The sequence below is a fragment of the Bactrocera tryoni genome, unplaced genomic scaffold, assembly GCF_016617805.1.
Source record: "Bactrocera tryoni isolate S06 unplaced genomic scaffold, CSIRO_BtryS06_freeze2 scaffold_478, whole genome shotgun sequence".
Classification (NCBI taxonomy): Eukaryota; Metazoa; Arthropoda; class Insecta; order Diptera; family Tephritidae; genus Bactrocera; species Bactrocera tryoni.
Genome location: NW_024396170.1, coordinates 1 through 72,089, shown reverse-complemented (window position 1 = coordinate 72,089; position 72,089 = coordinate 1). Strand labels below are relative to the sequence as shown.

Genomic DNA, 72,089 nt, shown 5'->3' with positions numbered 1-72,089 from the left:
AGAAAAAAACAAGCGGATAGCTATGCTTTCAGAAATTGCAAGAGCAATGCCCTTTTAATTTGAGGCAGAATTCAAAATTAATATTAAAAGCGAAAGAGGAAATTTTTCTAATCTAACAAGAGGCTAAGCTTTGTATTAAACGCATGAGGAACAAACATGCTGATAACAAGGTCGATAAATTTTAGCCGTCTCCAACAATACAATTTTCTTTGTTATCATTAGGAATATGTATATAACTAAAAAGTCACTTATTTCTTTGAAGTCGTGTTCGAGCAAATAGAACATAAAGTCAATGGCGTCAAATGTTCCATGAATTATAAAGTTTTATTTGCTTTGACTTTAGTGTATAAAGGCACTGAGATGCATTCAGTTTTGTTTTGAACGACGAACAAGATGAATAATTCCACCAATCAGATACATGGGGGCTGGTAGTTGTTGGTGCCAAAAAGTGGATACTTAGTCTAGGTGGGTATTTTCATAGGTATAATTGATTAGAGAAGGGAGCTATATTCTTAGACAAACCTTATAAAAAAGCTGTGGGAAGAATCGATTAATGTTCACATATTTAACACATGCTTAAAAAAAATTTATTAGACATCGGTCCTCTATAAAAAATAAAATAAACAAAGAACCAGACTTGGTGACTAGTTAATGATCGAGCATGGTAATAGAGATATGGGAAAAGAAATTTTTAACTATCCATTATATGGTCAAAAAGCTTCGACATGTTGAAAGAAGACGATTATGCCATTATTAACCAATTTAAAAAATTTAAATTTCGACTAAGCCAAGATTATCATAGAGCTTATTATTATTTTATACTGTTAAGGTCCTTACCTAACCTTAACAGTATTAGGTTAAGGTTAGGCTAGGTTAAGGTTAGGTTAGGTTAGGGTTAGGATAGTTTAATCTGGTAGACCATTGAGCCATACATAGACCAGTTTGTTGCCTTCCGATTTCAGACGGAACTCAATTGCTAGCTCCAAGAGGATTAGTCATCCTTTAGGATAGCTGCGCTTGACGCGAATTTAACAGATTCTGTGGCCTCACTATCGATACCTCCTCCAGCGTATTATACCGTGGAGACCCCATATACTTACATCGTAGTCTTGGCAGTGTGGGACAAGTACACAAGAGATACTCCATTGTTTCCCTAGTGTCTTACTTTAGACATTTCCTGCAGTCTTCTCAATCTATGCAGTCTCTTCCATCGAGTGCCAATAGGAATTTTGTATACCTCCGTTCTACCGCTTTGCTTATGATTTTCGCAGTCTTGTACCCCGGTAGCTCGTTCCATTGGATTTTGATATCCTTTAACATACTTCTGTCGAGATCGTCGTATAGAAAATGCATGAGTTTCTCAATATTGTTCATGTTTTGAAATGTTAGCCGTATACCATTCCTGGCAATCTCGTTCACTATTACATTGCCTTTTCGTTTAAATTGTTAAATTTAAAAGAACCGAACCTTGAAGCAAGCAAGTATGTAATTATTAAATTATTTTTTTAGATCACTATGCACAATTTTAATAAGACTCTCCTAAGCGTGCTTTCAATACTGACAATAAGTCCCAATTAAGTTTTCTTTGCTTCATTTAACATTTTGTTTCTATTATTTTCTTTTCATCAGCGCTTCCTTTCAAGTATACGTCGCAATTACGGACTACTCGTTTTTTACTTTGATACTCGAATATATGTACATCCATATCCACACCAGTATGTAATTTGTAAACGGAGAATCATTCATTACACTACTTTAGGCAATTGCAAGTACGTTTTGGAGTGCAATTTCACGACGTCAAAAATGAGAATTAATATCTAGAGCCGCCATCTTGCCAGCTCATTTACACTGAATATTATTCAATTCCAACTTGGAAATACATACACACATAAGGAAGATTTCATATATGCACTCACATTTTACAGACATCCAAAGTACCATTTACGTGCTATCAATTCCATATCCTTGCACATGGAAACGCACTTCCGTACTCCGCTTACTAATAATCGTGTGCATTTATCCTGCAGCACTTCGTAGTAAATTTTAGCGACACAGCAACCTAACGCTCGGAGTTAGCTTGCATTTGTGTGCCAGAAAAGCATCACGTAAGCCATTGATCAGATCTACACGACTCGCATTCCAATTGAATATCAGCAGATCCACGACAACCAGCCGAACTCCGTCGACAAAGCAAGTAAGTAGGAGCTTTCATATAAAAAATGAAGAGACAGTAAGGAGAATGCTAAAAATAGAAAACAAAATTAAACAAAAACTCCGGGAAGTATAACAGCAACACGCGCCAATTTGTTGGAGATGGAAATGGTATTGAAGAAGAAGGAGACGAAAATGCATTGTCACATTGCCGTGCTGTCGTGGCTGGATATCGAAGCAATGAAGTGAAAGAAGTTGATGGTGTTAAGCAAAAACTACAGTTGTAGCATTTGTTGTAAATTCACAGAAGGGCAGATACTCGGCACGAGAGAATGATCTTAAAAAAAGTAGAGTTTTAGTTAACTTCTGGTTCATTTGGCGCGAAAGAAGGAACTTTCAGAATTGCTAAAATCAAGTAGGTTCGGAGTAGTTTTGGGCATAATCTACAAATGAGTTTATTAGACTTTAATGAGACTTTTAATGGTTTTTCTGATCTAGTGAATTTAAGCAGCGCACTAGTACGGCAGACTTTAAAACACCCCTTTAAAATATGTCGCGTCCTTACGGCGGCACAAATCGCTTTTATGAAAACATCGCTTTTCAATACGTGTCTATTTTCCTTCAAGAAAGTGCCATCCTTTCTCCAAAACAAAAATTAGTGCAATTTACTATTGACGAACCTGAAACGTTACCTAAAGATTTTGACGAACAACTGGATAGAAATGTGAAGGAGGTACTTTTCTCTATAAAATTTTTTGACAGATCACGGCAGAGTCGTTGTGTTGTTTTTGTTGAATAGTGTTTAGCATTTCATCATGGAAAGACTTACACAGTAAGAGTAACAGAAAACAGCATGTGCAGAGCTGGCGATTTAAGAAGTTAGTGTTTTTTTTTTCATGTCTCATTACATTTGCTATATGTATTTTTAATGTCCCCCACTAATAGCGAGCTCCTCAGTGTGCGCCTGTTGACTTTCAAACAAGCGGTCGGAGGGCAAAAATTTGAAGTCCTACGTATATTCATACAAAGACGTTGAGTTTTTCGCTTTCAACTTTTACAGCTAGTAAGCACGATAATACTTTGCAGCATGATTTCTATTCATTACCACCTTGAATGCAACTTTTCTCTTTATTTTATTTTTTTTTTTAATACGAAAATATTTACAAACACTTGCGGTTAAAGATTACTCACAAATAGAGCTCGCTGCTTATGCTATTTATAACTAAGACTTCTTCGCTTCAAGAGTGGAATAATATTGGGTTGTCAAAAAAGTCTTGCGGTATTTTTATTGATTTTTTTTTTATTGAAATTGAAATGAATTTTTGATGACTCATGTCCAGCTCTTGACCGATGCTACGGCTGTTACTACGCCAGTCTCTTTCGACCAATTCAGCGATTTTATCGCAATTTTCGACGACAGGCCTTCCGGAGCGTGGCGCATCTTCGACCGCCTCTACACCAGAACGAAAACGTTGAAACCATCGTTATGCGGTGGAAATGGAAACTGTATCGGGTCCGTAAACTGCAAAAATTTTATTGGCGGCTTGAGATGCATTTTTGCCTTTATCGTAGTAGTACTGTAAAATATGCCGTATTTTCTCTTTATTTTGCTCCATGTTTGCGACGCTATAACTCACGAACGACTTAAAAGAAACGACAATCAATCACATACGTGTTAGCGCATGAAATGATCTTTCCAAAAAGGTATAGCATGACCCGATGCGACGAATAAAACTAGAACTACGCGCTTTCAGCGCCAAATAGCGAAAATACCGCAAGACGTTTTTGACAACCTATTATTTCCTGCTTTTACAGTTATGTAGTAATATTTACGACTATTTTCCTCTTGCTTATTCAGGTTCTCGTAAAAGCACCACTATGTCTATTTATATGGCTTAGTATTTATATATGTAAGTAGGTAGGTAGAAGTGCAGCCCTATCGGGCATAATTAGCACTTGATGTGCCATTTTGATACACTATTCGTAGAACCTCCAGTATCTGCTATTACGCTTCACCTTCTCTCTCAAACCATTTTGAGGTATCGATGAAACTACTTATGTCTGATATGCTTTTAGAGGAAATCCATTCAAGGTTTGGTGCTTGATGGATTCCAAGTGTTTTGTGTCGGATCTGTGCTGGAGCTGGGCATTCGCAGAGAAAGTGGAAGATTGTTTCCTTGTTCCCTGCTACTCCGCAGCCACGGCAGATGTCATTGTAGGGCATACCCATTTTGGATGCATGTTCACCAAATGGCCAGTGCCCTGTTATGGTAGCTTTTACTCTGTAAATGCTTTTTCTTGACCTATTTAATAAGTCGTTGGTTCTTCTCCTGTCATATTTTGGCCATAATTGTTTAGTTATGACGCATTTTGTAATGTTTTTCCACCTGTTATTTGCAACTTGTTGAAATTGTCTATTGATCTCTCCTTTGCCTATTAGCTCCGCCTCGGATTCGTTGAGGAAAGCTCCTGCCTTTGCCAACTTCTCTGCTTTTTCGCTACCGAAAATGTTCCTGTGGCCGGGAACCCAGATCAAGTTTAATTGGAGCTTGTCTTTTATTGAGCTTAGTGTAAGTATTTATATGCTTTTGTATAAGTGATATTGATTACTACAGTTTATTAATGTGATGATTATACTCCTTCTACTCAAACGTATTTATCATGATTTTGAAATATTCGCGAGCTTCATACATACTGAAGAAGAGCTATGGCAGATTTTCTGTTGAATATGAGACAAAGGTTCATCAGGCAAACAATTTTTTATAACTTTCTTACTTTTCAGAACGTTAACCATTAATTATTAAATCAATAGTTAAGAGCAGAGGTACTATTCAGTCATCGGAGACACATTTTGCTGAATTTTACTCAATTATGAAATGGTTTATATATCGATATACGACAAAATTACAAATTTGAACTATGTATATGAACATTTGGAACTAAAATTATGAAATTACGAAGAGTAGTTCAAACAGATTAACAATATAAACCTTCCTCCTCAAATTACAAATACTAGCATCCCTTTTAAAGGATACCAAGTCAAGTGTCACAGCGCTTTTCGATTTCATTGTGCATAAAATGAAATGTGAGAAATATGAAAGAGATAAGAAAGGCTATAACTTCAATAAATAAAATTTCATAAAGCCCAACAAAAAATTATCCTTCAACGATCTGAAATGCGCAAATGTTCAGCCGTTTTTTACTTATTCGCCAATAATATTGTACACCCTATTGCTGTGGTGTAATGCTTGTTCCACTTACTGATATTATTGGTGTTTATCTTGTAACGGTATTGCTGATAATTCTGCTGATTATATTATTACTTTGTAAAGCATATATATTATTATTGTTACTACGTACCGTTAAGTGTGAACGTTACAAAGCTGAATAAGCTTGCTTACCAAAGTCTCGTTCGCCATTGTCAAAGTTTTTGTTGTTATTGTTGTTGTTGGTGGAATTTTTCACTGCCAGTTGCCTAGTTGTTGATGGAGTTTTTCTCTTTTTTCTTCACTTCACATTGTTGACACAGTTTTCTTTTTGTGGTTTTAAACCCTGAACATACATATATCCTGTTAGTTATTAGTTTGAAACATTCTGAAGAAAACGTCGGAGACTTTTTAAAATATATATATCACGGGTTTTTCAATAGGGGCGCTACAAAAGTAAGCCAATAGAGACAGCATACGACGTAATAAATTTTCCTGTTCTTTTGACGCTTCTCTTCAGTAAGGATTGACATTTTATCTTGAAAAGACATGCAATCTTCACATACTCCATGAGCCACTATTGTATTCCGCAAAAATTACGGTTTGGCCATTGTACTGTACTTCTTGCATGATGAGCAGCACGTTGCTATAACTGGGAATCGCTACCGCTTAATGATAACCGAATATTTTTGTCTCGAATTAGATGATATGGACTTGGACAATATGTGGTACCAACCGATTTATTGAAAACCCAGTCGATTGGTGGGTTCGGTCGTACGAATTTCGAACGTAAAATTGCAGCAATATCAGCCGATTTATGCTTGAAAACTGTCGAGAATTGGGTTGAGCGTCTGGACTTCTGCAAGCGTACTCGTGGTGGCCATTCAAAAGAAATGGAGTTCAATACATATTGCCATTGTAGCGCTCTTATTAAAAAACCCGTTATAATATGATTCAGACATGTCCGTTTGTTCCTCAACTTCTGAGATACCAATCTGAAATTCTGTTCGAGTCCGTTTCTCTCAAAGAACGGGATCGCGGACATTGGACCATTGTAATATATTGCGATCATACAAACTGAACAATCGAGTTCAAGTGAAAAATGTAAAACTTTTTCATTTGACGAGATATTTTCACGAAATTTGGCGCGCGTTAGTGTCCAAGGTAACTGTGCAAGCTCTGAAGAAACCTTTCAAATTGAACCATTATACTACATATGTTATACAAACTTGGAGTACTCACAACTTGTAGAAACGCATCATAAAATCCTACAATCATAAACTTTTACACCTGTTTAAAATAATTATTGTTGGATTAAATACAAAAATGAGCTTAGGCAATTACAATTATCAACGCTATATTTTCTGTTCGTTAGAACTTATAACTTTATGAGACTATATGAAACCCTTAAAATACTAATCAAATTTTTGCAAATGGTCTTTTGTATTTGCGAAGGATATTATTGCATCGGTGCAAACGAAGTTAAAGTTTTTTTCTGCTTCTTATTTCATTTGTGCAAATTTTCCAAGTCTTAACTGTATCTAAAAGACTTGTGTAAAATTTCATGAAGATCGGTTAAGTAGTTTTCGATTAAATCTTGCCAACCGACTTCAAAAACACAGTCTCGAGAAAATCGCGTTTAAAGACGGCGCACTTAGCCTAGGTAGCGAGTGCATAAGCTTTTAAGACTGTATTTTCTAAACTATTACTCGGATCCTGAAAGTTTAGAACAATATTAATAAAATTATAAAAAATTCGAATCGATTTTTGAAACCCGTAAACCCTTGTAACACCTTAAAAGTGAGAATAAATTTAGTGCGTATTCGTATGTTTTTTAAGGCGGTTTTTTATATCTGATTCGGGCTAAAATATAAAGTAATTTTTCTTTTAAAATATTTACATGTTTATACATTCTAAACTCATTTGTAATAGCAAAGTATAGCAGCGCTTTTGTTGTTGTCTTCACGTTATAGTTGTATTGTATGTTTATAGGAATTGCGTATGAATGCACTTGTGCTTTGTGTAAATGAATCTCTAGTTAGTTTTTATATGAAGTTGCTTTTGCTTTTGTTATTATTATTTATTTGCCTTCATTCAAATCATTTGGTCGACCTCACTCAATGCACTCAAATATTTATTTTATAAATAATAGATTATTAAGCAATAATTAGCTTGCCGGAAAATCATGCGATTCAATTGCTCGCTTGTTGGTTTACACAGTATGAATGTATGTGTGTTTGTATTTGCTTTAATAACTTTCTTCACTTCATGAATTTGCATGGAGTTCCTTTATTACCGTTCTTATTATTATTATTACTATTTTATTACTTTCACTTTACCTCAATTTTGCATTAATGACTGGTAATCCATGAAATATTCGCATTTATTTGCCTTCATTAGTGTAGTTCGAAGATCGCTGGTGGATCTAAGGCTAGATGACTAAAATTAAGTTCTATTGTCCACGCTTTATATATTTAAAATCTTCATAAAATCTATATACATGCTTAAGTAAAACAAAACAAAGTTCTTATCTAAGCTAGATGGGATGTCATATTAAATGTTTTTAGAACCGCATTTATCCAGGTATTTTGAAATTTTTGTAACGTTCTCGAGAGACGTAATTTTCAAAAGTGTTGTAGGTGTTTGGTTATCGAAGATAGTCCTCCTAGTTGCTGTGAAATGGTGGCATTCGTCGAGCAGGTGATTGACTGTTAGTGAAGCCCATGGGCAATGTTGGCAGTAAGGCGGACTGGACCGGTTGAATAAGTACGAATGTGTGGCTATTGTGTGCCCTAAACGTAGGCGGACAAATGATTTAACATCGTTACATCGACAGTTTGGTGGATAGGTTGTTTTGCTCCTATCTGGGTTATTTAAAGTGTATTGGTGCTGGATGTGTCTCCAATTCTCCATTAGCGACTTAAGTTGGTGTTGGTGAGCCATCTTATATAAAGTCTTTTATTCTCAAAGAAAGTCAAACCCGTAACGAGCGGTTCACTAGCCGCTAGCGGTTCATGCGCGTTTTATCCGCCAGTTCATTCCCCGCGGCTAATGCCGGCATGGCCTGGAATCCACATTAGTTTTATATTGGGGCTATTTTCAGCTAGTTTGCTCCGGATTAAAAATGATGTTAGATTTATTCTTGACATTTAAGACCGCTGATATAGTTGATTTGCTATCTGTACAAATAATTGCTTTCAATTTGGAATTTGAAGCGAAAATGATAGCGTTGAGGATCGCTGCGGCTTCTGCTGTAACAAACGGAACGATGTATGTTTTATCTGCCAGGTAGGAAATACTTCTCTCTGCCGCAGTGATGGCACGGTGATTCCAAGCTTTCTGGCGAGTTCTATACACAGTGAAATTGTCGATTTGCGTCCAGGGTTAATTTCCCTTTGGAGGTCCGATCTTACTGTTTCATAGAGAGTACTGTTGTAACATTTAAAAAGCTTAGGTATGAGTTTCATTAGGTTCAGTTCGAATCTCTCTTCGATTGTGGGTAAGCCGGCTTCCACTAGGACGAATTTGGTGGGCGATTTTGGAAATGCGCGAATGCTTCTGCTTACTGCCATGTGGTACGGAGAGTACAGTTTTTTGATGTGGTTTTTCGCGCAATTACCATAGATAGGAAGGCCGTAATCTATCTTCGACAACACAAGCGCCCTCGTTACATTTATTAGAGTTGCGGAGTTGATTAAACAATGTTTAGATGATAGATATTTGATAATATTCAGTCGGGCAGCCAGTTGCTTTCTTAAGTACAAACAATGTTCCTTAAAGGTAAGTTTCTTATCAAAAATTACACCTAAGAACTTAAGACTATTAGTGTTTGAGATAGGGCTGTTATTGTAAATAATTGTAAAGTAATCACATTTGTGCTTGCGACAAATGTGGAAATTTTTGCATTTATTTACAGCCACATTGGCGCCCGAAGATTCGGACCATATATTTAGATCCCTAAGAATATTTGTGAAGTCTCGTTTAACAACATTTAAATCATTCAGTTTACTGAAAATCAACACATCATCAGCATAGCAAATATGATCAATATTTATATATTTATTAATTATATGGCTCACTTTATTAAGAGCAGCGATAAAAAGGGATACAGAGAGGGGAGACCCCTGGGGTATTCCGTTATGGAGAGTAAACGGGTCTGACAATGTGTTGTTGACTTTGCAGACGAATCTGCGGTTTGTAAGGAATGACTGAATGAGCCTTAGAATATGGCACCCAATGCCCCATTTTTCGAGTTGCCGTAGTACAACGTGGACTCCAACCCGATCGAAGCCTTTTCGAAGTTAATTCTAAGTGCAGAGAGGTGGTTCCTGTTTGCTAAGGCTGAAGATGCATGATTTTCAAAGAGCAACAAAGCATCAATGGTGCTTTGTACGTCCTTGTAAGCCATTTGCTAAGGGCTCATGGAATTTTTGGTTAAAGCATGCCACGAAATACGTCTGGCTATTTTTTCGAGTAGTTTTCCCAGGCAATTCAGTAAAGAAATAGGCCTAAAGCCTGAAGTTTCTGTGGTGGTACTTGGGTGCCCAGATTTTGGAATGGGAACAACGACTGCGTGCTTCAAGCCTGAGAAACGTACCTTGGCTTAAGATGTTGTTATATAGCATTAACAATCTTGTCTTCATGCATGAGGGTAAATGTTGCAACATAGGATATGATATTCTGTCAGCCCCGGGGTTCTCCCACTTAAAGAGAAAGATAGAGGATTGATTCGAATTCAATGTTATTGATCTTGCAGTCGGTGATGCTAGAAGTTGCAGGGGGACTCTTGGAACTACTGTTGAGGTATTTGTTCTTCTCTGAAAGGAAAGCAGGGTGGAAATTTAAATCGTGTGATTTGCTATTTGCTTGTGGTCAACGATAGGGCCATGTTCGCTATTCATTGAAGTAATATGCGATTGAGGATTAGTGCCAGAAAGTCGTTTGATATCGGACCATGCTCTTTTTTGATTTGTTTGATGGTTAATGGACTCGGAGAATTTGTTTAAGCACTCTCTTTTAGGTTGTTTAAGTTTTTTCTTAAAGATCGCATTTGCCTTTTTGTATAGCATTAAATTTGAATTTAACTTTGTTCGCTTATATTCCGTCCAAAGAAATCTTTTTTCGTTTCGTAATTGGGATAGTTCAGAGGACCAGTGGGGCGCGATCTTTTTATGAACTTTGGGATTGGTTTGTGGAATAGACAGATGGGCTGATATGCGAATGATTTTTGTGATTGTGGCAGCTTCCCTGCTGATATTGGGAGTGCAAGGACGGTCCACGCAAAGTCTGGAAGCAGTCTTTCCAAACATGTCCCAGTTAGCTTTTTCTATAATAAACCTTGGCTTCTGTGGGCTTTTAGAAGTGAAAGGAGTGGAAAGGGATGTAAGGATAGGGTAATGATCACTGCCATGCAGATGGGAAAGGGTGTTTGTCGTTAATTTAGGTGCAATGTTAGAGGAACAGATTGTAAGATCTACAGTGGTGAATGTTTTGTGTGTGGAAAAGTGTGTTGGTTTGTTATCATTCATTATAATAAGGTTTTCAGAGAAGACTAAGTCTTCAATCATAGACCCCCTGATATTTGTGGTGGCAGAGCCCCAAAGAGGGTTCCATGCATTGAAATCGCCTACGATTATAAATGGGGTGGATATCATCCGAAAAATATTTATTAGGTCGCTGCAAGAAAAATTTTGTGAAGGTGGTATATAAAGTGAAATAATTGAAAATTGGAAAGATAATGAAATTTCTATTGCTATTGTGGCTATACTTGAAGATACAGGGATTTGTTTGTGTGGTATGGACTTCTTAGTTAGAATGGCGATGCCTTGCTTGCTAGTTAGATTTTGAGGCAAGTTGTAAAAGTAACTTTGATATTGATTAGGCGATGCCGCAGACTTGCCCGCAGCAAGGTTAGTTTCCTGAAGGGAAATAAAACTTGGAGCGTGTTCCTTAATTAGTATATCCAATTCGTGAAAGTTGTTGTAGTAACCGTGCATGTTCCACTGTAAGATATTAAGCATTGTTGCTAGAAAAGGTTGCTAAGGAGGTGTTTATATGCTATGTTGAGAGTGGTGGATACTTAGTGACCGTCGTCTACTGACATGATCAGAGCATCGTTATTGGCTTTGTCATCTAAATTGTTTTGCGTGAGACAGAGATTGATAGCGGAGGTATCAGTTGTCTCTGTTGAGAATGCAGGTGAACCTGCGTTATATTGATAGGAGTTGGATTGAGCGATAATGTTGGCGAGAGTTGATTCAAGGTTTAGTTGTGTGTGTGTGAAAGACTGTGAAACAGGAGTGAAAGAGGAGGCTGAGTTATTGCTGACTTGTTGATTGCTGTTGTTTTGAGGTGAGTTTTCCGGTGGTGAGTTGTTGGAAGAAAGATCGTGTGAAGTCGTCATGGGTGATTTGTTGACTAAAGAATGTGTAGGTAAATTAATAGAATTGGAGGTTGACATAGCGTTACTATTTGACAGCTGTGCTTCTCTGGCAACTACGGCGAAAGAAGTGTTCAATATTGATGGTGATTGTGCTTTGTAAAGTTTAATTGCTTCTCTCATGGAGCATTTATTTTGACATTTTATTTTTAGTATCTCCTTCGTTTGCACATATTTTGGGCAAGTGTTGGCAGAGGATGGGTGATCTCCTGAGCAGTTTGCACATAGTGTGCGTGTGCATGGTGAAGAATGAATAGGAAGACTGCAAGAAGCACACACGGGAGGTTTATTGCATCGTTTCGCAGTATGCCCAAGCAGTTGGCAAGATTTGCATCGCATTGGGTTGGGGTAATAGGGTTTTACTTTTGCACTTCTCCAAGATACTTCTACCTTTTCAGGTAACTCAAAAAGATCAAAGGTAAGTAAAACTACACCCGTGGTTTGGGGTAGTGGTACTCCCTCCGTCCGTCTAGTAAATTTGTAAACATCGACTACACCTTGTCGTCTCATGTTTTCTATTATCTCTTTCTCGCTGACATTGTTGAGGCAGGGAGCAAAGATTGTACCTTTCACGCTATTGAGGTTGTCATGGTATTTCGCTTCAATTTCACACACACCAGGAAGTTTTCTGGCTGAAATGAACTTTTGGGCAATTTGGTTATTTTTTACCAGTAGCAGAAGATTACCAGCACGCAACTCAGAAATTGAGATGATTTCTTTGCTAATAGCTTCTAAGGCTTTGTGGACAGCGAAGCAAGAATACTTCGAAATTGGCTTGTTTGGGTCAGTTGCATTAATGAGAATATATTTCGGGTTTTCTTTCTTGGCCTGCGGCAGGTCAGGAAAGTTGAGGGGGGAGTAGGTGGGTTTCTTTCTTTTTGGCTGGGATCCAGGGGCGAGCAATGCAAACCTGTTATCCCCAAGGTTGAGTGGCCCGGGGGCCATATTAAACAAATCTAAACACTTGATGCACTTATCCGCGATACACTTATGGATTGAAAGAATTCAAGAAGTTTGGAAATGTAAACTCGTGTACGTATCCGAAAATGTACGATGCGCAGAATGTCAACAATACGTAAAGAGCGAAACATGACTTCTCAGAGCGAGCACCTGTCGAAAATTGCAAATTAAATATACTTATTATGAAATACGAGTATTTATTTTCAGATAGAATAATAAATTTTGCCGCTGTTAGCCATGTTGAAAAATCTATATAATTCAATTTCGATATTGCAAATTTTATACCTATGTATTAGTAGTATACGTTAAGTATTAGTACAAATTGACAGTTTTAGGAAAATGTGTTAACAGCTTGGGAGTTAAGCATCTTTCTAAGGGCTTGGAATATGTTGCTGGGAAGTGGACTACGTTTCACTGATAGATAAAGGATTACCAGAGGACCAAAAGGTAGCGGCTACAATATAGATTTACATCCGCCCACTTCCTTTCTCTGTGAAGGTTTTCAGTTGTTTATGAATGGGTCGAAGCTGAGCTAAATATGAGTTAAATATATAGCTGCCTCCCAGTGAATGATGTCCGCCACATATCGCAGAAAAAGAGCTCTAGTTGCATCGTGAATCATCATCAAAGGACATTCATATGTACTTGTAACTATTATCAGGCGTCAATCGAGATATTTTTATTTTAATTTCCGAACAATATATGTACTATTTCTATTAAATAAAGAAATGTTAAATGTTACTTTTTGCAAAGACGCCGGACTCTTGCACACTTTCATAACTGCTGAACGTGGTTGTTGTCGGTAAGCATTACCCGCTGGTCGGCGCGTGCCATACCAAATAAGTTGTAAAATATGGTATTTAATACCCTGGCGACCACATTTCGCATTACTCTGGAATTCAGGTGGAAAAGAGAGAGAGAAAGCAAAGAGGTAAATAAAATTAAAAACGAGTCATAGATGATGAAAAAAGCCGTTATACACTGACACAAAGGTTCACTTACTTCAGACCATGGCTCGACACGCCAAACCCCCTTGCACCACTCGCTGTAGCACTCCTGTCGACTATTGGAACGCTGTGACGTATTGCAGGCATCCGTTACTCCGTGCCATTCACAAAGCGACATTTAATCTCCCGCTTTTGTATCGCCGTGTTGCGTCCAAAACAGCCCAAACGATGACACAAAACGGGCACACACCTCCGGTCCACATATTTCAAACATGTCAGGCTCGCTTTGTCCATAATCCTCCCAGTGCGCATGGTGGACTGTTTCGATGTCCGCTTCCACCTGTGAAAACGCAAACGCAGACAAGCTATTGAGCGACGTTGTGGCATAAAAATGATAGTTGAGGAAAATAGTATAAAACTAAATATTTGTGTAAATAAAATACCCACATAAATGGTTGCATACTCATACAAATATGAAAAAACGCTTCATAAAGCTAATGGACGGTTAAAGGGGAATACAAACTACATATGTGCTGGTTGCTCATACGAATTTATTTTCGACCCACGATTTTCTTTTTTCTAACTTTTTTACACAGGTGGCAACTCTTCTGAACATATTTTCAACTTTTAAAATTTCTTTTACTTATTGAAGATTGTAAAAATTCTGCTGACATATTTTTTTAAATTAAAACTGGTGGCAACCTTCCTCACAAAATGTGAACTGTAATAATATTTTTTGATGAATCCCAATAGTCTAAAACGTTTTTTTCTCTACATTGACTTTTTATTTAAATTTTTAAAACAGGTGGCAATCTTAAAATCTTTACCACCTAACTATCTGCCAAGTATAATATAAACAGCAGCGAATTGTCAAAGCCATTGAAGTACAAATTATGCAACCTTTACTTGTAAACCAGCTCCTCTTAATCACCACACTTCTTCGACCACGCCAACCAGTCGTCGCTGCTCCATTCGTACGTGACATGGCTTGTTGTGGCCACTGTAGCTATCTCAGGCTCAGGCATCTGCCACTTGCCGTGCGGTGAATGTGGTGAGTCGGCTTCATGTGATGCGTCAGGGCCATTTCCAAGTATTGGCAGTGTTGTTGTTGTACTAGTGTTGGCGATTATTTGGGCTGTTGCTTCCTGTTCGCGCCACATATTGCCGTGAGAGTTAACGTTGCTGCTGCTGCCATCGTGCCTTCTACAGTTGTAAGAGGAAAATGCATCGGACGCTACAAGTGTCCCCAGATCTCCAGTGCCGATTTGTGGTCACCACGGCTTGTACTGTTCGAAAACTTCCAAATCGTGGCATAATTGTAGACCCTTGTCGAACGGCATGTGATGATCTTTCAAATTGCCAAATTTCAGAAAAGGCCACAAATGCTGCGGTAGCGAAAGTGGGAGAGAAAAAATCGAAAAAGCAATTCGGATTAGTAAAGTGAGTGGCTAAAAATGTGCACTACTCTTTTATTCTTAATTTTTTTTATATGGTGGCAAGGCAAGCAGCCTATGTGCAAAGTAGCGGCAAATCTCCAGGAGATGAACTGCGTATAGATGCAGTCGTCATGCTTTAAAACATACGTGATGCATGCAACACTGTCTAAGCAAAAGCAACTTATGAATTTTTGTAGACCTATATATGTGTGCTTGTTTGAATATGTGTATGCAAGCAAAAAATTTCCTACATAAGAGTCGAACCCTCGCCAACATCTTTTCATCACCAACATTGCTATATACTATATATTCTTACATACAAAAATATATATACATACTATATATATGAGTGTAAGTAAATACAAAACTAAAAAAGTTTGCATGTTAAGTAATGGTCACCCGCATTGTAAGCGATTAGCTGACACTGCAGCCACATTGGCCCACTTCTTTTCCTACAATCACCACTTCGTTCTATATTCGCCAGAATGTGACTCCTTTGACACCTCGGCTTGGTATACATAGGTGTGTATTTTAGTATATAGCTTATTCATCAATTACTTCTTGCACTCTCTGTTACTAACTACTATCACTTTTTTATTATAAAACTGAACTTTATGTGGCTTTTCTCGATTTTATAATTTCAGAACTTATTTCATGCATGACACCATCCTTTCTATATCAATGCTCAAAATAATGAAATAGCACCTTATAAAATGACCTCGAAAAATCATTAGGTAATTTTTGGACTTTGTCCAATATTTTAGGTCACCATTTTAAGTTTAAGTACTATGTAGGAAAGCTGTATTAACATTTATATTCTATAGCAATTTTTAGAAGTACAGTAAAACACGCTTAAATGATATCCAATTTATTAATTTATATTTTGCTACTGTTATTGTTATTACAACAGTGTACATATGTATAACATTTTTTTAAAAGTTGCAATGTCTTGTCTCTTTCGATTTCTACTATAGGTTAAATTTTCTCGATATTTAGCTGGCAAAATGTGATTGCTCATTCAACTTTAGTTTGCTTGTTTATTTAACTCTGGTTGAACTCTAAAATACAAATTGCATAAATACGTATATACTTACTTACATATATGAACTTAAATGTAGCCCATCCCATTTACAGTTAATGTGTAGAGACATTACTATGACAGAACCCGTACAACACTTGCTGATTTCCCACGAGTCTAAGGTGTACCGACAGGCTCAGCGAATACCGGAATTTGTTACACTATGGAAAGGAGCAAAGAGATTACGAAAACCATGTAAATTTAATAAACTCGAAGTTGTTGCCATTTTGCTGCAGTTGTTTGTGAGTCAATTATGCATTCGCCGAGCTCGCGCGGGATAACAGGGAATTCGTATTGTTGCCTTCAGACAAACAGCTAATTTTTCAGTTTTCAATTACTAGGGAATTCGCTTTGGATCACAACATTTCCATCACCGCTGCAGAGTGAATGAGTTGTGTCCAACATTGTCAATATTAGCTGATATCAAAAGCTGCAAAAACAAATATATGTAGATGTACTGCACACACGGTAATAGAGGAGAAGAAAAACAGCAGTAATCCATGCAAATGCCAACTGATTATTCAAATATTTTATTTTACAGCATACTGCCTTAAATTAAAAAAGCCAAAAGCATATAATTTTGCAGAAGTCTTCTCTATTATTAACAATATTGCTAATATGTCGCTTAGGGTGTCCGTTATTCCCAAATTTATTTTTGAGTCTGCAGCGCCCTCAAAATTTTTAGTAAATGCCCTAAAAAAAATTATGAAACCCATATGAGTTCTTAATATTGATAACAACCCGTGCCGCACGAGAAAAATCGAAATATTTTTTTTTTTGGTCACTCAGTGATATCTGTGTCAAATTTCACATCAAAAACTTTCAACTTTGACCTTGAATAACTTTGACGGAAGTGATTTTTTTGAAAAATTTCGGAGAAAGTTTTTGTAGAACGTTCAATTTCCTACAAAAAAAATTCGGTGCCGCAGTAATGTATCAATATGCTGCACAATTTTTTTCAGACTCAAAAATAAAGTTGGGAAATAACGGACACCCTAATGTCGCTGCATGTGTCTTCTTATGTAAATCGCCTAAAATCTGAGTGAAAGCGAGCGCCAAAGCGGCTTTCGGCGACCTCAAGAGGGCAAAGCGGCAGAACAAGTTGTGCAGCGGTTTTTCGGACGAATGCTCTTTGCTCTTATTAATGTTTTATTTTAATGCCAACTTTTTTATCGGGTGACTGGAAAAGCCACTTATTTACTAATGTTAATTATTAGCTTGAAATTACTACCGCAATATTGGCTGCTTTTGCTACAATTGATTTACCTAACATTAAACTTGGACCAATAGCACACTTAGAGAGTACAAAATACTTAAAGTTATTTTGACTGCTCTAATTATTTGAGTACTGTAAATTTGTGTGATGACGATATTTTAACAGAATCACTAATTACTAGATTACATTCCGCATAACAATTTAAAGGAATATTTCGAATTTTATGATCCACCACTCCCAGACTTACGAGTACCATACTACATGCTATATAAGGAACTGAACCATACGTTCAACTTTTAAGCAGTGTTTCTCTACGTGTAGCAGAAAAGAATCGTGAAAGTATTGTGGCTTCAAGTAATGACAGTCGAAAAAACTTACCACGCAAGTTACAAAGCAAACAAAAAAAGCAATAATTAATAGCTTAGTTCTTTTCCGAACCTATCACCTCCTTATGTTTATGAAAAAATGCTTTAAATTTATTTTATGCTTTCTTGTAAGGTAGATATAGTAAGTATTTTAGGATTTTCTTTTTTTATTTTCACTGTTATCACATGTATGTATATACTTATGTAAGATAATTTTCAAGAAATTTGATTGTCTGCCTATACCGAGCTGATTGGAACTGCAGATGATGCGGATGCGGTTTAGTTGCTGCTTTGGCTATCCTTGCTAATATTGCTATTGGCACTTTGTATATGTTGGCGCAATTCATTTGCTAAATATGCCATTTGAAAGTCGACAGATAAGCAGAGTAACGCTGACTGCCACACTGTGTAAAGCTAAATACGTGCGCAGTTCCATCACGTTTTTCACACAGTTAGTTGGCAGCCGAGCAAATCGAAAACAGACAGCCTGAAGTTCGTGCATATATGTATGTGATATGGATGGGATAGTTGTTCACGTATATAGAGTACGCGTACAGCGTATTTCTGTGTATGTGTGAGTGCCGTGTTTGTATTTGCTTTTACAAAATTGCAATTTAAAGCTTCGCGTTTGCAATTTGACGCTTTGCACACTTACTTGTGCAACATGTGTGAGAAATTCTACGACGGATATAACAGTTCGGGTGGCAATCAATTTTTATTAATTAATTAGTTCAAGATTATCATATTTTTTCCTAAAATTTCAGAACTCTTTTGTTAATAGTGTATGTTTGTAACAATAAAAAATTGTAATAAAATATTTAATTTTTATATTGAAAAATAATGCTCTTTTTACCCGAGGCAACCCATGAAACCCTTTAAAACAAAACAAAATAAAAAATAAATGTTCATACAAGTATTTTGTAAGCATGGATGCACAAACCTTCTTATGGGTGACACTACGTATGAGTAATATTAAATGGATTTGCCTACAGCAGAAGCTTTCAGCTTTGTCGCGCAACTTACTGCGCTTGGGTATGCCTCACTTTGATAGAATGACAGATGCGCAGCAAGCGAGCTTTTAGCCAAGCAAGTAAGATAGAACAAAAACAAGTAATACTCACATATGCACTCACTTTGCCTGCAGCTGACAACTCGGTTTGCGTTGGTAACGCGCTTGCGTTAGTTAATTGGTTAGTGGTCTGCATATACTGTCGTAGAATAGATACATACAAACTGATATATGTATATGGATCGACTGTGAGTATCAAAGTTGAGCATTTGGAAGTTAATAAAATAATTGAATCGACCTGCGGTGTCGCCTGATGGCAATGACAGGCAACGGTACTTCCATACTTTTGTATTTGGAGGTTTTGGTTGTTACGGGTTTTTCAACAAAAGCGCAACAAAAGTTTTTTTAATAACACATACGGTTTGGAATATAAATGAAATTCTTTATTGCTGTGAAAGCACATTCGATGCCATTAAGTATGAAACTCGACTTCTTTTGCATGACCACCACGGGCATGCTGAACCAAAATTTCGATAGTTTTGAAGCATAAATCGCATGCCTATCAAAAACTAATTAACAAAAACTTTAGGGTTTTCCTCGGGCAAGTCATTGTTATGTAGTTATTATGACAACTCGGGAACTTCTTAAGTTATTTATCGTAATTTATTCTACTAATAAGGCACTTAAAATAAATAATATTAATATAATATTTCCGTATTTGAAACGTTCATATCTAATGCATTTCGCATATTTTCACAAAACATTTTTTCGCATGCACGGCTGCCTCAATCACGTAGTTACCGCGGTGACCACTGCTACGCAGCCGCATGCATGCACACTGTTTAGATTCCTTAATTTGCATGGATCATTGCGTTTTACAGACCACTGGATGCGATTGAATGAAAATTATTAATAAATTGCGGCGGTCGATTGGTTATAAGCGTTGTGCTCATACACATAAAGATGTACTTGTACACATTTATCGCCGATTGCCTACATTTTGGCGCTTTATATTCATATACATTTATACATATGTGTTAAGTTGCAACGATTATATCGCTTTGTACGCACGTTACGCCGGGCATCTATTGACGTTCATTTCGTTTCCGCCTGTGTGGCATAACGTATGCTTGAGTGTTTTTTGCTCAACTATTGACATATGCTTTATCCATAGTTTTATCCACAAATACATAAAATACAGTACGAAGGTATTGGTAGAAACAAAATGTATGGAATTTTGGCATATTTTACATACCGATAAAATTTAATTTTATCGGAGTTTCATTGTTATTGTTGTTGGGTTTGTGCTCTTTGAATGAAAAACAAGCAAAAATGTTTTAAACTGTGATTCTGTTAAGTTTTAAATACTTTATGGCGTGCTATAAAAATTAGAATTTTTTTTGAAATAATGAAATATTAATGAAAAGTTAAAAATAAATTAGGATTCTAAATTAAACGGCAACCTAATGCATGATTAACATTATTAGATGCGAAAAATATATAAACAATTATATTAGATTGCCTTCATGATAATGGGTTGCGCCAGTCTTACGATTTTCATAAAATTTAAAATGTTCGAAATAAAGTTTACTTAAAAATATTATTCAATTGGTAGATTTGTATTGTCGAAATATGTATTTGGCCTTATAACTGCAACACGTAAGCTGTAAACGCATTATTCTCGAAACTAAATTTGCAAACTTGGCGATTTTGGGTCCCGCAGGCTAAACCTACAGACATGTGTCTTATGTACATTAAAAGCCTTTTTATACTCTTGCAACCGGTTGCTACAGAGTATAATGGGTTTATCCACCTAGCAGTTGTAGGTAGCACCCAAAACTAATCGAGATAGATATAAAGTATATAACTGATCTTCTTTTTGTCTCTCCGTGCTTCTATCTGTGCAAGCTGTAACTTGAGTAAAAACTGAGATATGTGATGAAACTTGGTATTGTTTTTCCTTCATAAAAAAGTATGAGTTCGTAGATGGCCGTAATCGGACAACTCACATAACGACATTAACCGAAAGCCTGTAAAGTGCATTAACTAAGCACCAACACTCTATACTCTTATTTGGCACAGGAGATGGCAAAAGCAAGAAAAACCTGTGGGTTAAAACTTTTGAAAAAAATGGGCGTGGCTTCGCCCTTTATATATTTTAATGTACATATCTACTAAACAGCTTAAGCTTCAATAACCAAATTCGTTCAAGGAAAACCCCTTAATAATCCCTGCCGACACTGTAAAAATCGATAAAATCGGAATATAACCCCGTCCACTCTCCATATAACGGTATTGGTACAAAATACCAAAAGTGCGATAAGTCAACAACTAAATGCAACAGAGGCATAAAATTATGCACCCTTGGTATAGGGAAGCTTAATACCGCTCGGGACTCGACCGATTTCAACCAAATTTGGTACTTGACATACTTCTCACATTCTTATGTAAGAGTGCGAAAATCGAACTGCCACGCCACGCCAACTTCCCATATAACACAATTTTAAATTCCGTCTGCTTCTTTCACTTTCCAGTGTATAAATCAGGATCGAACTAATAAAACGGTATAACACTTTTCACCCATAACGTTTTTAAATTTTGTCGCCCTTTGAAGAAAAAAAATTGTTCAAACCGAACCAAAACGCTTGAAGCCCTATACACTGAATAAGTGGACCCCAATACCTATAGATGATTTTTTACCGAAAATATCGGTCAATGTGTAATAAAAATAATGTCTCGGTATCAATAATTGGTTGAATCGTGCCAAACCTTCCCTGAGCCACCATATTGCTAATTCAAGGCCTTTCGAACTTCTGAGTGACTTTATACCGCATATATCGGTCAATATATAACTTATCTCAATCAGGAGGCCGTGTTTCACTCATAACATTGCATCTTTGTATTTAAAATGTGGTAAATCGGCTGAAAACTTGACTTAATATCAGGATTTTCAAACAGCCTGCTGACTTAACTCTATATTATTGGAGATGGTATGTGAGGTACCTTAATGAAACCCAAGAAGCATTTGATTTGTATGTGGCATGTTCATAGTATGTGGTGTTGCCGAAAATAAATAAAATCGGTTCAACCCCGATATACTACATATGTACTTGTATAATTTTTTCCTTTTTTCTAACAAACCTTATGCCGAATAAGTCTATGTATGTGTTTGTTTAATAATTTGGACTCAATATTTGATCGAAAACCTTTCCAATATGAAATGGCAAATCTTAATGAAGAAAAATTTCCAAAGAGCAGCGTCCCTATTGAAAAATCCTCTATACTTATACATATAATTGCTTGGATTCCGCTATTCTGGTTGACGTTTTACATCTTAAGGTATCTCCTTGGCCTTCATTCTTGTATAAGTATAAAATGTTCGATCAATTTTTTACTTGTTTTAAATTAGCAAACCGTGCTGGGAGATCTGCGACTTCGACAAACACCGAGCAAAGTTTTGAACTTAAACCTTTCGACTAAATATTCATTGAATTGTCCAGATGTTAAATTTATCAGAATCATGGCATTGTGACAAAGCACTTGGACATGCGCAAAGTGTGGGCGAATATGGTTCCAAAAGTGCACATTCACGACCAGAAATTGCGGCGAGTGGAAGTGTGCCAAGAAAATTTGAACATGTGTGAAAGTGATCCCCAATTTTTGAATAACGTAATCACAGGTGACGAGTCATGGAATTGGGTGTATGATCCCGAGACAAAGAGGCAATCTTCCCATGAAAGGCAAGCATTTTGAGATGACAGAGGAAATCCAAGCAGCATGGACCATCTCAAGGCTATTCTGGAGAATGCCTTCCGCGACGCCTTCAATGCTTAGAAATTGCGCTGGCAGCGCTGCATTGACGCAGAAGGAGCCTATTTTGAAAGTTTTTAAAGAATTTAACGATTCGTTCAATTAACTTTTTTAAATCGACTGAGTACTATTACTTTCCGGCCTAACCCTATATGACTAACGGTGAGAGTTTGCATATGTATGAATGCAGGTATGAAATCAGGCGAAATGAAATTCTAGTGCACAAATACTGGAGTGTACACATGCGTTTGTGCTTAATTATGGCTAAGTAATGTGATACAAGACTGTATAAGAATAGGAGTATGCAGTTGATTTGGTATTGTGCAACTTAAGAGAAATGCTTCAATTGAGCTGACCGCAGTTGCAAATGCACTTAAGGAACACTGACATTGTTATCCGTTTCTAGAGATAGTCAATTAGACAAATGTGCATACATACACATATACGTATTATACTTAATCATATAACTGAATTAGTAAATTGTGGATGAGTTTCTATAGAATAGATCGTAAGCTTCAATTCTACAAGTAAGTTGAGCTTTGCCAGAAACAATTGGCATTAGATACTCGTATTACACATCTTGAAAGCTTCGTTGAACTGCTTACGCTAGCCTTAGCCCTTAATCAGTCACAACAATACAATTCCGCAAAGGGTATTATTGCAGCAGATTATTATTATTGGTTTCGTATAAGCAGTGAATGAATTATGATTACTAGATATGCATAAATGGTATGTATACATATGTTTGTAGGTCTGTATAAATGTATGCATGCAGAGCAGTTGGAAATGCAATCATCAATTATTACTAGCTTTTGTTTTACCGGTTATTGTTTGTCTTGCCTGCGAAGCTCAACTCAGTTGATAAATGTGTACAATTGGGTAGGTAGGCGTAATTATTGTTTTATTCAGAGTATGCGAATTATAGGAGGGTTTTACTATCAATACAGTTAATTTATTTACTCAAAAATGTACAAATACAATGAAATATATCGAAAATAATGCATTTTATTGTCCAATACTTAATCTCATATCAATAAAACTATTAAATAAATTCGTTTACATACTACTGATTCGGTATACAGTAGTCCTCAGGCACATCATATTTTCATAAACTTGTTGAATTACTTAATAAAGCTTGCAGCCTCAAAACTGTTGTTTGAATAAATACATTTTTTCATTTTTTTCTTTCTTTCTGACGAGTTCGTAAATTTCTCCAGTTCAAAGGGTTAAGAAAATAGTTAATAGTTCATCAAGTGCTCTTTGAAAACTACCTTGCTAAATTTTAAGTTTTATACTTACTTATTTCTTTCTAAAGACATCGGCAGGGAGGGATCCAAAAATAGCTTTCTGGAGGAGGGGGAAGGGGAATAAATACTTCTAGAAACATGAAGATTATCATATTAAATATACTAGGCTTTATACAGTTTAATATTAGGTTGTCAAAGTCTTGCGGTTTTTTCGCTAGTTGGCGCTGAAAGCGCGTAGTTCAAGTTTTATTCGTCGCATCGGGTCATGCTATATGTTTTTGGAAAGCTCATTTCACGCGCTAACAGGTGTTTGATTGTTGTTGGTTATTTTAAGTCGTTTGTGAGTTATAGCGTCGCAAACATGGAGCAAAATAAAGAGAAAATACGGCATATTTTACAGTTATACTACGATAAAGGCAAAAATGCATCTCAAATCACAAAAAATTTGTGCAGTTTATGGACCCGATACAGTTTCCATTTCCACCGCACAACGATGGTTTCAACGTTTTCGTTCTGGTGTAGAGTGGGTCGAAGATGCGCCACGCTACGGAAGGCCTGTCCTCGAAAATTGCGATAAAATCGCTGAATTGGTCGGTGGTTTCAAATCGACCTTCTAATATCAAATTATACTAAATTGAAAAAAAAAAAACAATATCAATCGTTGACGTGCGAATGCCACACTTTACTGCAATGTATAACACTGTAGGCAGTTTGTGTATTTAATAAAAAATTTTCACAAAACAAGAGGATGTGGGCCAAGTTTTTAGAATCTTTTGAAAACTTTTTCTGCAGTGACTTCAACGTCATGCTGCGGTAGCAGCAACGCAAGGCCTATCTTGACGTCACGTTTTCATGCGGCAAAGTGTCGAAAAACAGCACTCAGAGCCCGCATTCGTCAGAGGAAGTGTGCAGAATAAGCGAAGAAAAGTATGAATTATGAGGTATAAGTCTCAGTCGCAGTTCTTCAATGTTTCCAATGCAGTAGTCGATAACTTGTGCCCAATGGCACTTCCAGTGATCAAATTCACCTCTGAGCTGGAAACGTTGCACGACGTTGTCAGTATCCAAAAGATATTTGAATCTATCTATCTAGGCTGCTTGATTAAGATTTTAAATTTATTTTTTCAAAGCAGAAACTTTTCCTGGAAGCAGCAAACTCAGTTGGCATTCATCCAATACTTCTCTACAAAAGCGCGTCCTCAAATCTTCGCCACTTCTATCCAACGGAGGAATGTACACTGAGACCCTGTAGTATACTTCGCAAGTTCTCATGCAGATTTTTTACACGTTCTGTTTGTCAGCCGAAGGTTCTTGGTTTTTCTTCGTCAACTTTCAGTTCTGCCACCATTTTTCGTGTCTAAATAAATGGATCGAAAATGATCCTCAATGTTTTGTCTTCGATTTCGGAACGTTACAAACAACGTGTCTATCATATTTGATGCCTTTGCCAGATCGAGATATTCTTTCTAAGGAATCACGCTGAGTGAATGAGTTAGAGATAGAATATCACATATTGAATAACTTGGATAACTGCATCATGCCGTTTAATCCATCTTGTTTCACATAAATCACCACAGTAAATCGCCATATTCCCCCCTCTAAATCCGCCACTGTTAATAGTTTTTACGAAAATCAATGTATTATTTAGTAAATAAATATTAAATTAAATGTTAACTTTAATTGAAATTCCTTGCGCATCATAATGCAAACACAGTTGTTTATAAACCACTTACAACAGATTCGAGTTCATGGTACAAAATCAAACAAATAGTATCAAATAAATTAATTTAATTTACTTGGAACTAAGAAGCTTTGCGGACTTAATTTAGTACATTAGTAGTATTATTTGACCACGCAGGCAAAAAGTATATTTCGATTGCTTGCCTAACTTGCGCTCATGTGTGTAATATACACTTATTTATTCTATATGCATTTAACTCGAAACTATTCATTGCATAAATTTACTAACAACTAAATTTATGTAAATACAAACACCATTAAACGAATTTCTTGATACTCGCAAATGCCGAAAACTGAATGGCTCACATCAACGTGGCTGCCAACAGCTAATTAAATTTTCGGAATTTGCAAGAGTAAATTAATGCAGAATTAAATTAGTAACCTCACCTTCAACTGGAAATAACTTTTGGTTAGTCATTTGTTTAAATTTCTTGGCATTTACTGGAAATATTATTTTAATGCTACGCCTACAGGTTTACGAAGCCAAACAGAACTTACTAAACAAGGCACTTATCCTTACACGACTTTATTTGTAAAATAAATATTAGAACGAAGATTTCAATAAATACGAAACAGTTTGAATTATATATGATACATATGTACTTATACTAAATAAAAAATACATATACTTGTATGTATATACTGTGATATCAGTAGTGCAAACGTGTACAGAAATTGTACACAAAAAACTCAAACAGTAAGAAACTCAGTTAGTTACTTAAAAATTGAAAGCAGTGAAATTATGTTTGAAGATATTCAAAAATATCATGTTAATGATTTTCGTAACGTCAGTTACATTAAGAAACAACTTCGATAGACTGAGTATGACAAATCTCCTTCTAAAGATTTGAAAATAAAAAATAAATTCAATTAAACAGGGGGTTAAATTGAACCATCTTTTGATTCAATTTATATCGATAATAGTTGTTTATGAGCGATTCACGTTTAGTGCCTTCAATTGAATTAAAACGATTTTCCCGGAACTATCGTTTGAGTTTGGTGAATGACCAGAAGTCACGCGGAGCTAAATCAAGCGAATACTGGCAAGATATTGGTTAAAAATTTGGCGAAAGGCTCACGAAGAATTAATACAGTATGCGATAGTGCATTACCGTGGTGTGGAAACCAAAAGTTGTCGACCCATTATTATGGCCACTTTTTACGTCCGCCAACATAACATTGATTTTTGACCTACTTTGACTGATTTGTGTTTTCGGCTCCGGCTCACCTTTGTAAAAATATTTGGCAAATTGAACGTCTATTTGCATGTCTTAAGTATGCAAGTAGATCTAAGGGTCGTCGCTAGCAATAATACGTTTCATAACATCCTGGTGGTCAAAAAGTATTATTTTATAGACATTGACGCGACGCTGTTTTTCGAAAATCTTTGGTGATTTTGGAACCAATCTTGCTATCATTTTTCTTAGACCCAATTGAGCTTTAAAACTGGTTTTCACCAATCCTTCTGATATTCCGATGTTACCAGTAAGACCTCTGGGTATTAATCGTTGATTCTCTAGCACCAATTCTTTTATTTTATTGATCATCAGTTGATGTTGTTGGCCGTCCTGGATACGGTTCGTGATCTACGCGTACTCGACCCTCTTTGAATAATTTGTACGAATCAGTAACACTTGCCCGCGATAAACAATTATTATTGAAGGCATTTTTAAACATATTCAACGTTTTGGCACCCGAAATTTGATTCCAAAAACAAAATTTAATGGAACCTCTTTCTTGAATAATTTTACTCATCGTAAAAATCGGCAAATACATTTTATGTACTTCAGAGAAACAAGCGTATACTAATTTTTATTTTTATGTGAAATTGGGCACAGATGTCACTGACAGTCAAGACCTAGAAAAAAAAATTATTTCGCGCGAATTTTAAATTAAAAAGTCTTACAATTTTTTGCTCACAGTAGTATTTCGATGATAGCTTTTTATGAGGTGGTTTCAATAAGAATTTTAGGAAACACAATTCACGAAATGAAAATTTTGCCAAATTAATTTGCAAATTGTATGATAATACGAGTATAACAATATCGAAATTTCATTTAAAACTGTCAGAAAATTATTCGCAAACTGTGAATACCAAGCACTTGTGTTGCAATTCATTTGCATTATTAATACTTAAATAATATTCAGGATTACCAAATTCCGCTATCATGGAAATTTATAGCGTAAAATAGAATATTTATGAAAATAATAAAATATTCTGTTAGTTTGTAGGCTTTTATGGGATTTCATTGTATCAGTTTGACTCATAAAATACGCTGCATGCATATGTGTGTGATTTATGAATAGAGAGCGTTTTCAAAATATTGATAACAAATACTTTTAATTTATTGCATTTGATTTTGTTTGCTTAACAGGGGTGCGAATGTAAATTGGGTATAAAAGTAATATTCACTATGTATTCCTACTCAAATGTGATATATATTTACATACTCATATATTCATATAAGCCCTTATAAACTGTTTAGGTATATTTAAAATTTGCTTATCTCGTGTATTTTCTGTAATTCTGCGCAGAATTATTGGAAAATGAAATAATTATTCATTGTCACATTGTTATTGTCCCCTTGCGCTAAAAGAGTTAATCTATTTCCGCATTTCGCTCCATTTTTGTCGCACTATGTAATGTGGGTTTTCGATAAAGTGCGACCAATAAAACCGCAGACAAAAAGTTGAAGCACACATAGCCTCCTAGTGTCCCAAATACATATATAAACGCACACACACATACAAATGCGTTGCAGCAGTTGATATCGTTGTTAGCGGGTGGCAAACCGCTTTGCAGCAATGACAATTTCAGCAACAATACGTCCGATGTGGTTAAATTCACATTTTATTTGCCCATTTAGTGGACTGTTTCAATGACAACAACAAATAAGAAAATATTTGCATGTATTCATTTGTATGACTATATTTTAGGTGATCAAAAAAGTCTTGCGGTATTTACTAGTTGGCGCTGAAAGCGCTTAGCTCTAGTTTTATTCGTCGCATCGGGTCATGCTATATCTTTTTGGAAAGCTCATTTCACGCGATAACACGTGTTTGATTGTCGTTTCTTTTAAGTCATTCGTGAGTTATAGCATCGCAAACATGGAGCAAAATAAAGAGAAACAGTACTATACAGTACAGTACTACTACGATAAAGGCAAAAATGCAACTCAAGCCGCCAATAAAATTTGTGCAGTTTATGGACCCGATACAGTTTCCATTTCCACCGCACAACGATGGTTTCAACGTTTTCGTTCTGGTGTAGAGGTGGTCAAAGATGCGCCACGCTCCGGCAGGCCTGTCGTCGAAATTTCCGATAAAATCGCTGAATTGGTCGAAAGAGACCGGCATAGTAACAGCCGTAGCATCGGTCAAGAGCTGGGCATGAGTCATCAAAAATTCATTTCAATTTCAAAAAAAAAAAAAAAAATCAATAAAAATACCGCAAGACTTTTTTGACAACCCATTATATACATATATAAAAGATGTACCATTTTGGGATTTTCTATTTTTTTAAAGAAAAATAAACCATAAACTTCAAATTTAATGGGGAATGTTTTTTGTCATTCTATAGAACATTCTTTGTCATTTATTTTTCGAAAATTATCTCCTTCAAATGTCTTCTGAAGCTACGTCACAGATGGTCCATCCGTTGAGTCCAATTTTCGTTGACTCATTAAAGCATTTCGGCTGATAACTGGCGAATGACATACGTGATGTTTCGCTCCAACGCCTGAATTGAAGCAGGATTGTTCGCATAGGCTTTCTGTTTTACATGTCTCTACAGGAAAAAGTCTAACAGTGTGATATCACACGATCTTGGCGGCCAATCGACCGGCCCAACGTTTGACATATTTGATAAAAAAAATTTTGAATTCAAACATGAGTGATGGTAGAATGATTCGATACAGGAAAGAAGAATATGTAGAAAAAATGAAGAAGTAAACAGAACCAAAGCAGATATCGTATGCAGGAAATTAATGAAACATAGACATAAGCTTTAGAAAAAACGACAGACACCAGAAAAATAGCATGAAACAAAATTGAGATGGAAAGAAGGCAAACAACTGATGAAACAGTCTGTGTGAACTGAAATAACAATAGCAGTAAAAATAACGATGAATCTTACAAGATGATGGCGCTATCTATGTGTAATGTAATGCAGTGACGAACAAAACAACACAAACGAGTGAGTATTAAATGAAGAGTGGAGGTAACGAAAACCAACTAACAGACAGACTGATAACAATCAAATAAACGACAAATAAGTATTTACAACAACACAGTAAATTTAACAGAAGTAGTAACTAGGAAGGCTGTTGTAAACTCGGCTCGAAGAAGAAGAACTGTGACCAAAAGCAAACGAGGTAAAGAACAACAACACCCAAAATGTCGCTGACATTCGGTTTGTTTGGTGTTTACCTTTTCTTCTTACGTTGTTGGTTAAACTATCAGCAGACCTATGTCTATTTTAATGATACAGAGAGGGAGATAAAATGGTCAGGCAATTAATGGTCAGCAGGTGTTTAAGCGCTAGTACAAGAACCGCTCGAACTAAATGAAACCCCATCAGCCGCCTGCAATTCACTGTTCCAAAGGCGACTGACAGCTGACTCATATGAATGACCGCCTTACTGACTGCTTTCCTGACAGTTTTACCAACAACTGGTGGTTCTTTCTTATTTTCCACTATTTCGACCTTTTCATGTTGCAAGTCGCTGAGTAGAGAATGAAAGTATGTCATTGCTGGCGCTTGTGGATTTCGGTGCGCTACCGCCATCTTTGCCGACTACTTGTACTAATTGCGACTGTTAAGCGACCGTGTGGCGCTGAAAGGTACACGTCAATGGTGGCGAGCGCCGAAAAAGAGCGGGTTCATAGAAAGGAGAACAACATATGCAATTAGAGTGAGTGAAAATTTGTCGAAAGCACATTTTGTGGCGCTTTTTGTATTTTTGAACAATTGAAAATGGCAAACGGCTGTTGAAGCAAATTACAAGCATACATGACGGCAATAGAAAATGTATTTTTCTAGTGAAGAATTAAAAAGTTCAGGAATTTTAAATGAGAATAGAATGCCCAAATAGTTCAACAATAAAATAACCCGAAAATCGCAAAAGATAAATTAACCACATAATAGAATCAACTAAACAAATTGCAATTACCGCCAACGAATTGAAAATAAAGAATAAAACACAAACCGAAGTAGTGTAATATTTACGTTGAGAACACTAAATGGGTGAAATGCTGGTTGACATTGCAATCAAGAAAGCATGTATGTAACTCCGCTTGCATTCACCGCTCACATGTTGGCAAGCTGTACATTTAAGCAGAATAAGTGGATTGACAAAAGCAGATTATAAAAGTAATCCAGCATTCAACCATGTCATGTGCTTTAGCTCTGAAATAACAAAGCTGCAACGGAGTTTCGACGTGAGAGAGACACTTCGTGTCGTGCACAGTTTGTAGTAAACGAAGTGAAGAACTATCAAATTACGTGAAGTTGATAAACATTGTTGTCCGCAATAACTATTCGCAAATGCATTCCAACAAGCAACAGCAAGACGTGTGAAAACATCAAATGATTCGTGGCCAAGAATTCGAACAATTCTCAACAAAGAGCGATTTCTTAGATGTAAGGACCCAGTACACTGAACAACCGGCACTAAAGAGCACCTCGGAAGATAAACACCCCCACTGCATTGAACTGCAACGGACAGTTGATCCTTCAGGCCTTCTCTTCCTTCTTCACTTCAAAGCTGAAGTTATTTGCTGTTGTGCTTCTAATTTTGGTATGGCCACATTTATATTATGTATGTGAAAATAAGTAAAAAATACTGAGCAATGTTTGTTGACTCATCTCATTCTCCCAGATGTTTGTGTCTACGTTTTGTGCTCGATCATTTTGGAAACGTCGCTTGCTTTCTCGAGCTCTTTGCTGCTTACGATAAATGTTTTGAGAGCTGGAAGCAGAGATTGAAAAACGAAGCCAACGAAAAACGATTATATTATGAAGACTTTCGAATCGGAAATAGCTCCTGAGATTTAAGCTCTATAAACCATTAAGCCCTAATTTGCAGATTTTTTAATGACTTTATTAATGCGGTCTAGAGTAAATAATTATGATTATTCTATAAAACTATGACAGTTTTTTTATCCACATATAGTTACGAACTAGTTTACAAAAACACTCTAGAGCTTAAAAAATAACTTGGCTGGCTGTACGTATAAAATCGAGATTTGTTGACCTCAACTCAAATATTTCTTCTCATCTTCTGTATCCAAATGAATTGAATGAATCGAGATTTATCTAAGCTCATGTAGTTATACTAAAGAATGATTCACCTCTAGATTCCATACTTTTTTAAAGAAAAAAACAACGCATTTCAAATTTAATTAAGAATGTTTATTATGATAATTATCATTCGAAATAACTTTATTTGGAATTTATTTTTTGAAGATTATCTCATTAAAATTTTGGCCGCGGCTACGTCTCAGATGGCCCATCCGTTGAATCCAATTTTAGATGACTCGTTCGAGTATTTTGACTGGCGAATTACATGCGTGATCTTTTTTTCTAAGATTCGAATTGAAGCGGGATTATCCACATAGATTTTGAGCTTTACACATCCTCACAAAAAAAGTCCAACGGTGTGATATTACACCATCTGGGTGGTCAAGAAGATGTGTTTTCTCAATAAATCCATTATTTGATGCGATGTGTGGAAAGCGGCGTCGTCTTATTAAAACGAAATGTCGTCGAGATCACGAGCTTAAATTTCAGGCATCAAATAGTCGGTTATCATGGCTGGTGGTGGTGAGTCAAGCAGAGTCTTGTATCGAATATGTAACAGAGTAAAACATATGTACATGATTATAATGAAGTAGAGGAGGTCGTCTAATTTACAGTAACAAAAGGCTTAGACTGAAGATAAGGTGACCTAAGGCCAGTTATTGACATTATTTATTTAGCTGGTATTGAAGTAAAGTGGAATATACCGTCGTTACTGACCAAACAACGTTTATGTTGGTATTTGAATGAAGACCAAGACCAAAACCGTGACCAAGATCAAGACCAAGACCAAGACCAAGACCAAGACCAAGACCAAGACCAAGACCAAGACCACGACCAAGACCAAGACCAAGACCAAGACCAAGACCAAGACCAAGACCAAGACTAAGACTGAAGATAAGGGAACCTAAACCCAGTTATTGGCATTATTCATGTATTTAGCTGGGAGACAGGTTTTTCTGAAGTCATTAAGATTAATTTAAGAGATTGGTCCACTCACCTTGGGTCGCTGGCAGGCCAACACCGCCAACAGTATGCCGCTTAGTACCTGGCTGCTGGGCTTTTCATAATGCAGATGGCAGGTCGGGCGATGAATATACTGTGGTGCGGACTCCTCATGATATGTCTCTAAACCGGAATCGCCATTTCGAACATCACTAGGATAATCATAGCGCTCCTAAATATGATTTACATCCGTCGATACATCGTCATACTCGTCATCATCCTTATTGACATCCCCATCATTTGCTGGAAAGTGATAAGTGAAAGTATGTATGTATATGTATTTAAAAGAGATTTTTATATTATATTGCTTTTTTAAAAACTTATTTGTTTTTTTTTAATTACTTAATGTTATGTACTCACCGGTGCGAGTGGCCCGCTGCTGCCAAGTATAATCGTACCGCCATCACCATCACATGAGACCCCCGTCAAGCACTGCTGCGCCACTATGTGCTTCGTAAGTGGGTCGCACTTTGCGCTGTGTGTACCGTCGGCCGATTTACATTCAACTCCACGTATCTGCAAGCCCTGCCCACAGGTTACCGAGCGCTATGCCTGTCGCCCAAGGCAAACATACATTCGAAAACATATGAGTGTGCAAGCTGGAGGGCATATCGGAATAGTTAGGTTGTGGCAGAAGTTACATGGTTGAAGCATATTTAAGTATTCAAATGCCTTACGGAGAAAAGAGTTTTTGCTGTTTGCAGAACGCCAACGCAAGTGACATAAAATGTAAGTGAACAAAGTGATAAGGAATTATGAATTATGTAAACGAGTTTGGGATAAAAATTTGTATAAAAATGTTTGTATGTAGGTGTGCATAAAAATATTTGTATGTACTATAATATATATAATTGTTATGGTGAGTACAAAATTATGTCTGACATTATAAAAAAGGCTAACACATATATAAATTCATACTCTGGTAAAAGAACAATAAAATGAAAATGACTGTGAAGTGAAAAAAATTCACAAAAGCGGATGGTGAGTAAATGTGAGTAACAATTTGGAATGCAAAGGATGAAAAACTGTCTCAATTTACGAGGGGAAGCGATGTGAACGTAAATTAAAAAGGAACTTTTTGAATAAAAGGCGGTTTATTATCGACATAGGCTTCTTCACCTCAGCGATACTCCAGTGTTTTAGTCGGTTGGACTTCGTTTTCCGTGATTTTCAAAGTAAGGCCCCGGAGTCTCGATAACTCCTCTTCCGACTCAAACTTCTATCAGGCTAGTGATGTTTGGAAATAAAATAGGGTTAACCTAGCCACATCGGGAATGATTCTGGCAATAGTTTATTCGAATATGATATCAGGTGTTTTTCAGAAAAAAAAAAAAACTCAAAAGGGACTGTTGTTTCTGTAACTCGACATTGAATTAGACCAATATTTCCGCTTAGTAAAACCTCACAACCGTTTGGCCCATTAGCACACCTTCTGAATGTCCGTTAAGTTTACGCCGATAGCCAGTCTTTGACTGGTGAATTGCGAGTCCACTTCAGCCACCGATTTTGACAGTAGCTGTCTAAAATAATGTACTCAACGATAGTAAATTTTCTTTCCGACAATGATGTTATCGGGCGGTTAGCCTAAGTACTTTTTGCACCACCCTTGTATGACTATAAGAGCGAAGCCGAATGGGTTTGCTTGTACGTGGCTTAGTTTAAAAGATTTACATGTGCATATAAAGAATTAAAGCAAATAACCGCGTGTTGAATAGGGACGTTACAATATTTTTTTCCGCTCTTTTGACACTTCTCTTCAGTAAGGTTTGCCATTTTGTCATTGAAAGATATACGAACGAAGGACGAAGTTCCATACATAATGGCATCGAATCTACTTTTACAGGAATAAAGAGTTTTATTGATATCGCAAACGTTTTTACTTTATGTAAATGATTTTGTAGCGCTCTTATTGAAATAAGAGGTTGCCATACCGCTGGAAAATTATTTGAATGTATATGATTGATTATTAGTCATTAGGAAAGGTTACTTAAAAACTTTTGGAAAAGTTTTGGTTTTCTCTGGTTAGCATGTGAAAGAAGTTGTCGTAGCAAACGAATATTGACGTAAATTGAAACCACAATGAAGGCGATGGTATTTTGAGGTGGAGCACTTCTATCAAAAAACTGAGCAGAATCTCAGAAACACTTTGACGCTGGATGAATTTTTATAAAAAAGAGAAAATATTTTCAACCCTCCTCTTAGGCAACTTTGCCTTCCAAGCACATTTAGTCTCTGGCTAAACTTTTATTTTATCAACCAGTTAGACACACTTTCCTTTCCGTAGGAATATCACACTTTCACTACTCAGAAATTTATGAACTATGGTCATCACAAGCCAAACGCGCCGAGGATCCAAAATAAAAGAAAGATGCGACGTTGGATGTTTTTTACACACAACAGACTACCCAATGCGAAAACGTATTTGCGACAGGAAACAAAGCACTTCGATTTTTATACATATATATGTAGTGGCTTAATGTTAATAAATAAAAACATAAGAATATATTTGGAGCCTATCGAGTATTAAGCAAGCATGATGGGATTTATGGTAGAAGTTCTCAATAAAGTTAAAAAGCGTCGTCTCAGGAGATTTATGCTCAACAACCTCTTTAAGCAACTCACTGTAGTTCATTTTGACAAATGTTCATTACTCAGAAGGAGACGCACACGTTCAAGCAGCGTGGAAGGGCTTAGGTGATTTAAAGAGAGCGATTATAGCCACTTCGAATATGTTTATATATACTCGTAATTACAGGTGGATGGGTTAAGAGAATTTGAGACGAGGAAAAGGTTAGGCGTGCAGTCTGGTAGCTTATTGCAGACAGACAGCGCACTTTAGAAGCTCGCCAACGAGTCAACCGCGTTGTAGTTAATGGTGCCGATATTGCTTTTGGTTTTCGTGACTTTTCAGTTGCATTTCAATTCGAGTGTAATTATGATATAAGACAGCAGCAAACATTTAACATAAACACTCTTAAGCTGCCCTCAGGATGCGTGTTGAATGAGAATTTCTGACTGTGTCACGACTGCAAGTAAAGTCTGTGAAGGATTTGTAATGACAGGCAGGTTGTTTAGGGATATAATGTTAATTTAAGGGTATTGTGCTTTTCTTCAAGCTCACAGCTTTTTTATCGTTTTTTTTTCGAATATCGATTACACCACACTTGCCCACTAAACTTCTTATTCAAGAGCAAAGTCTCGGTACTGACCTATGACCTCTTTTCCAAAACCTCTGTCTTTGTTTATTCATATCTCAGTTCAAATCTGTTTCGTTGCCCTACATATATAGCAGAGTAGTATTTTTGTTGTAAGTTCTCCAAACGAACAGTTAGGGATTTTTATTCATTTATTAGTTTATCAACTGGTATTATATGTATGTTCTTTATTTATATCTATCATAGCTTCATTGTTTTTTTAGAGCGAAGTTTGTCGACGTTGTGCCATTTGTTTCGAGGATTTCCCCCAAGTTTCAAGCTGCTCGGTCACAGGGCTTAGCGAAAATCAGCGCTGTTATCATCTTTTAACCTTTGCTATGTTGCAAGGGATCCGCACTTGACCCTGGACAAACGAAACGACAGGTACGATTTCTTTGAAATTTCGGATCCAAATATTATAGTAAAAAAATTGAAATTTTCGCAGACATAAGTTGATTTTATCCGCATTTTTCATGTCACTTCACGGTATTAACTTACTGTATGATCTTTCTTTCTACGCCAATAAAAATAATATGAGCTGTGCATATTAAAAGCGATAAAGTATTACCCTGAAATATACCCAAAATCATAACAGGCTTTTTACCAGCTGTGTATGTAACACACTCCCATGCGGAATTGACGTGAAAAGTGAAAGCTCTACACTAATTAAAGCGCTAACGAGTAATAGAACTCTTAAATTGTCAAAAAAAAGGCAAAGGGATGGATACAAAAAATAAACGATCAAACCATATAACGAAAGAAAAAGCGTCATGAACACGAGCTTTAATGCTTTAGCTCATAGCACAAAACCCTACACATGCACACACATTTCAATATTACGGAGAATACTTACACCAGTCTACTTCTCCACCTCTCATATTGGGCACTTCTCAATCGTGCAGGGCTCCTGTGTGCTTGGCTTTGGCGCTCAACACGTCACATCCAGTACCTGTAATGAAGGACCCGATGAAAAAACAAAAGAACATCAAAATAAAAGTGAAAATTATAAAAGAAAACCGCGGACAGTTAGGTGAAATTTCACGAAATTGGTCAGGTAACCGCACAACAATATCAAAAACAAAAGAATCGGTTGGTGGGATATATGTTCAGTAGCAATAATTAACAAAATGCCAAGGCGCTTCCAGCTGCGCACTCAAGAGAGCTGAAAGCGCTTTTCGATAGCCTTCAAAACGTTCGGAACGGAAAGTTCTAAAGCAATAAACTGCGTAAAGTGTGGCAACACCACGCAAGTACGCGCTGAGTAGAGTGTATGAAACGAAGCGCCAAACTGTGTACGAATAATATCTGATCTCTCTTGCTGTTATATCACGTTTTTGTTTTTATTTCATACATTTTTATTGTTGTTTGGTTGTATTTTTTTCGTTCCCGACGCCCTGTTGCTATTTTATTACTCAATTTGCGCTTACCGTTATCTTGATGCCATTATTCTCCTTTGCGCACACCACCATACGCTCACAGTAGCTAGGTCAACAGAGACGGCTGCATGGACTCCAGTCATCAGTGATCCACCTGAAGCAAACTAAAAGAACTTAAAGAAAATGGTTGCTTTTTGATAAAGAGTAGATAATATAAGCTAAGGAGAAGAAAATAAAACGATGATACTAGTAGGTTAAAAATTGTTGTGAAGTTATTGCAAAAGCGTAATTTGTAATTAAAGTAACTTGCTAAAGAAGTTTAAATAAATTTTTGTTATAAAGGAGAAAAACTATGTTTAGTATTCCGAGGCCCATTTGATTTCGTGCAGCTTGGTTAGGTTAGGTTAGCTGGCAGATCTAGAGCGATGGTACGTTGAATACTGTATGTAGTTCTTTGTGAAGCCACAGAAGAGAAGAACTCTGTGTTCGAACTTACAAATTAACAAAAACTTAGCAGCAAATACAAATTTGCACAGGCATTAAATTTCCATTCCCACCAGTTCGGTGAAATATCTGAAGATATGCGCTCCCAAGTGCTTAAGTCTTGACCTCCCAAATGCGGGACAGTCAAAAAGGGTTGTTGTTTGCACTTCTTCTTTTATTCAGCTTCTGCAGATGGCATCTGGTAAGATCCCTAGCCTTACAGTGTAGTCGCAAATCGGGCAATGGTCTGTTAAAAGCCCCACAGAGAGGAGCTAGCCTTACTGAGGGCAAAGAGATCACTAGATGTCGTGCGATCAATCTTGGACCAAAGGACTTTTGCGGCAGCGCACGTACCAATTGGTGCCCCAACGCAAGCCAAGCTTCCGCGAAGCACAGCACCGACCGCTCTCATTCTACCGATAGCGGTTTCCTGCGATTCCTCTGTGGCCTGTCACCATAAAGAAGCTCACTATCCCTCTCCTCCAATAGCCTCTTCATCCCCACAAATTCTTCGCCGGTGCCTTTTTTACTCTCTCTTTTCTCCCTTTTCTCCCGGAAGTTGAATATCCATGAAAGCTTACTATCCAAAATGAGCCTTAGATATTTTACATACTGTATCCACCGGTTGGAGACGGATGTCTCTTATTTGCGGCAGCGGTGCCGCCAAGATCTTGTATCTTCTAGTATATAATGAAATAATCGGATTTAATTGGGTTTATGGCAAGACCACTTCCGACTACCAAATTTGTTACGATAAAAGATACACCTGCGTTAACTCGTACACGGTACCATAAGCTCTAGATCGTCGGCAAAGGAAATCCCCCGGCAGCCTCGATCCTCAAGTATTTTAAGCCGGTCCTTAGAATCAATTACTTTACCTAACAAACTACGGATCGAAAGCCGGTTTCGGGCCACCGAAAGCCTGACATCTGGCATGGCCATGTACTGTCGATAGTAAACAAGTGAAATGATAAACGCACCGACACACATGAATGCAAAAGCTTATGGTGCCAGTGACAAGAGAACTTAGCTTGGTGGGCAGGTGAGGATGGTGCAGTGAAGCACTGATGATTCCGGTTTTTGCGGACCGCACATGGAGCTCTCGACTTCTACACCAGTGACACGGTATCGACACACCGGTTGAGATATCTTAAAGCTGGCGGGCGAAAAAGCCAAGAGAAAGAGGGAGGAGCAAATGAAATAAACGGAAAATAAAAGTTGGTTGGCGGAAAAAAAATAAAACCTTGAAAATTTTAGATTTTATATAAAGGGAGAAAACACTAAAGGCATGTATAACGGGTGGCAAGATAAGACCATCGACATGCATTTCTCTCAATGGTAGTGAAAAATCGATGTAAAAACAAAATCACAGAGACATACGCGAACGACAGACAAAGTGAAAGTGACTGCAATAAAGATGAAAATAAGACAAGATCCATGGAGCGCGTGGGCGGTAATGGCGCCAAGTAGCAGACTCAGAAACTAAAGCACGGTGAATGCCACAGGCGACACAGAGCAGTGCAAAGTCATAGCAGAATTTAAGTGCTTAAGTGGCTACGCTGCATCAGCGATGAGAAGCAGGAACGCAAAGTGAAGATATGAATGTCTGTGTCACCAAACATACAAGCAGACAAACGGTTATAGAATAAAGAAGAGGTAAGAGTTACATCCTCTACACACTTCAGACTTGCCAAGTGGTGTGCCGTTCCACTAGTGTACTTTGGAAGCACACCATAGACGGCATGGCATTAGCGTAACAGAACGTACTCGATCACGTCACCATTCAATTATAGCGTAGCGTTAACAAAATACATCTTTGTACCTATCTATGGCTGCGCAGTTATGCATGCTGGAGCAACGCCCCGATAGTTTTCGACAGTGTAAGTGAGGGGGATACGCACGGAACCTCAAGAAGTTGACGATGCGCTCTAAGCAGAGAAATCAGATTGAGAAAATGAATTTGAGTGGCATGTGTGACGGGCGCACGTACTAACAATTTAACATGGTTGTTGATATAGGACATTATGACATCCCTGGGGGAAATTTTATGTTGGGTGTTGTTTTTAATTATATTAAAACCGATTATTATATATTGTGTTTTGATTTGACTCCCACGATTCAGTAGTCGGACAATTGGAAACAAAAAATTGTTAGGCTAATGCAACTCTACAAGTAAGAGCAAGAGTTTTTAAAAATCTTAAAGCTGCAAATATTATTTAGAAGAACTGCCACCAAATTAAAATTTTTAATAAATATGATGAGATAATCATTAGAAATGCAAGGCTAAGGAGATTTGTAAAAGCTTTCAATTGAAAATAATTTTGAAAAATTTGCCCATTGTTTTACATTTTTATGCAATAAAATCTGTAAAATGTAAATAAGATGCCGTAACAGTAAATCCACTAGCCATTATCATTTGTCAACAATAAACCCAACTTCTTACAATCTTAACCGTTACCGTTACCGCGGTTATGCAAATATATAATATATGAGATATAATATAATTCACCCTAATCTACTTCAATTAGTATTGGACAATTCTGAAAGTATGTATTATATACAATCAAATATATGGCATACACTGATCGTAGAACTGCCCTAGTTTCACATTATTGAGAAAAGCTGTGCAGCAATTTTATTCAACTTGACCTGATTTCGGCAGATTCAAATTACAAATGCAATAAAATTTCAATCAAGAATTAATAAAAAAGTTTTTATTTACGAATATCACTTCTTTTAGGAAGAGTACACTCAGTGTTCAAAACAAGAAAATTAAAGCCCAAAAGGGAAACGAGATACAAGTTGATAATTTTTCTGAAGTCCAGAGAGCACTGAATATGTCTATCGCCTTTCTTTGTTGTTCCGGATTAACCCATGATTTTCTCCTTTTAGGATTCTTAAAATTAATCCATTTTTCCTCGACAGTGAAACTTTTATACAAAACTTCTTTTCTTTCGTGCTTTTGGAGCAAAATTTTATAAATAACCTTACGGTTTCGCGTTTGTATTTCATTCAATTAATTTCCATACTTTTGAAATGAATGAATGAAAAAATATGCCGTTGTTTGTTCAATGACTGTGAAGTTATTGAATATATTTGACACATTTCATGCCAATCAAACAGAAAAAATATAAGACTCGTTCACAACAAACGTTCCCTACCAACATATTTGTATCTTAATACTCACTTCATACCGGTACTCCTCCACTCACACTTCATTCACGCGTGCACGCTGGATCATACAACAAAAAGACCCAGTGCAAAGCAAGCAACAAGCGCCCATTTGCAGTGTTCCTTCACATTTCAATTCCACACACGTCATGGCCAAATGGTTTGGTTATTTGCTTTTGCTACAGAGGAGGCAAACGCTTTTGCTCTACTAGTAACAGTTCACTGCCTATTCAAGCTTTCAGACAGTCTATGGCATTTGGTTGAAACAAAAAACACAAAAAAGAGTGAACTGAAATGGAGAAATATGTTGCAAAAACAGCTGCTGTGGCATGCAACAGTCGGCAGGATATATCAGGAATACAAGTGTTAAATAAGAGTTTTTGTGAATGCTGCCAACAGCTGCGAAAATCTTACAATCAGAAGCACGATAAAAATTTACCATATACTCATCATTGTCTGGGAAGAAGGAAAGTGAAATTAGTATTTAAGTATCCATTACAGAATTACCCTATGACAATGCAGGAAGGCGATACAAGTCATAACAGGAGGGAGGCTGGCAGTGTTTGTGTTTTGGGGGCTTAGTTTATGAAGTATGAGTATAGATTTATGGTAAGGTAAGGTTTCAGCACAGAATGTCGTGGCAACTAATAAATAAGGAAATTGGTGCAGTGAAGCAGTGAAGCAGGTCAAGATGATTTGGCCCAGGTTGTCAAATTTTGCATTCAGTTTAGTTTACAGGTACAAGCATTACTAAAAATTGATAATAAGATGTTGTGTTATTATAAAAAAAATAGCTTAGAAAAATTAAAATTTTTCCAAAATAGCTATTTATTTCTCAACACAGCTTCTGTTTAGCTCGTCAAACTTCACACAGCGATGATTCAACTACAGTTAGTCGTCTGAAAAGTACGTTCTATTGAGATCTGAGAGTGACTACTTCAAGTTTGGAAACAAAAAGCAGTCGCACATGGCGAAATCTGGACAATACGGTAAAGGGTATGCAAGTTTATTGCCGATATGTGGCAAGCAACTTTTTCACCAAATTTGGTCATATTTTCTTCAATTGTGTCGGATCGGCCAAATAATTCTTTAGATGCCAACATTTGAATGAACGATCTGCCAATACGAAATCCGGAATTTTTGCCTTATTATCCTACTTGTTAGTCGTTTTCATAGTTCCTGCGCATAGCTTATCAAAAGCCAATGTTCAACAACGTTGAATCCCTGTAAACCAATTTCTGAAGGACGCTTACGAATGAGAAGGATCAGAATAAACATCATACTTTAAATTCGCTGCTCTGCTTTGACTGAAAAAGTCGTCCATATTCCCTTAGGTTTCATATTTCATATGTATGTGTACCCGTAGTATATTTTTTGTGATAGTGCCTCTAAGTGGACTTCTCTCATAGCTTATGTAGATCGCTGGTTAATATTAAAGAAGAGCATATTTCCAAAGCTTGATTTCCTTGAACCTGAAAAGTTTGAGAATTTAAGAACATAGGTGAACTTAGGAATTTGATGGTCATTTTCAACTCAACTTTCTCTCAAATCTAAAGCAAGATTTTTCCATTATATTAAATTTTAGGTGTTCAACTTTTAGTTATATATGTATTTGCTGTAAATTTTACCTTGAAAGCCACCTTCCCCTTTTAAAGCTACTGCACGCGTTGTTTCTGTGAAATGTGTAACCATAGGTCATGTTGCCTGCGACAACAACCTAAATTGGAAAATTAATGTCAGCTAAGAATATGTGTGAGCATGTTTAGCACATACATATGTATGTACATTCCCATAAATTTGCGTAGACGCATGAACATGTCGTGCTGCCACTTTATCTTGCAGAGTTATGGAGTAGTCCCTTCGATCATACCCAGGCCGAGCTGCTGTTCGCTGTTTGGTAAACATATATACTTTGATACAAATACATTTTTGCCTGTGTATACCAAGGGCATACCAAAATAACTTCCAGCACTTTGCCTCATTTACCATTCCGGTAATTATTTATTTAAGAGTTGAAACAATTTCAATAATTCATTTCGCATGACGCATCATTTCAGCCAAAACCAAACGTGTTGCTGAACGAGGAATGTGTTATGAAGTTTGATACAAGTGAAGGTGGCTGGTGATAGTTAATTATAAAAGCATACATATATTATATGTAGTAAGTGTAAAACTGAGCGGAAATGGACATTGCGGATATGAAGAAAGAAAGAAAATAAGATATATTTAAAAACACAAATACTAATTTACGCTCTGATAGTGTATCTGTAAACTTTTCCTCCCAACTGTTTATATTTCTTATGACTCGTGTGTGTTGCGGATTATTTTCTATGAATGTGTCAGCTCTTTATTTACAAAGTCAGTAAATCAATATGAGTCGCATAGCTGTAAGGAAGGGAAAAGCCTGCTAAATATGCCTGAGCGTGTCTCTCGTTAAGTATTCAATCAACCAAATTCTTCGCCTGCTATATGTATGTATGCAATGTTAATGTACACGCGTTTTCTGCTTTCCGCTTTAAACAAAAGAGAACAAGTAAGGAAGGGCTAAGTTCGGGTGTCACCGAACATTTTATACTCTCGCATCGTAAAGTGATAATCGAGATTTCATAATACGTCATTTACATATTTTTCAAATACCGTATTTTTGTAAAGTTTTATTCCGCTATCATCATTGGTTCCTAATGTTTATACTCGTATTATACAGAGAAGGCATCAGATGGAATTCAAAATAGCGTTATATTGGAAGAAGGCGTGGTTGTGAACCGATTTCACCCATATTTCGTACATGTCATCAGGGTGTTAAGAAAATATTATATACCGAATTTCATTGAAATCGGTCTAGTAGCTCCTGAGATACGGTTCTTGGTCCATAAGTGGGCGGCGCCACGACCATTTTCAAATTTAAAAAAAAGGCTGGGTGCAGATTCCTTCTGCCACTTCTTCCGTAAAATTTAGTGTTTCTGACGTTTTTTGTTAGTCGGTTAACGCACTTTTAGTGATTTTGAACATAACCTTTGTATGGGAGGTGGGCGTGGTTATTATCCGATTTCTTTCATTTTTGAACTCTGTATGGAAATGCCTGAAGAAAACGACTTTGTAGACTTTGGTTGACATAGCTATAGTAGTTTCCGAGATATGTACAAAAAACTTAGTAGGGGGCGGGGCCACGCCCACTTTTCCAAAACAATTGCGTCCAAATATGCCCCTCTCTAATGCGATCTTTTGTGCCAAATTTCACTTTAATATCTTTATTTATGGCTTAGTTATGACACTTTATAGGTTTTCGGTTTCCGCCATTTTGTGAGCGTGGCAGTAGGCCGATTTTGCCCATCTTCGAACTTAACCTTCTTATGGAGCCAAGGAATACGTGTACCAAGTTTCATCATGATATCTCAATTTTTACTCAAGTTACAGCTTGCACGGACGGACGGACGGACAGACAGACATCCGGATTTCAACTCTACTCGTCGCCCTGATCACTTTGGTATATATAACCCTATATCTGACTCTTTTAATTTTAGGACTTACAAACAACCGTTATGTGAACAAAACTATAATACTCTCGTTAGCAACATTGTTGCGAGAGTATAAAAATGGGAGACAGATGGCTGGATCCAGCGAATAATTCTGAATCAGCTGTCGTTGCCTTGACAAGGGATGAACTTTTGGCACATTTAGGAATCTATACACATGTGTACATGTCCTTAAAAATTAGTGTGTGTACTTCAGCACAAAAAGAAACATGCAAAAACAGAAGTGTTTAATATAAAAGTGTATACTGCTTGGGCATTTGCTTTATAAGGTCTCAGCATACCGCTTGGTCACCCATTTCGATTGCCTTTTATCCTTTTATTGGTAGAAACGTTACCAAAGTTTGCGCTGTCTTTCAATCAATTTGACTGACATTATTTTGTCATTAATTTTCAATGGGTTTTTGGTAAATTTGGGAATTTAGTTTGTGAAGTCAGCGCAATGACATTTAAGAAGTAAACAAGCACGAGAAAAGGTATAAGACTATACCTATAGTAATTGGATCCGTATAATAGTAATTCACAAAAGTGGACACGAGACAGAAAAAATAACAATAAATAAATCCCAGACTTTTTTCGAAGAAATAAATATTATACCGTTATAATCAAGATGAGTAAAACTAATAATGTGCGTGAGGAAAGCAGTGATGATTCTTCAATACGATTTATCAACAGATATTCTGGGTTAGGAAGACGTTTATCGTTTTCCTCGGATTAATCGGATTGCAATAGTTCAAACCCAACAAACACAATGATTGGGAGAAAAATAAGTCGTAATACTGTTAAATGGATACGAAATTTAGAAAAGCGTAACCGGATAAAAGGTTTGGCATACAGGAATAGGGGAGGAAAATTAATACCTGCAAAAGCATTTGTCGATATTCAATGCAGATGCAGCCAAATTTCAATTAATAAATTATTTCGGATAAGAGAGAGGCTGCCATGAAAGAATTTTATAGTTTACATAGTCAACGTGACCTCTTTTCTTAAGAGGTTTTGTCAAAGTTGTCGAAATAAAAAGAAGGCGCCCTACGAATGAAACAACAGAACGAAGATCACATTCGTTTTCATATTACTTTCGAAAAGAGGGACTTATTACCGTTTGTAAGAAATATTTTAGAGACACTTAACAGGTGAGTGACGGCAGGATATACGATTGACATTCTAATGAACAATTTACATCTTTGGTTGCAAGCAATAAAATAAACAAGAAAAAACGTTAACTTCGGTTGCACCGAAGCTAATATACCCTTCTTCTGGGTGTTACAAACTTCATGACAAACTTAATATACCCTGTTCAGGATATAATGATACAAATGTTATAAAATATATAAAGTAATTTCCAGCTTACATTTTACATATCAAAACATTTTTTCACCAGATGGTTGGTACCATATATTCAAAACATGTAAAAAGAAAGCGTCGCTTCATCTAATCCAAATGACTCACCACGTTCCTTTAGAACAGTCTATCATTAACTGAATAGTAACCGTCACAGGGATTTCAGTAAATTGGCTTAAAATACACTGGATAAAGTTAGGAAGGTCCAAACCCCAACTCATACAATTCAAATGTGACTATAATGAAGATGCAGAATTTCAAGCCATTAATATAAGAAAATTTTTAGTGGGTAGACCGCAAAGTTTGAAAAATATAGATCAGCCTTCATTATATCCTAAAGGTAGAACTGTTACAAAGTAAAAATGGAGAGACATGATGGAGCTGCTAAAATTCATTCCTCCTGTTAAACACGATTACTATAAGAACTTGTCAACAAATCGAAATGACGAGTCCTCGCATACAGCTGATAAAGAAGACAGTATTTATAATATTGCTCAATTATCCCAAAGTATAATGCCGCCAACATAAAGCTGCTATAAATTAATTACGAAAATTATTTTATAACCGAACTTCCAACATTCATTTTTATGGAAAAGCTGTGATGAAAGTGTATAATAACTAACTTTTTCTGTAATAAAAACTTAAAAATTTAACTTTAATACTTTTTTCAGTTGCCAAATCGATTAATCCATCAGTCACATAAAAACTGTAACATTACTGACTTTTATTTGTTGGCTTATCTATTCTTAATTTTATATACCGTTAGATGAAAGCTACATATATCTGCAATTATGCATTCCACATTATATATTTGAATTCATATTATCAGAGGAGTTTTTAAAAACAATATACATTACATCATCGTGTATCTCAACTTTTCGTTTTATGGAGTTAATCGATGTGAGCACTGAGCGGCTCATATAAATCATCCTCACACGGCTTCCGGAACATGGTACTATATATAGCTCTATGGGTGCTAGAAAGCGGAATAGACCTTAGGCCTCATAGCGATTAAAATCAAATCGCACAGCACAGTTTTCAATGTAGAAGTTTTTCGTTAAGGCGGTATGTATCTCTGATAAATGAGACGATGAGATTAGACTTTGAAGAAATACAATACAAATAAGGAAACTAAATTTGTGAGGACTAGATCTGAATAACGCATTCGATGGAACGATGAGTTGTATGAGATATATGACGACATTGACATAGTTCAGCGAAAAAAAGACAGCGGCTATGCTGGCTAGGTCATGTCGTCCGAATGGACGAAAACGCTTCAGCTCTGAAAATATTCGACGCAGTATCCGCCGTAGGAAGCAGAGGAAGGGGTAGACCTCCACTTCGTTGGAAGGACCAAGTGGAGAAGAACCTGGCTTCGCTTGTAATATCCAATCTGTGCCCCGTAGCGAAAAGAAGAAACGACTGGCGCGCTGTTGTTAACACGGCAATAATCGCGTAAGCGGTGTCTACGCCAGTAAAAAGTATACGTACACCTTTATACCTAAAATAAAAGTAGTCCTGGAAAAAACGAAATTTAACTGTTTAGGACAGAACCACTAAAACTGCAAGCCAGCACAACGTTAGAACCACAGGTGAACACCAAATCAAACCACTCACAATTCAAGCAAACAAACAAACAACGACAATCCAAATTACTCCAAAGGCTGTCGCATTTACCGTTACTGTCATTTAGTTAAAGCGCTTTGCGCATTTTGCCACTCACAGTAAATGATGGAAGTCGCCTAAAGCTTACTAGCACTCACGCCGGCGCTTTCATAAACTACAACAGTAATGGTAGTAAGGTTTTTGAGAGACAATTGCTTGTCTGTTGAACAGTCGGACACCGTCATTGCCACTAAACTACTGACGACCTAAGTTCTTGTTCTTTAGACAAGACTCTGTGAGTGTGTGTGAAGGTGAGAATGAATTAGAGTGGTATTAACAACGCCGCCAGACGTTCTGATCCGCTACTTACATTCAACGCTTCGTCTGGTTTTCCGCAATTTGCTCATTACTTTTTATTTAGTTTAGGTTTTTTGGGCCGTCCACCGCGAGAGTGAGAAAAGTATGGGGAAACCTTATACTGCCTTATATGTATTAGCCGCTGATCTAATAGTCATTGGCGGCAATGCGAATGAATTGTCGTTGCAAACAAGACAATGAATGCTCCCTTCTGCGCTCAGTCCACCATTTTTACAAAGGCGGACATTTTTACTTGTACCTCGTTTACCTTCCACTTTTTGTGTGTCTTGTCTAATCAGCTGGCAGCTTGGCTGCTAATAACTGTGTAGACTGCCTGCTTAAATGCGATAGCACAAACAACAAACATAACCTTAAATAGCGATTAGTTTATGAGCACTTATGTCAGTTAAAGTAGTTGTCAGCTGAGAGCAGTTGTTGTCAATATGCTTTTTTTATAAGTTGTCGTCTGGCGTTTCTAATGCGAATTCATTTACTTTCCTCTTTACCTTCTTTTATAGAAAAAAGTAATGATATTTTGCACATGGATAAATAAAATGAAAAAAAAAAACAACAAAGAGGAAAGAAATGTGTGTTGGGTAAAGTTTGAAAAAGCAAGAATTGTGTATTTCAAGGCAGCCAAGTATATCTGCATATTTATTAATAAAAGGTTAACATAATTCCATTGAAGAAAACGGCGTTTAACAGTTTTGAGGACTGAACGGAATAAACTGAGAGTTTAAGCGTAATCTAAAGTAACTAGGTCCTCACAGACATAGCATTATATATAAGTAAATAACTGCAGCCGAAATAAAAATCCATTAAAGTCTCGTTTCTCTTTTTCATTAAAAATTATAAGGATTTCGTCTTCGATTTTCGGTGGTATCAGAGTGTTACCAATTCTTTATGATCTCAAATGCATAACTTTCAAACTTTTTCAGAAATTCAGGAAATATTAAAATTCTGGTATTTCTCGATTTTCTTGAACGGAAAGACTTAAATTATATATTTTTGAAATATTCCAAATGTTAAAACAAAATTTAACTATCCGGTTAAAGGTATACAATTATTGTTGCTTGTATGTTTATTTACGACTTAGTGATTAGTCGGATTTTATCAGAATATGGGTTCCCTCGGGTAAAAAACAGCCTTTTTCAAGATTTTTTTTTTATGTAAAAAAAGAAATAATATAATTAGACTTTTTTATTGTTACAAACATACACTATTAACAAAAAAATTCTGAAATGTTTGAAAAAATAAACTCTTTAAACTCAGCCATTGCGGCGCCACTTACGGTGACCCCTCGGAAAAGAGATCCGCCCGCGTTGGCAGAATAACTCTTCACAGAATCATCTAGAGTGAAAAACCTTAACTTAGAACTTAACCAAAGAGAAAAACAATAAAAATTGAATTTTTGGCAGACATTTTTACAAAACACTAAAAATTTTAAATTTCCCGATATTTTTTTTTTTTCAAATAGTGTAATCAAAAAAAAATTGTTCATCCAAGTTTTTAAGAATTGTATCTCATAAACCTGTCTAAAATTTCTCGAATATCGGGTGAGTAGTTCTTGAGAAATCTTGCCAACCGACTTCAGAAACACTGTTTCGAGAAAAACGCGTTTAAAGACGGCGCATTTAGCTTAGCTAGCGTCGAGCGCATAAGTTCACAAGGCTTCATATCCGAAACTGCTACTTCTTAAATTTAAGAAAATATTCTAAAGGTGTTGTATAATTTAATAAGGCTTTAAAAGGATCGATGTTTTGAAACCCCAAAACCCATGTAACCGCTTAATAATGTAGTCAAGTGGAAAGTATTGTAGATTTTAGAAACTTTTAAGGTATTAGTGGCTTTAAAATTTTATAAATTATATATATATAATGACTTCTTTTTATTTCCGTTCGTAAAAACTAAACAAAGATGTCAACGTTTTTCGACATCTGAAGAGGTGGTTGGCGTTCAATAGGCATGGTTTGAAGGTTTCCCAATCAGAGTGGCAAAAGTGCTTAGACAATTTTTTTAAAAACGCATGCAGAAGTACAAAGATCTTAATAAAGAATATTTTGAAAAATAATAAAGTGAGTTTCGATGATTAAAATTAATTATTGTTCTCGAGTCCCGGAATGTGAAAAGCAACACTCGTACGAATAAATTTAAGTTCAAGCGGATGCATGTCGTTGTGTTGCTTTTCAATCTCGACGTAAACAGAGGACTGTTAAATGTGGACGAAAAAGTTTAGAATTAACACATATGTATGTACACTCATTCAATGAAGCAAACCGAGTGCTTACACTGCCACTTGAGCTGAATGCCAATGAACTCTCACGTATAGAAGTTGTAAAGAACAACTAGCAGAACGACTGACGCATACAACCCATTTAAAAGCTCGGAAATATTTTTTGCAATGCTTTTTGTTTTTTGTAAAGGTTGTACTTCGAGTGTTATAAGTGCATAGTCGTTTTTGATCATTAGACATTAAGTGCACGTGGAAAGTTGGTATATCGAAACACTTGAATTTTAACATTTCGAATTTTTCATTATTCCTGTTATATATATTATGACCAAAAAGTACCCGGATATTGTAAATAAAACGCAAACTATTTAATTATCCATCAGTATTGATTTTATCGCCTCTAAATTAATCCCCATCATATGTAATACACCTACGTCAACGATTTTTCTAGTCCTCGAAACACTTTTTATACGAATCTTTTGGTTCCATGAAACGGCAATTTGAATTTGGGGAACAAGAAAAAATTATACGGAGCCCAATCTGGTAAACACGGTGGTTGTTCGATGATACTCATTGAGGTTTTGGTTTTTGTATAAAATCTATGAGTTGATTTAATGAAGTGAAAAATGGTATTTATATGTAACTTGATACTGTAAATATTTATAGTTGTCTGTATCTTCCCTTTCTTTCCAGAACTTAACGCTCTTTAACGACACTTCCACACAGCTTTCTTCTTCTTAATTGGCGTAGACACCGCTTACGCGATTATAGCCGAGTTAACAGCGCGCCGCGCGTCGTGCGTCGTTTCTTCTTTTCGCTACGTGGCGCCAATTGGATATTCCAAGCAAAGCCAGGTCCCTCTCCACTTGGTCCTTCCAACGGAGTGGAGGTCTTCCTCTTCCTCTGTTTCGCCTTCTCACATTAGCTCGTCTTTGAACGGATGTTCTTAGGCTACCCAGAGGATACTTGGTCAAAGACCGGAAGTAATGAGCTGCTTGAGCCATGTGTAAAAGAATCGTTTCTGGCCACTCCCAAGTGAATGGCGATCAGAGAATTTTCCTCACTTGCGTGAACTTCTACACATGACTCCATCCTCCAGCTTTACCACTGTATAATTTCTAAGAGTTGGTTTCTGCCTTACCGCACTAATCGAATTCTTTCGCTTGTATTTTCGTCGTTATTTCACACCTACTTTATTGTTTTCAGAGCTATATATTCATTAATCCTTCCTTCTTCGTGTACGTGTACATATGTCAATGTCAGCCCGTTCGTGTGCATATCCTTGATTTTTATCCTTAAGCGAACCACTTGAACAAATTGGTTTTGAGATTAAATCTTCCTGCAATGGTCAAAGCTTTTAGTTAACGCGTGTTACAAGAAAAGGAAAAGAAAAGAAAAGGGGAATGAACAAACACAGATTGTATGTAGAATAGTGTGGTGAGTTAAAAACGAGAATTTATTTGCATTAAACCCAGTCAGGTGGCAAACTACCGGATGCACGTTTTCCAAATGGAAAGTGAAATGAACAGTTTAAGGTAAACAAAAGGGTAACCTAACCACAATTTATTGATTTCAATAAAATTTTCTGTGGTTCTGATTCAACTGAATTTAAATCACTGACAACACGAAAGCAAAACCAAAAGCAGATAAAAGACACGGGAAGACGATCGTGAAGTGCTAAAAAGAGCAGCAAAGTTTTAGGTCAATGGATTTCGTTCAGTGAAGCGTGATGGTTAAATAAAGGAAGTGAAAGGTGTTGAAAGCATCGCTAGTTGTTAATCAAGATTACTTGCCATAACAGCATATGTATGTATGCGTGGCGTGCTTGGCCAACCTTTTTGCTGCACAAAGCGAGATAATGGCTTTGAAGTAGTCCCAACCTGAGGGCAATTGTAATTGAAATTAATTCTTCGTGAAGGAATGGGTAATGTAAAGACAAGTAGGGTCACACATTCTTCAGTTTGGCTAATTTACAAGTTGTTAAGTAAAATTGTATTTATATTTTGTAATGGCAAAAAAAACGAAAATGAACCTATTTCACTTTGGCCAATTTAATATATGCGCATTTTCGTCGAACAAGCAAAAGCGATGTGTCGGAGGTTGAGTTCACACTATTTGTGTATTAGTGTGACCAGATGTCATATTCTCAAGACATAATTAAAAGCTCTTTGTTTTTTTCTTAATGCTCAAAAAGAGATTATAAATGCAGTGGTTGTAAAGAAACTACCTCGAGGAGCGTTCAGACCAATCAAGATCTGAGAATTTTTTCTTAACGATTGTATAAATTAAAAACATTTGTAATTATTTGAAATAATTAGAGGTCTCTCAAAAATCAAAAAAACATAAAAAATTTAAATTTTTCCCATATTTCAAAAAATTATTATGGATTATATACAAAAAGGAGTTTACGCAATTACATTTCTAAACGCTATTTTTTCGGTTTGTTATAGCATATAACCTTATTAGACTATATGAAACCCCTAAATAAGTTTATTGAATTTTGCTTATCCACAGATTCTGTCTGAGATATTGGACATAAAACGACCTCAAGAAGCAATTCCAGTCTTCAAATCAAAATTACCTCTCCAACTTAGGTTACTACACTCAACTAGTAATTTTACAACTTAAAGGCTGTAAACCCAGGTGATGACGTGAGATTTTTATAAAACTTATTTCAACTGAAATATGCACCCGGTGCGGCTATATCTACAGGTGAAACTCTTAATTATAGCTGTTCATTGTAAACTTTTCGGATAGCTGCCTTTTGCTCTTCACATCTCTTTGGGAGAAAAATTGCTCAAGACAATGTCATAGAAGATAAAAAGTATATTAAGTGACTTAAAGTAATTTATTCAGATTTTCTAAAAGCAGAATAATAAACTATTTTCAGGTTATACATTAAATTGGTCTTCTGCAATATTGAAATTTTTTTAGAACAAGTTAAATATTATATAACCATTCCCTCTTTATTTAAAATTTCTCCTCATCTCTGCACTTTTTCCAAAATTTATGAATCCTTTTAAGCACCTGGTCCTCCTTAATATTATTGCATTTTTGTTACTCTGTTGTCACGCTCTGGTGACACAAGGCTGCTCGGCTTATGTTATTCCCTTTCTTTCACTCTTATGACTAAACTTTAATATTTCATTTCCGTCTTTACTTTTTGCCATTCAATTTTCTGTTACACGCTAAGAAACAACGAAAAACTAATTTATCATGTTGAAAAACTACGGAAATTGTTAAATATCAAAAAAATACGAACAGAAAACATAAGAAAAGGGAAATGATCAAGAGGCAACAAACGAAAAGTCGCCAATTATAAAGGCAAAACAAATACTTGGAGTTGTGAAGAAGTTTACACTTGAAAGAGAATGAATAAGTTACGAATTAATTTTAATACGAAAAGTCAATGTTACACATGAAAAATTCGAAAAAGTTTCAATATAGTAGAAAAACACATCAAAATAATTGCATTAGTGGTTTTAGAGAATTCCGACAATGAGAATGAATAGGGAGGTAGTGAATTTTAGTGAGCCATAAAAAAAACTTTTGGCTATACGAAATATGTGAGATTTTGAAAAAACTAAATTTACTTGAGAAAAGTGACTTCTCGAATTATACTTCACTGGGTAAGTTACATAAAGCACCCGAACTAATTAAGTGCTTACTGTTAAAACTCTCAGGGAACCGATGGACTTACAAGTACGATCCTTTTCAGGTCAGGTAATACTGTATGTAATCCATTCTATTTCTAATATGACAAACAAAAGCAGTTATCCCACAAAGCACTTTTTTGTTTAACTCTTGGCATAATTCTACGTTTCCAGTTCGATTTATCTTCTTGTATTATTTCCATTACTATTTCTCAATTTGTTGGCGCTGCCTTCATCGACACACAAATTGCGATTTCCGACAGGCGCAACAAATTACTCTTCAGGCGGCAAAAGCAATAGAAATGAGCAGTAGGTACCTAAGAAATACATACAGCTTAAACAACAGAGGCAAATAGAGGGATAAACGCGAAGTAATGCAATAGAATTCGCGAATTAATAGCAAGCGCTTTGAACTGCAAGAACGTAATCGTGGAAAAGTGAGCCTAGCGACAAGCAGGAACAATTTGAGGACGCTGACGGGGCAAAGTTGCAGGTGGCAAGCAAGTACAAATACTGAAAAACTGTTTCTGTTGTTGTTGGCTGTGAGTTAAATGGTAATGGAACTGTAAAAATTTTATTCTGATAATGCGCATGCACACAAATTGGCAGACATACAAATACATACATTTGGTAAATATAGTATTTTTTTAGATAATGCTTGTGTAAGTATTTTTCTAATTTTTGATATTGACATTTTTGATTAATTGTTAGTTATGAAAGTACAACTAAGCAAAAAAATTGGCTTCCCTTGAAAATCACTTCACCTTAAAATTAAAATTTAGATTCTTGTCACTCATTCTTGCTACTGATTCTACAGAATCCTCTCTTAATCACCACTTAATTTGTAGAACCTCGTATATTCCTATATTCATATACCTACTAAATGTATACTAATATATATTTTTCCACACTTCAAGTGTGATTACTAAGTACATATAAAACAGTGACGTAACAATTTAAGCTTAGTAAAGCATACATGTGCACAGGCACGACACGATGCAATACAAAAACACATGATCACGTAAATGAACACATTGACAAAGTCAATAAAACTTTAGTGATATAAATGTGTAGTAAGTGCTACTAAACTATTCTAACAAAGTATAACTAAGTATTCCTACTAACTAACTTCTAATTGCGGTCTCTCTCTCACTTCGGTATGGCGCTCAAATCCCTGCAAGTGACACTGCAATTAAATGTTTAAACGAAATCGGATTGCGTTGACTAATTGGCACATTGACAGTGTCGAAGAAATTCAGTGAAATGAAAACATGCAAATTAACAAGAAATAAAAATAAAGAAATAATATAGGAATATAAGTACAAATGCAATAAAGAAATCAAGAACTGGCTTTCGCTAACACTAAAGCACAGATTGACGTACTATATGTAGATTTACAAAGTCGTTGCCAAGTCGACTAACCGTACCGTTATGTCACATTGTGCACCTTAGGTGAGCTAGGGGCTCAGCGCTGCTTATGAGCTATAATTGCAGTAGCTGGAAGTGTGGTGAAGGCAATTGACTTGCGGCAAGATGCGTGCACGTCAGCAAGGCACAAAAGTTTCTTATGGTCATAAATCGCAGAACGTGAAATACGTCAGCAGTATAGTATGTACTACATATACTGGGCAACAAAAACATACTATCCTTACAAGTATCTAAACATATACCAAACAAAACATATACTATATACGTATTATTTATTTATGAAGTGCGTAATTACACGTGCTTCCAAAGTTACAATACACTCACGCATACACGGACTTTGAAACTAATACTATATCATACGAACACTTAATGTCACTCATACGCACTGTCACACGGCAATCCAAAGTTTCAGCTTTGCGCGAATGAACGCATTGGTAACGCATATATTGTGTGAAAAATATTAGACAAGTGAATAAAACCAAGTTTAATAATTTATGAAAGAAACTCTATACACACAATGTCCACATATAAAAATGTATGTACATAAAATGTAAACAAGTTTTGAAAGCTCTGCGTGTACTTAGCTTTGTGACAATCTCACCATAAGTATAAGTGGAAAACTTACTCAACACAGTCGAGAAATGGTAAGAACATCCCGCTTGTCATACGAGACACCACTTAACTTTCAATTGTGCTGGTAACAAACGTAAATTTAAAAGAAAAAATCAAATTTTGTATTGAAAATTTTTGTATTGGACGATACTTGGTATGAACTATTGTCCAAGGCAACGAAATTACCTCCGAGTAAATTGTTCAAATTGGACGAATGTAGAACATGGCTACTAACAAACTTACTTATCGAAATCAAGTTCTTGTATAGAACCTTTGGAGCTGGATATGATAGTTATGGTACAATTGATGTTAACTCTTTTTCTTGTTTTTTTTATGTAGTTTTCTTGAAAAACTTTTGAAGTCTAGTCCGTCTATATTGAATGAAGATGATATTTTGAGTCAAACGAAAATGACAACCATGTTAAATGTTGCTCAACACACGATTCTAGATCGTTTGATTGCTATGGGAAAGTTCATAAAGTGTGGAAAAAGGGTGCTACATGAATTGAATGAAGGATAAATGGAAATCGAAAAACACTTGTAAATATTATCTTCAAAGACACGAAAGAAAACCAGTTTTGCATAGAATTATCAATGACGATCAAAGATGAATTTATTTTAAGAACTCTTAACGTATTAAAACCTGGGTTAGTCAGGGACAACAACAGGGACATCAGGTATTCTGGAGTTTCCTGTTCAATGTCGCAAAGCCGGCAGTTTGCGTAAGAGACTATGTTCATGTTGGAAAGATGCTTTCTGAGCCAGCAGTCCCCTGTATAGTGCGCGACAAGTATACAGAATTTGTCTCGGGGGAGGTTGGACATATCTCTAAACCTTACAAGGTTGTACCTCTAAGTAGTAGCTGGGCGTGGTGTATTATTGCTCCTGCCGTTCTCTCCCCACTCTTCCTTTCATGCGGAGCAACTCGTTTATGGTGCGGCAAGTTCGTTCATTGCCAGCTACCCGTTCATGTCGCGGGACCGAGATCAGATATACACGGTTGTAAACTGATAAGCGGTTCAGCCTTCCTATGTATTCTTCTATGCGCGATACGTTGGTAGCGATAGTTGCGGAAAAATTGATTTCTGCGCGCTGGCTTATAGTAAATACTTCTGCTTAAAAAATGCTCGAAAAAAGTCTCATTGGTATGCATAGTTTGGTATGCGGTCCTGCAATGCCTGCTCCTAGATAGTGCTGCCAGTAGTATGTCGAGCGTGAAATCTCTCCACTCCGCTTTACTGCCGAAAGTAACTCTAAATTTCTTTGTAAAGTTTACCCTCTTCGTAACGCCGACCCTTGGAAGCTGAATTTAATTATACAACGAAGACAGCTACGAAATGCGTCTGAAGTTTTCCACGGCAACCAGCCCACAACCATAAAGGTGTGTTGAAATAAAAAAAAAATCACACATATATAATGCAAGAAAAACGAACGAATGTAATGCCCGATTATTGCCAGGCGTCTGTAAGTGGCAAGAACAGCGACGTAGCACCATCTGCGGCAGCAAGAATATCTAGCGGAACGAGAAGAAAGTGAAACTTAAAGCAAGTAGAAGTTAGCAGCTGTGACCCAGTTTGATTTCACACGAGTGGCTTGTAAGGAGCCACACATGTTCTTCATACAGAATCTATAAAAGCTTATACGTGTATGTGTGTGTATCCGTATTTGTACAAATAGCATATGCATGGATGCAAGTGAGTTTGCAGCAACTTTATCCTTGAGCTTGAAAGAAATCTACCCATAGATTCGTAAGTTTCTGACATGCTGCAGTGATATGGCTAAGAAGGTGTGTTGGATAGAATTGGCACGGCAACAAACACTCAACTTACGAAGAGAATGTCACCGCAAAATAAAAGTGTAAGGTGTGTCGAACAACAGAGAGCACTTCAAGCAAAATAAATATTTTTTTGGTGACATTCTTCCATTTTTGGTTCGTGCTCACTTTCCAAGGAAAAGTGTTGTGGAAATAGCGCAAGTTTCAATATCTCAAGTTTAAAATGGGCTCGGTTTTTCGATCGCTTGCAAAGATTTTTCAACTTCAAATTAAAGATGTTTTAAACCGTTGATGAAAATGTTTATTAATTCAAGAATAATCTACAACGAGGTCTCTCGATCAATGCATTTAAAAGATCTTCTTTGAGTCTTCCTAACAATACGAAAAGCAAGATCATACACTTTCTTAGCCTATCAGATATATTATTTTATTAATAATAATGTAAAAATATTAAAATTCAGATTTCAGAAGGCAGATGAATTTTGATTATAATTAGAATGCCTCCATTCTGCCTTACACAAAATTAAATAGGGAATATCTAATGTCCTTCCAACGGCAATAAATGTATAATCTTGCGGGAAACTTAATCCTGTATCCGATTTATATAATGAGTGTAAAATTGCAAAAGTCATATACGAAACGATATCGGAAGTACACAAAATTCCTATTGAAACTCAATAGAAGAGACTGTAGGAACTTGATCGGAATATTAACTGGTTACTGTCTGTTGGCGACACACGCCCGCAGGATGGGGCGGACAGATCAAGACTGCAGGAAATGTTTAGGGAAAAGCGCAAGGGAAATATTGGAGCATCTCTTATGCACTTGTCCCGCACTGGCAAGAGTATGCTGTAAGCATTGTGATGCCCACGTCGTGATACACTGGAAGAGGTATCGATAGTTAGGCCACAGAGCCTTTTCAAATTCATGTCAAGCGCACGCATGCTAAAGGATAACTACTTCTCATGCACCTAGTAACTGAACTCCATCTAGTATCGCAAAGGATCAATACTGGTCTATGCGTGGCTATTTGGCCTACCAGACTAACCCAACCTAACCTAACCTAACCTATATAATGAGTTATTTGTTCTCATGAAATCACTTATAATTTCGTATATCTGCACTTGGATTTTGCACGTATCTAAATAATTGATTTTGAGGCTCAAAAATTATGGTTATCAAGTTCATATGAGCTTCCGTGTACTCTTTTAGAGTACTGCCTTTCGGCAGTTTGGTTATTCTAGGACCTTGTCAAAGGCTATGTTTTCCAGCTGTATGAAAAATTGAAACTTTAAGCGGTCATTTTATTCTCAGCACTAGAAAAATGAAATTATTCTCGCCGCAAAGAAAATCAATTCGAGATGTCATCTAAAGAAAAATACGCTTATAGGTTTTCTCAAAACAGTAGGAGTTCTGCCGGAGAATTTCTAACTATAAAATATAATATATGTTCAAATGAATGAGATTGATTTCGGCCAAAGATCTCACTCAATTTTTCGCGGTTTAGGCCAACATATGTCTACTGTATAACAATTTCAATGAAATTTTGTGAAAATATAAATTGGCATGCATGCGGAAGTATTCAGCTATATAACTCTCCTATGCTCTTTTCCTTAACTCACAATTAATCCAGCATATTGCATTCTAATTGAACCAACGGCAACTTTTGCGTTTCCATCCGCGTGAAATTCTATTTGCATTTCACCAACCTGAAAAATGTTTCTAGACACAACTTTAGGAAGATTCAGAAGTTGCTGGCTAGTTGCTGCGCACAACTCAGCGGCAAGCAAACTTTGAAGAGCTACAGCTAATTTAAATAGTTTACATTCATGTTGCAGTTGCAAAAACTTTCCGTAATTTTTGAATTGCTAAGTAAATAAAGTCCCGAAAGGCAAACCAATGGAGCAGAAAAACAAAAGAAGGCCTACGTGTAATGAAAACAAGAGTTCGCAATGCAATGAGTAATGCAAAATGTTACATTACGTAGTGACGCCAAAATATGTGAAATCTTACCATATACAAGTTTCAACACCAGAAAGTTTTCAGAGAAAATCTTTCCCGACAATACTTACGTGTATCAAAAATGGGTTGAATCGGGTGAGTACTTCCCTTAGCCACCATGTACCTAAAACAAAGATTTTCGAACTTTCGGCGAATTTTATGCGGCATATATCGGCCATTATTTGAATTATCTCATTGAAAAGTAAGTGTTTTACTCATAATTGTGTATCGTTGAGTCTAAAATAGACAAAATTGAGCGAGAACATGTCCTGCCCCATATAACTATTATCAGGATTTTCGAACATCGGACTGACTTTACTCCATGTGATTGGTATTGATATGTAAGGCACCTTAATGAAACTAAGTGATCATTTTTGTACTATGTGGCATGATAACATTTAATAGATAAAATCGAGCCAATACTATCCCAACTCTCATATATTATCTACTTTGCAGGTTCGGAAACTGTAACAAAGTTAGTGGAAGAGAAATGTACTAGCTATATGTAGCTTAACACGGCAGATGAGTCTGAATAATCTCGAAAGTTTATAACCGCAGTTCAAGATCATATGTTTGAATTGTTCTCAAAATTTCGTCTATACAAACAGTCCTTACTTTTTTCCTCTTGAGTATTACTAGGTTATGAAATAACAATTTTTTGTCATTTAGCATGTTTGGAAAGTAAGTATTGTTTATTTGTTTTTATGAAGGCTTATTATTTAGAAATTGCAAAAATCGCGATACAAAACTGAATACTGATAACTTGGTGTGCTATTGCTGAAATGCAAAAAGTTCGCTGAATAGCTATCTAAGTATTCATAACTTATACAAATTTTACCATAATAATGTTTTTACTTCCATTCAAACTTACATTTCCAAGCGTTGAAGATTATAACAAGATTAGTGCGAAAAGACGACAATTTTGACATAATCCATGCACACTTTAAGACACTTGCGCAGCGAGCAAATAGTAACGCGTTTTCTTCCGTTCCTTTTACTAAGCAATTCCGCAAGGAAGATGCACACTCCTTTTTTCAACCGGTGAACTTTCCGAGTTGCGGTAATTTTTGAGTGTTAGAGCTACGTTTTAATTTTTATGCTTTTCACTTTCCACACTTTTCCAGCTTTATTGCTTTCGAAGACTACCTACTTGAAACTTTTGCACACATTTTACGGCTTTGTTTTAGAGGAGAACTTTTTCGCACTTTTTATAGTTTCATTTTTTAAGGAGACGAAATAATTTCTATTTTGCAAATCCTTTTCAGGATTTCCACTCTTTTCGTGATTTCTTTTATGCTGAGCGTTTTATTGCACTTTTAACAACGAAATGTTATGGCGAACACTAGATAAAAAAATGAAAAAGATTAGTATAATGTAGCATAGTGTTGTTATTTCAAATAATTTTTGCGCCGTTTTTCTGTTAGTGTTCCGCAATGCTATGTAAATACTATAAGGAATGCACATTACTTATTTTAGCAAAATTCTGAAATACACCTTCACTGCACTTCCTTTACCGGTTTTCAACTGCCATAAAACACAGATGTCGAGTTTACTAAAGCACGCCTGCTACGTAAGTTTAGACTTTGTGTCGCTGTTATTGTGGCGGCGAGGCTACCTTTGCTGTTTTTATACCCTGAACAAGGTATATTAAGTTTGTCACGAAGTTTGTAACACCCAGAAGATATCGTTTTGAAATTTTGTAAACGTCATTTTCTCTTCAAGAAGCTGCTCATTTGTCGGAACTGCCGATATCGGACCACTATAACATAAAGCTGCCATACAAACCGAACGATCGGAATCTAATGCTGGTATGGAGAACTTTTGCATTTGAGAAGATATATTCACGAAACTTGGTATAGATGATTTTCTAAGGCAACAATGTAATCTCCGAAAAAATTGTTCAGATCGGATTAATATAGCATATAGCTTCCATACAAACTGGACACATAGTTACTAAAAGAAATGCACCTGTGAAGGGTATATTAGCTTCGGTGCAGCCGAAGTGAACGTTTTTTCTTGTTATTCTTGCTGCTTGTTATTTAAACTTGTACCGGAATTGCGCGGAACTTGCGAATTACCGTTAGCCCGCAATGGCACGCCACATGGCTAGAGGTGTTTATAAAATCTGCAAACACCTAATGGACAACTAACTAAAATAACGAGCAAAACAAATATGAAAACAGGCTAACCATCGGTGGTGCAATATGTAAAGTGATGGCTTGATCCAGAATACGGCGCGACGAAAGGGCACTCACGCGGCGGCAGGCTAGACATTGTCGACACAGTGCACAGCATGGCCAGACATAACGGCTTGAGACGCCAAGTGGCACTCAGCGAGTGACACAAAAGCAGCTGGAATTGTCTGACGCAGCCGCTTTTATTCGTTTGAGTATGTGTGTGTATGTGAATGAGTGTGTGGAATATGCACCGACGGCGAGAGTGGAGTAACTGTTTAGAGGTAGGTGTAAGTGTCAGCAATTTTTTTTATTGATTTGTTATTAAGCCGTTTTATAAATTTTCTTCCAATTTGCACTTTTGTACAGAATACAAGTATATTAAATGTAGGATCAGCGGCACACTTATCGGCAACCAAACTACACTTTTTTCTTAGCTGCCTCAAATTTTTCAACACTTTTTCAGCTTACTTTGCCTGAAAATACTTTTTTAAGTTATTAAAATTTCCTTTATACAAATAAAGGTATGTATGTGTTTATTCATGTACCAATATTTCATATCTTAACTGCTTTAAAATACACGTAATACACATTAGCACACATTAACAGGAGCTTCCAATTCTTCCCCGAAAAACTAAACCAAATTCAATAGCAGTCACTACCAAACTAAAAATGTTTTGGCTCGAATGTCAATGCTAAGCAAAGTCAAATGCTCAACAAACGCAATTGAGTGCAAACGAATGGAAACGAGTAAAAACTCACCACGCCAGCACGAAGCGTGCCGGTTTTACGAAGCGCTAACTTCGCGGGGTGGTCTGAGTTCGTTGCTATTGGAAAGGCGTAAATGTTGCTTGCTTTCGGACTGAAACATGTTTGGTTAGACACCTTTTATAAATTGAGTGAGTTGATGTTTTAGTGGGCAAAAAGTAGCGAGCCACATGTTGCGGGCACATTGAGTGGGTAATGTAAATGTTTCGATACGAACTAATAGATGCGAAAGTGTCGGTCGAAAGTGTCGAAACTCTTCAAGAAGACTTCCAAAGCATAGCTCGTTTATACTTATCTCTAAAAAGTTAAACTCCAGTCTTTGATGGATTAGCATAAAATCTATTATTAAACAAGTAAAAAAGAGCTAAGTTCGCCGTTACGCGTTACGGGCTCCTCAGATGTTGTCATCGTCCATGCCTCTGCACCATATAGCAGGACGGCAATAATGTGTGACGTATAGAGTTTGGTTTTTGTTCGTCGAGAGGGAGAACTTGACTTCTTAATTGCCTACTCAGTCCAAAGTAGCACCTATTAGCAAAAGTTTGATTTCGAAGCTGACATTGTTATTGCTGTTAATACTGGTTCCAAGATAGACGAAATTATCTACCACTTCAAAGTGATGACTGTCAACAGTGAGAGCCAAGTCGCGAGTGCGACATCTGTTTGTTTTATCTGAAGAAGATTTTGGCATCGCTCAACGTCAGTTTGCACAGCCGTAATAGTTCTTCGGGGATACCAAATTTAGACATCGTGGCATAAAAGCAGCTCCTTTTCGTGCTGACTAAAGCAGCTGTAAAATGGACGAAGCGGTGGTGTGTGTCGATCCTCTTTTCACGGGTCTTTTCCAAGATTTCGCGTCTGGTGAATATCTGGTCAGTTGTTGATTTTCCAGGTCTGTTGCCTGACTGATAGGTTCCAATGAGTTTGTTGAGGATGGGCTTTAATCTTTCACAATACGCTTTAGAAACTTATAAGCGATGTCGAGGAGACTTATCCCACGGTAGTTGGGATGCTATACATAGAGCATACATACATAGTGCATAACTATAAAAAGAGTAAGAAACTTATAAGTATTTCCTAATGGGTCTTACAAATTTCTACAGTAATTCTATGCACACTAGTTTCATTATAAATTTCATTCTTGGGTTACATATACAAGTATTGTATTGTTGCAAATTATTAATACATCTGTTCTTTTTTTTGCTTTATATGGCATAAACAATTTAATTAAATCCTATTATTTTGAGTAGATTTGCTGGCAACAAGCCCAAAATTGTAATGTATAAGGCAGGTATATGTACAATATGTATAGCAATGTATATTAATAATGCGAAATGAGATTTTTATTGTATACTGTTGTATTGAATTTAAGAGCGCGCATACACACAGACATATTTCGGCTGTGAAATCTGTTTTAATAATGAAATATATGCATAATTCTAATACACATAGTTAAGCAGGACGTGGTATTATGTGTGAAACTAACACACGATAAAGAATGATTAATATGTAATATATTAAAAATTATAAAGGTAATTAAATAAAGATGAAAAATAAAAATTTATAAGGAAGACATACATACATATTCATTCGGAATTACTAATGTTTTAAACAAATTATATTTTTTGTTGATTTATTTCTTCTTTCTATTTAAAATCAGGTCGTTGGAATATGCACAAAAATGTGGCAAGAAGTAATAGGTTGTCAAAAAAGTCTTGCGGTATTTTTGTTGAATTTTTTTTATTGAAATTGAAATGAATTTTTGATGACTCATGCCCAGCTCTTGACCGATGCTACGGCTGCTACTATGCCGGTCTCTTTTGACTAATTCAGCGATTTTATCGCAATTTTCGACGACAGGCCTTCCGGAGCGTGGCGCATCTTCGACCACCTCTACACCAGAACGAAAACGTTGAAACCATCGATGTGTGGTGGAAATGGAAACTGTATCGGGTACATAAACTGCACAAATTTTATTGACGGCTTGATATGCATTTTTGCCTTTATCGTAGTAGTACTGTAAAATATGCCATATTTTCTCTTTATTTTGCTCCATGTTTGCGACGCTATAACTCACGAACGACTTAAAAGAAACGACAATCAATCAAACACGTGTTAGCACGTGAAATGAGCTTTCCAAAAAGATATAGCATGACCCGTTGCGACGAATAAAACTAAAACTACGCGCCAACTAGCGAAAATACCGCAAAACTTTTTTGACATTTTTTTATTCAATATATGCTGTCTGGAAAACAAGTTTAACTTATCCACTTATCATTAAGTTTCCTAATGGAACATTACTTTATTACATATACCGTCGATACTCGTTAATTCAAACCTGCGATAATTCCAACCACTCTATAATTCAAAATTGTCACGAGTTCTCTACAGAACATCTTTATATATCGAACTGAATCAATGAACTTTCAATTATTAAAAAGTTCTGTCTCCAACCACAACAACAGTTAACGGGGACATGAAACGACAAATCGGAAAATTTTACCATTTTTAGACAATTGCACTGTCCACAACAGTTCTTCTGCATTGTCCCACGTGGAACTCTACTTCTTTTCGTCAAATACAACTTCCAAATTACAACCATTGGACCAAGGAATCATTCTTAATTTTAAGATGTTCTAACGCAAAGAAGTTGTTGAGCTCATTTTAGAATCTCTCGATTCAAATATCACGGTTCTGACAGCTATTTTACTGATTGACAAGGCATTGAGAGCTGTAATACCTCTAACGACTCTCAATTGCTTCAAAAAATCAGGTTTCTTAAAAGAAGATCTTCCAATACTTATGGATGATAAAGAACCAGCAATGAAATCAATACTTGACATCAGCGGTGTGAGTTTTTCTGATTTTGTGCAAGTCGATGAAGAGGTTGATGTTTCAGATTCACTAAAAAATTAACAATGAAGATGACGACATTATTTCAGAACCTTTGGTAGAGGTCAGAGTTAGTTAGGTCAAAGTCAATTAAGGAAGCAATATCCTCAACCGATAACCTACAAATCTGCTGTCTACAAAACGAAATGATGCAAAAGGATTTCAAGCACTTTTTCTCTCAAAGTTATTGAGCAGTCTGGGCAGCAGCAATATACTTTGAAGCAAACAGGTAAAAAAGAGTTCTTTCGAAAGATTAATTAATTCATATATGTATGTACACGAATGTCTCTCTAAACTTTTGACATTGTTATACATAAGCAGTTAATAAATAATAATCGATCAACATTTAATAATGGAATTTTTATTTATTTTTTCTCACAAATTTCGAACCATTTGATATTTCAAACACTCGATAAAACTCGTAATATTTTAAGAGTGACTCGAGTTTCAAATTAACGAGAGTCGACTGTACTAAAGTTATATACGTAAATTTGTGCATGGTCATAAGTATGCCTGGGTATGCTCGTGTATGAAGGATGTGCATACGCGCTTAATAATTCAATATGCCAAGCCCACTTGAGTGCGAAACCAATTCTGAACACCAATTTGTGCTTGTTATACGAGCGAAGCGAGTAAGTGTATTCATACGGGCGCATGTAACAAGCCACACCCAGCGATGTGGCATCCAACGATGCCGCAGGTAAAATGCATATAATGCAGACGTGTGGCTACGATGGCTGTTTGTTCATGCTATCGTTGCATTGCTCATAATTTGGCGCAATTTATGTGATGCAATCAATCCGTTATGGTACAAGCTCAAAAGTAGCTACCTGCACTTGTTTTATAACAACTAAATCGGTTAGTCAAAATTCATGTTGGAACATTTATATTTTGCATCTACTGGGTTTACATAACTTGTCATCGGAAAATCGATTTAAAATCCAACAATCAGGTGTTGGCTCTAATGAGTTACCCCGGTGGATTACACAAAACAAAGGCTCTGTTCGCAAGTATACTTCTGACAGTTTTAATTTAATGCGGAAGCAGAAAACTAGTAACTACTCTTTGTGACGAGCATATTGTTGAAGAAACTAAAAAAGACTTGAAAAGTAAAGATAAATGTAGCTTTTTCTCTATTATTGATGTAGACACCGTTTACGCGGTTATAGCTGGGATTAACAGCGCGCCAATCGTTCTTCCTTCCCGCTGTTTTGCGCCAATCGAAGAATCCAAGCTTAGCGGCAGAAATTTTCTCTCGAAAACTCGTAAAGTCGACGTCAAAAGGGGGTCCTCACAGGAGACTGTTGTTTATTTTTTGTTGGTTGGGTTTTTTACGTGGCGGTCCCAAACCCAGTGCACAACCCTGGAGGAGGGAAGTTTCGCCCAGATGATACTTTATCTAAGACCGGAAGTCGTGAGTTGCTTGGGCTATGTACATATATGTACAGGGTCCGACACATTTACTTTGACGCCAGGCTCGATGAAAACAATTGGAGAGCGCCCATTTGCGGTAACTTGTGGACCAAACCATTATTTGTGGCAAAGTGCTGCCTACTGGTAACCAACCGATGACTTAGATTCTCGTATTATGAACGGTCCGGTCAAGTAAACCCCATCGTATTGAGAGTTTACAGATTGCTCAGTTGGAAAAATTTTTTCTTCAGAAAACACAATGTTCGGAATTTGAAGGACAAGCGAAGCAACTGTTGATGACCACCTCCATGGCGTTTTGCGATGCTACAAGTATCATTGTAACGAGTGATGGTGCGATAAACAAAAACTTTATTCACATTAAGGTGTTTGAGCTCACGAACAATTGCTAGCTGTGATTTTCCAGCTAAATATAGAGCAATCACACTATTATGTTTGAATTCCATCGCTGATCACTTCTTTTTGCATTCACTTTTGGCAAAATGCTTTTGTACACTTGTGAGCAATACTCCAAACTGGCATTCAGCAAATTTATAAATAGCTGATTCCAGTCCGACAGCTAGCCACATAAAAGTGAAAGGCGCTGAGAGAACTTTCCTCACTTGCATGAACTTCTATACATAGCTCCCTCCTCTATAAAAGTAGCTTAGATGGAACTTACATTTTGTTGGTTCTGGGACAGTGATTTCCACACGAGTGGAACTGCAACTGTGTGAGTGAGCATGAAAATAAAGACACCCACTGAGCACGTGATGGTTTTCGTCGCTGATTTGACAACGAACAATGATGAAGCAGATGGGACTTGTGTTTCAGCTTGAACAATTGTTCAAGAAAACTTCACTTATTTTGATTGAAAATGAAATAGAGTAATCAAAAAATTAACTGAAATGAAATCAGCGGGGTTTCCTAATAGAAATGAATTGATTAGAGTTAAAAATAGAAGTGATGAGATTATAAGAATAAACTCTGCAACAACCTCGTAATCATAGTTAAGGTTAATTTCTGGACACAGAAATATCTTTTTTAGCGGATTATCACGCAGATCATTTTCAAAAATTATCACAAGTTCCACTTCAAGATCAGATTAAAAGAAAAAGTACTTGGAGTGAGATTGGTTGGAAATTTTATTGAAAATAAATTGAAAATGAACTTATTAAGTTTATTTATTTTATTTATTGTTCGCGCACGTAGGGTATAGGATCTTTCAACGATAGATTGATATCGGATAGCACATTACAAAACCATAAATAAATTGTAGATGTATCTACCATAGAATCTGCTCAATTTCCTCGTTAACTAGAAACAATTTTTTCGAAGAGTAATATGTTATCAAGTTTCCTCCCCGAATCAAGAACTCAGTGCCCCTTTAATCAACTAAATCCATATACGTACTGCAGTTATGAAAAGGCCGTTATTGCATAAAAAATTACATATTTGAGTGCGGTATAGAACTTGTGCGAGCCACTCACCCATTCTCTACTCTAAAATCAATTCCGTATTGCATGCAAAACCGACAACAACAAAATATAGACAGGGCTAAGCGCCACTATTTATTAGTGCCTTTTGGATGCTGTGCACGGGCCACAAATGCATACATACATATAGTATATGAGTGTGTCCTACTATGGTCCTCTACGTTATGGCGCTTGCAACAAAATGCAGGGCACTGATGAATAATTGATTTGTATGACATACATATATGAAATACAAGTTACCGAAATGTAGTGAACGTAATTGGTCCACTTTTATTGCGCCGCCAATGCACACGCCTCAAATGGCAAAAAACGAAAAATGGATATTTCTCACACTCATTTTACTCCCACCAGCCTATCGATTGGTAAACACTTTCGCACACAATTCCACAAGTTGGCAAATTAATGGAGAGCAGCGCCAAATTCAGCCACTTTGATTTAGCCTCCACTATGCGGCCGCAAAAGACAACATAGTTGGATAACCCCTCCTTATTTAGTGGAATAGAGTTGGCAGTCTACCTAACTGTCAGCCTCATTTGCCAATCAGTTTGTTAATATTGTCCCACATAATGAAAATTTTCCGATATCGTATACAATACCCAGCGCGGTTACATATACTTGCCTAGGTAGTATATACTTGTATGTACGTACCACAGCTATTGCCACAACGAATATCACACATTTTTTTACAACCATCATTAACGAAAGCTAATTGCAGTTACAGTTATCGACACATTATGATTTTATTGTTGCGTGAAACACATTTCCATAGGCATGTAGCTATCTACATCCGGCATTTGCCTGTGGCATCATTTACGGCATTATGCAACGGTTTTGTATGCGTGTTATCAGCACGTGACATTAACATTATGAATGTATTTTACTATCAGCACTAACGGTATTTAAATGTACTAGTAGTTAATTCGATTTGCTATGGTATAACCGATTTAACGGTTGAATTATTGACCGTTTATAAATGTGAACGAGTGTGTTTTTGCGAGGGTGCTACCCTGTTGAAAAATACTGCGCTATTACAGTATCTATATTTGTGCAGCCATTTCTCTATGCTATGAAGAGAAATAATTATTCAAAATAATTTTTAAAATCTCATTTGAATGAATTGCATACATTTGATGACTTTTTTAAACTTTTACCAAAATTTTTTAGAAGTTGTCTCACAAATTCCTAAAATAAATGACCTGGTCTACGAAAAGGGGGCTATCGTGTGAAAACTAGTTTTCTGGAAAAAGCTGTTAAAAATAATCTTCAGTTTTTCGTTATCTCATTAATTGTTCTCCTTTTTTTTGACATCTAAGCCCCCTTTTCGTACACCAGGTCACACATAGATTTTTTCAGTTCAGCATTCAAATCGGGTTATTGCTATTGACAAATTCGAAAATTGTGAATCTCCCTGGGTTGGTATGAACCCACCACATGCAATTTTATCTTTATATATGCATATACGTGCCACACAAGCTGATTTCTATACAAATTCCATCATTTGAATTTATTACTATTCTACAAATTTTAGTTAGTATGCAAAATCAAAATTTTTGGCATATATAATTACATTTAGTGATTTTGAAAATACATAATGAATTCAAAATTTTGTTCGTCAATTACTAATTTCACAGGCATTCTAAAGGTGGTTTGATAATGATTACTTCGAAAACGGGAAATTTACTTGGAAACTGTAAATATTTATGTCTCGTGTTCTACTATTATTGCATAGCAGAGAGCATAATACCAGGAGATTGTGAACCCGATTCCCCAAGCGATGACGATGGAGCAGACGTTCCATTGCCCGACTATGAAGAAGTTTGAATAGCGGTTGAACAACAACAAATCGGCGGCTGCCGATGCACTGTCGGCCGAGCTATTCAAACACGGCGGCTAAGGACTGATTAGGAGCATGCATCAGTTTCTTTGTAAAATATGGTCGGGCGAAAGCATGTCCGACGATTGGAATTTAAGTGTGCTCTGCCCAATCCACAAAAAGGGAGACCACTCAATTTGCGTCAACTACGGTGTGATAAGACTTTTCAACATCGCATATTGTGTTCTATCGAGCGTACTTTGTGAGCCACCTTTATGCCGCGATGTCTGAATTTAGTATCCCTACAAAACTAATACGGCTATGTAAATTGACGTTGAGCAATGCCAAAAACTCCATCAGGATCGGGAAGGACTTTTCCGAACCTTTTGATGTCAAACGAAGTTTCAGACAAGGCGATTCCCTTTCGTTGGACTTCTTCAATCTACTCTTGGAGAAAATAATTCGAACTGCAGAACTAAGTAGAGAAGGTACCATCTTCTATAAGAGTTAACAACTACTGGCGTAAGCCGATGACATCGATATCATTGGCCATAACATCCGCGGCCTTAGTCCTGCTTTTTACGGGCTGGACAAATAAGCGAAGCAAATGGGTCTCGTAGTGCTATCAAATACGCGGTCGTCGCAATCGCCGTTTGTCCCCCACGTCACTGTTCACAGTCATAACTTCGAAGTCGTAGATAATTTCGTCTATCTTGAAACCAGCATCAACACCAACAACAATGTCAGCCTCGGAATCCAACATAGAATAACCCTTGCCAACAGGTGCTACTTCGGACTGAGTAGGCAATTGAAAAGTAAAGTTCTCTCTCGACGAACAAAAACCAAATTCTACAAGTCACTCATCATCCTCATCCTACTATATATTGCGGAGGTATGGACAATGACATCATCTGATGAGTGAGAAACTGCGGCTGCGCTAGGTTTATGTCGTACATATGGACAAAAGCACTCCAGCTCTGATAATATTCGATGCAATACCCCCCGGGGGAAGAGGAATACCTTCACTCCGTCGGAAAGACCAGGTGGAGAAGGAGCTGGCTACACTTGAAATCATCAAAGCGTTGTCCTCGCCAATAAAGAAGAAGAAGTCAGTTTGCAAAAAATGGAGTAAAATCATAGATCAAAACAAATGATTCGACTGAAAGCAAATTTTTTACGACTGGAATTTGTGAGAATATTGTGAGAAAAAAAAGAAATTTCTCTATATTCATTCACTAGTGGGAGAGGCTTAAAGTTCTATATACTTGAATCACTGTTTTTATAACGGAGACCTCAAAATTGATTTCAATGAAACTTACTTTAATGTAATTTATCCATAACATTTTTATTAAAAACCCTTTGTTTCCATTCATTATAAGAAGTGGCCAAAATTTATTAAAAAATAAATACATTATATATAAATAAAAAAACTAACAAGCATGGCAAATATACATAGCCTGGACAACTCTCACTCTTACATTTTGAAAAAGACTAAAATTTTGCACTTTTTTAAGATTAGATATCAACATTCTGAGAAAATAACAAGCAACTGTGACAACCAGTACATAGACCAGAATAAATGCAATAGTTTGGTGAGAAAGTAACGAGATCTCCGTAGAAAAGACAGTGAAGGGAACACCCTACAGCGAGCTAAGGAAGAAAGAAGGAATACAAGGTACATTTACCAATAATAATACTTATTAAATATTTTCACAACGCGCATTCACTTCTTAAAACAACATTACTTAAATAGACAGGTATGCATAAAGTAAATGAACTGATTGACCAAAGTATCTCAAACAAAGCGCTGAAAAATGAACCTCACGAAAACTTCAGTAGCGACCTTTTCACAAGTGCTATGTACGAATTCTACA

General features: G+C 36.5%; 1 long non-coding RNA gene across 2 annotated transcripts; it reads right to left on the bottom strand.

Annotated features, from left to right (window-relative positions):
• Nucleotides 1–33,273: 33,273 nt before the first annotated feature.
• LOC120781176 lies at nt 33,274–62,474 on the bottom strand. 2 transcript variants are annotated; one of them, XR_005706021.1, is made up of 5 exons: nt 62,385–62,474; nt 60,534–61,004; nt 37,529–37,650; nt 36,955–37,050; nt 33,274–33,601 (listed from the first exon to the last, which is right to left on the bottom strand). It is a non-coding gene; the product is annotated as an uncharacterized LOC120781176 (long non-coding RNA). The 2 variants fall into 2 exon arrangements; XR_005706020.1 differs by having other exon boundaries at nt 37,529–37,631.
• Nucleotides 62,475–72,089: the final 9,615 nt, after the last annotated feature.